At 43.4% G+C, this 72,089-nt stretch overlaps 2 protein-coding genes across 2 annotated transcripts; one reads left to right on the forward strand and one right to left on the reverse strand.

Moving 5' to 3' along the window:
• The first annotated feature begins 5,621 nt into the window (after nt 1–5,621).
• SPADH (spermadhesin family member) lies at nt 5,622–12,960 on the forward strand. The gene is made up of 4 exons (XM_005566651.5): nt 5,622–5,699; nt 9,106–9,135; nt 10,242–10,377; nt 12,309–12,960. Exons 1-4 carry the CDS (start codon nt 5,654–5,656, stop codon nt 12,508–12,510), a joined length of 414 nt encoding a protein of 137 aa, XP_005566708.1. The 5' UTR covers nt 5,622–5,653; the 3' UTR covers nt 12,511–12,960.
• A 16,635-nt stretch (nt 12,961–29,595) lies between these two features.
• Nucleotides 29,596–31,343, reverse strand: C9H10orf120 (chromosome 9 C10orf120 homolog). The gene is made up of 3 exons (XM_005566653.4): nt 31,168–31,343; nt 30,881–30,956; nt 29,596–30,375 (listed from the first exon to the last, which is right to left on the reverse strand). The coding sequence occupies exons 1-3, from the start codon at nt 31,341–31,343 to the stop codon at nt 29,620–29,622; spliced, it is 1,008 nt and encodes a 335-aa protein (XP_005566710.3). The 3' UTR covers nt 29,596–29,619.
• Between the last annotated feature and the right edge of the window lie 40,746 nt (nt 31,344–72,089).

The following is a 72,089-nucleotide window of genomic DNA, read 5'->3' on the forward strand; positions in this document are numbered from 1 at the left end:
CTCCAAAGACACGGCTTTGGTGAAACAGGGTAGAAAATGTGCATCTCAAAGGCACAGACTTAGACCTAAACAAAGTCAAGGTCTGTTATGTAAACTTTAAGCCATTGTCTTCCCCCAGTTAAGGTTCCTAGCAGTACAGATGCAGAGACGGAGATTCCTTACAAAACAGAGATTTCCTTTAATGATGTAAATTTTCTTTACAAAATGTTTTTATTAAAGTGACTTAATTTGATAGGTGTTTTTTTGTTTGTTTGTTTTTGGGTTTTTTTGGGGTTTTTTTGAGACGGAGTCTCACTGTGTCGCCCAGGCTGGAGTGCCGTCGCGCGATCTCAGCTCATCACAACCTCTGCCTCCCAGGTTCACGCCATTCTCCTGCCTCAGCCTCCTGAATAGCTGGGACTACAGGGGCCCGACACCACACCCGGCTAATGATAGGTGGTCTTTTAACTTAGCTTGATTAGATGACTGGCTTTAGGGCAGAGCTCTTTGGGGAATGGGGCCAAGAAAGCATGCATTTTTTAAGGACTAAACCACAATGTTCTTATCCAAATGTGTGAAGAAAGGAGTATCTCCCTGTAGTAATTACCATTTCCTGTCAACTATCCTCAGCCACCCCTAAAATTGTAGCTGTCGTCTGCCATTACATACACAAAAGTCTGATTCTCTCACAGTACAAGGTAATCTCTGGTACCCCCCAAAGCCAAAGAAACCAGGTAATGCAATACAAGACAGAAGAGCTTTAGACATGAGAAGAATCTGCCCATGACTGTTGAAACTCCACAAAGAAAGAAGAACAGCCCTAAAAGGAGTGAGTGGTGCCTTTATCCTGAGCTCTTTAAGGGATCCCAATTATTAGAAGCCTTTTCTAGATCTTTCTTTCACTTGGTACTGAAGATGGCAACAGGACGGAAGAAAAGCAAGTGAAACGACAATTTTTAAGAAAGGAAGTGAACAGAGAAACCAAGAGCCTGTTTTTTTGTTTTTCTTTTTGCAGCTGTGGGGGATTTTAGCCAATTCAGAGGCCTCATTTTCCGTAATTTGGAATTATTATCCAGATTTGACCAAGCCCAGTACAGTTGGTCAAATCCAATGGGAGAAAGACCAAAAAAAAAAAAAAAAAAACCCCAAAAAACAAACAATATGATTATTCTTCTTATTCATATAGCTGTATTTTTTGGATGACTGAGGATGGCTATTTGGAGATTTTGGTGAAGCAGTAAACTGAAGGAGCCAATATGTACGTGTTCCTCAGGGCCTCTGAGAAGTTGACATAGTCTGCATTTAGTCAAAGGGACCTTGAAGGTTTCTGTGTCACCACCTGCCCCACTGAACGCTCTAATGGTAAGGAGAAATTAAGACCAGCAGGTTATCAGTCTTAACTTTTAGTCAGTAAGGAGAATTTTCAACACAGTATCCCAACTCAGCTACTTACCTAGGAATGGGTCCCAGGCTGAAGATTGCTCTCTACCATCTTAGAAGCAGGAAAAAAACGTCAAACTCAACTTCCTTGTTGCAAGTAAGTGGAAATTCCAGGAAGGACTTACTTTCCTGTTTCCAATGTCATCGAAAGCAGGAAAACAAACTTACCTTCCTTGTTGGAAGCGAGTAAAACTCCAGAAAAGGAGTTGTACAGCAAAATAAACCTTAGATCTCACCCAGTTTTGGGGGAGATCAGGGATTCTCTGGAGTGGGGAAGCTCCCAAGACTCAGCAAATTGTCCCATTGGTTTGAGAAATAAAGATAGCCCAAGCCAGACCAAGCACCCACAGGAGATTCATCAAAGGTCAGGGGCACCTCCACTCAGAGTCTCTTTAGTTGGTCACCAATTTGTAAACCAAAAGGTGTCTGAGACAGGTCTCAACTGATTTAAAAGTTTATTTTGCCGAGGTTAAGAACATGACCAGAAATTGAAAAAACAAACACATACACGCGCGCACACACACACACACAATCACAGAAAAAGCTTGTGGTCCCAAGATGATTTTGTGGGCTTCAGTACTTAAAGGGGAAAAGATGGCTGGAAGGGAAAGAGGGAGGGTATGGTCATCCACATGTCTATGCTGTGCCGCTCGGGCTGGAAGGCGTAGGATTAAGCAGCTTCTCTTGCATCTCTGTTACTACATTTCATTGTGTTGATTTTGTTTCCTTCTCAATCAATAATCTTAACTCAATTACTTTCAAAACATTTTTAAAGTCTTAAGAAAAGGAGCAGGAAGGAGATAGTCAATCATGAGTTTTTCTCACACTCAGTAAATAAGCATTTTATGTAAGATAAGATGAACATAGAGTAACTACCTGTGTAGATAGTTAACCTTTTATCTGTAGCTCTCTGCTTAAGAACAAAAGGAAGGGCAGCTTCTTGCATGCCTCAGCTTTCAGCTTAGTTTCATTTTTCCTTTTGACATAGTAAATTGGAGTTTGGAGTTTTTATTTTTCTTTCACAGAAGATAGACAGATAACAAATAAGCATAGGAAAAGATCCTGCCAAATGAAGATGGAATTTTTGCTGTAGTTACCGGCATAAGGGCTTGGAGGTTAGCCATAGCCTGGCTTTCCATGATTGATTTTCAGAAGCCCAGTCAATAGATTACGGTTACTTTACTCAGTAACTATCATTTTATGTAACTCTTCAGGATGAGTGTTTCCCAAGCATAATGTTTTGCATATTTCCCTCTGCTTATTCTTGTAATTTAGATGGCTGTATTTTCTGATGGCTGTGGCTGGTGTCTGGAGTTTGGTGAGGCAGTAAACAGAAGCACACACATGCACATGAGCCTCAGGGCCTCTGAGAAGTTGACATAGTCAGCATTTTGTCATAGGAACCTTGGAGGTTTCTGTGGCACCACCTGCCCAAGCCGTTTGGAATCTCCAAAATGAGGTGCCGTGGCAGGTCTGCTCAGTCTGGGGGAATTTAGCAGGTGATGGATGGTTCTCATTCTTCTAAGACTCTCTAAAGAGCAAGCACTTTAATTTCTGGTGTTCAGGGGGCCTTGTAGAGCTTGGGATGTTTTCAGCTACATGCACAGAAACCCCACCTCAAATTGGCTTAAACAACAAGGACAGGGATTGACGCCTGTGTCTGGACAATGCAGAGGCTTTGGGACTGACGTCACCAGCAGCTCTGGCATGGCCTTCCCACCATTGCCTTGCTCTGCAGCTCTGCCAGTTGGCTTCATCCTCATCCTGGCAGCAAGTGGGGAGCAGCCATGTCTGCCTCCCTCTGAGTCACACCTTCCTTTGACGCCATTGGACCAATTTGGGTCACATATTCGAGTCTGCATCCATCACTGATACAGAGGGTGAGTCTTCTTGTCACCATCCATGCCACCTTCCTACTCTACTCAGGCCAGCTTTTGGAGCTGGGCTTGGGGTCGGTTGCTCCCAAGACACATTGGGTATGCTGGGTGAAAATTGATAACCTGGAAAAAAGTTGGGTTTTTTTTTGTTTCCAACTGGAAAATCATGCTAGGGAGACAACACACAAAATGCCCATCAGACCCTAAAACTCTTCCTGGTAAAGTAAAAGTAAGGGTGATGGGGAGGCAGATAACGGCAGACCTGGAACAGAGGAGACCAGTTGGACAGTTCTGACACTGTGGATGGCAGTCAGTCACAGGGGTCTTTGAACAAGGTGCAGAGAATTACTAACCTCTCCTGGAGAAGCAGAGGACAGGTCTGAGTGCAGCAGGCTATGAGAGAAGAACATAAAAAGGGAAATAAACAAATCCACTTAAGGCTACATAGGAGCAAGGGACGACCTGGGAGGATAAAGATCTGAGGGACGCAAATCCTCAGAAGCTGGTGCTAACCCAAATCTTTCCTCCAAGTGGACATCGTGACTTGCGGTACCCCAGACTTTGGTTTCCAGGGTCCTCCAGAAAAGATACTAGGTCTTTGTTCCTTCAGGCAGCCACAGTCGTGCGGGGACTCTGCAGACACATAGCTATCCTGACACATTGGAGCCCATGGCAGGATCCTTGGGCTGGGGTAGAAGAGGAAGGATGCATCCTCTCCATGGGCTCCAGCGTTTGCTCCATCTGGGCATTCACATCCAATGGTGGGGAGCTTTGACTTCTTCCCAGCCCAGGGCCAGGAGTAGGGTGAATGAGGGGTAATGGGACAGGGTATCTGGAGTAAGAGGAGGAAGGCGAATTGTGAGGAAGTTTTGCAGCTCACTTTAGTAATACATGGGGGCTTAACACTAAAACAACCATTTTCACTGACTTCTGAGTAGGGAGAAACAAGTGGGCTCCCAGCCCAGCAGTGTCAGTCTGTTCTGCTTGAGTTGGAAAAGCTCCTTCACACTGTGAACTCATCAGGGCCTGTGCAAATAAAGTTGTGGGAAGGAAAGGCCAAGGGCGGCTTCTATGATCCATAAGAAGACGAGTGATGCAATACAAGATTGTCCTGAAGATATGAACAGGCATTTCCGAAAGAGCTGCCGTGGGAGTGGAGGCATTGAAAGGATGCCAGCCCCATTGGACTTTGGGGAAATGCATTTTATAACATTAGGTATTATTTCCATCATATTTGATTATAAGATATATTAAAAGATATCACAAAATCAGGAGTTGGTTAGAGTTTAGGAAAATGGGTCCAATTTGTTGTATAAATTGGTCAGTCTTTGGTTGGCAAATTGGCTCACATTCCTTCATATGGATTAATAAATTCCCATTATTGCTATACCAAGTTTTCTTCATCTGTTCATCCATTGATATTAGATGGTTTCCCCTCTTAACTAATATAAGCAATGCTACTATGAACATTCATGTACAAATTTATACCTAGACATATGCTGTTAATTCTCTTTATACAGCTAGTGGAATTTCTAGACCATAAGGGAGCGCTCTGTGTAAGCTTCTCAGAAATTTCCAGCCTGTTCTCCACAGAAGCCTCTTTTAACCGTGACCCTGCCCTGGGACTGAGCCATGTGGATCCTGGCATGACACATGTGCAATACAGGCAGACACAGGTACTCATGCCATCCACCTGGACATTCCCATATGGGTGGGCCTGCCCCTGCAGTGGCCCCACTGTGACCCACTCACACCTTGATCTGCTCAAGGGCCTGATTTCATGCCTTTGCTCTCCAGTGACACAGAGAGGGCTCTGGGAGAGATGGGCAGTCAGGAGTCCAGGGCCTCACCCCGGTTCTGCCCCTAATGCCCTGTGACTTTGGGAAAGTCTCCTGGTTCTCTCTGGGTCTCTAATCTTCAGTTTTCCAAGGACTCCCGGCCTGCCTCACCTCTGGGGTGTTGTGAGGCTTCTGCAACGTAATACAGCTGCAAATGCTACAAGTTAACCTGAAGAAAAAGGGCTGCCCCAGTAGGAGATCACGGATTGAGGCCAGCCTGTGATACTTCCCCTGAGTCTGCCTAGCGGGGAAAGGAGAAAGAGCACCTGGCCATTATATCCCTGTCTAGGTGACCTGGAACCCAGCTGAGAAAGATCAGTGTTGATTAGCATCTAGCCACACCTCACCCCTCCCTCTCTAGACCACCCAGGTGATCCTGCAGCACCCTCAGATCCTACAGCTTGGCCAATCTTGGCTCCAGATGGGAGGGAGAAGATCAGATTTCATGGGTGTTTCTCCATAACCCCAAGCCAGTAGAGCTGAGCTCACTCCTGAGGTTGGTGCCAGGCCCCACTGAGGATGAGGCTGTCCAGAGCCTTCGCCTGGTCGCTGCTGTGCAGTATAGGTAACTCATGGCCCCAGGCCCTTTCTCCTGGACCTCGCACTGTTTTTAACTGCAGAGATTTTTAAATTTGCTTATTGCCAAGGAAGAAGCTCATGGCTGATTAGCTGAAAGATACTCTCTTCCATACAAAATGTTTCACTTAGTGCTGGTGGAGGAAGAGACAAATAGGAAAATATCTGTGTCATTGTGCTGATGCCATCGTGATTTTTAAACATTTCTGGGTTCCTGAGCTCCCTGTTTTGATGTGTTCTGTGACCCTCCTTCCTGCCTTAATCAATGTATGCTGGTTCTGCAGGCCTCACCCAGAAGCATCTGAGAGAATCAGACATGGTCTTGCTTTGGAGGCTTTCCAGGTGGTCTGACAGCAGACAATGTCTTGGTGAGGGTGCCCTGCATGGAATGTGTCTGGGGACTTCCGAGGGGGTAACTGTGGCCCTCGGGGGAGCTCACAGCAGGAGGGAGCTCTGCATCTGCCCAGTGAGTTGTCACATGGCTGCTGCAGCAACTTCAGGAGGAGCAATAACCAGCAGCTCCCACCGCTGGCTGGGAATGCCTGGAAGAAGGGGAGTCACTTGCCCTCTAGAGGACTGAGCCCTGGGAATTGTGTCAAATGCATGAGGACTGGCCAACTGATTTTGAATGCAGGCAGGAAAGGAAGAGGGCATAGGTTTCCTCAGGGAGAGCTCTTTGTCTCTACGTGTCTCTTCCCCTGGCTCTCTGCTTCTCTCATTCTCCCCACCTTCTTTTTTTTGTTGTTTTTGAGAGGGAGTCTCTCTCTGTCACCCAGGCTGGAGTGCAGTGGCTGGATCTCAGCTCACTGCAAGCTCCGCCTCCCGGGTTTACGCCATTCTCCTGCCTCAGCCTCCCGAGTAGCTGGGACCACAGGCGCCCGCCACCTCGCCCGGCTAGTTTTTTTGTATTTTTTAGTAGAGACGGGGTTTCACCGTGTTAGCCGGGATGGTCTCTCGATCTCCTGACCTCGTGATCCGCCCGTCTCGGCCTCCCAGTTTCTTTGTGCCTCCTCTTCCTCTCCCCCTTCCTTCCTGACCTCCTTGTTTCCTACTCTCCTCGCTTCCTCCTCCTCTCTTGCCCTCGCCCAGTGTCTCCTCGCTTCCTCCTCCTCTCTTGCCCTCGCCCAGTGTCTCCTCGCTTCCTCCTCCTCTCTTGCCCTCGCCCAGTCTCTCCTCGCTTCCTCCTCCTCTCTTGCCCTCGCCCAGTCTCTCCTCGCTTCCTCCTCCTCTCTTGCCCTCACCCAGTGTCTCCTCGCTTCCTCCTCCTCTCTTGCCCTCGCCCAGTCTCTCCTCGCTTCCTCCTCCTCTCTTGCCCTCGCCCAGTGTCTCCTCGCTTCCTCCTCCTCTCTTGCCCTCGCCCAGTCTCTCCTCGCTTCCTCCTCCTCTCTTGCCCTCGCCCAGTGTCTCCTCGCTTCCTCCTCCTCTCTTGCCCTCGCCCAGTCTCTCCTCGCTTCCTCCTCCTCTCTTGCCCTCGCCCAGTCTCTCCTCGCTTCCTTCTCCTCTCTTGCCCTCGCCCAGTCTCTCCTCGCTTCCTTCTCTCTTGCCCTCGCCCAGTCCTTTCCAATCTTCCCATTTCTCCTGCGCTGCTCTGCTTAGCTGACTGCACACTCTTGTCGGGGCGGCCCCGTCACCAGGTGCTCTCCTCCCCTGCCAGGATTTCAGCCTTGCTGTAGGCCCCAGCTCTGCGTGGCCACCTCTGGCTAAAGCTTCGGTTGCCCATCTACATTTCCAACTCAGATACCAGCTTACGGCTTCTGTTTAAATTGGGGCTACAGTGAGGCCTTAGGGTCACTGGTCATAGGAACCCTGAGAGCTTGGTGGAAAAACTTAATATGCTTGACATTTGGTTTCCTTGTCCTTGGTGAAGTCAGGAGACACAAAGACAACTTGATGAAAAAGAGGCAGAGGCGCTGAGCTTAAACGCAGAAACTAATGAGTGCTGCGTGGGCTTGGCCAAGTCACCCAACCTCTCCTAACTTCAGCTGTAGAATTGGGGTGCCTCAACAGAGCTGTTGTTAGGAGTTAGTGAAGCAGAAGATTCCATTCAAGCAAATTTAGAAAAGTTCATTACTAAAGCTCCCTGGAGTGATCATTAGCCTCACAGCCTGAGAGATTGTGTAGTTAGTTATTGTTAAGGGGTGGCTTCTTCCCCATGCCTCAAGGCCTTTGCCTAAGAATCTAGATGAAAAGAATTTAAGGTAGATGTGGTGACAGTACAGAAATGTCACTCACAGGCATGTTCAGGATTTGCACTTGAGGTCTGCTTTCTGGGGAATCATGATTTATTTCTTCCAGAACCAACTTGGCAGAAGCCCCAACTGTAGGCAGACTCTTCTTTGCACCCACAAAGGACCAATATAGTCTCAGGCCCAGGAAGGACAGCTAAGATGTCCTGGTTGACTTTCTTGTCAGAATAGGTTCTGTAGCATTATGAGGATGGCTAATTTACTCAGTAAATAAACACCATGTAATTTGGAAAATGAAGCAACTGTCTTGAAAGCGTTAGAGTGACAGATCAGGTGTGTCCCAGACTACCCTGTGCTGGGCATTGGGCCATGGGGTCATACACCCAGCTTCATCCTGTAAGGTAGTTAAAATCAAGATGCCCATTGTATAGATGAATGACTGAGGCTTAGAGAGAGTAAAAATTTTGTCCAAAGCCATTCAGCTGTAGGCTGCTAGGGACAGTTAACCAGGGCCTTCTCATTCTGAACCCGTGCGCCTGCCTGCTAGATCATAGCCTGACAACGAGCCCAGTGTCATGCACACTGTGGGGTGTATGAGATTGCATGCAGGGCTGGCTTGGATCCAGGTATTTAACTCCGGTCCCTGAATAGTGAAATTTCCATAAATAAACATGGCTCACTTCTACTCACTTAAAAATTTTAGTCAACAGATTTATTTCAAAATCAAATTAATCACTGGTTTTGTTATAGAATTTAAAAGAAGAAGTGTTTATATCACAGTTAAGGTAGCTGACTTTTATTTTTTCCCAGGAAAGTGGGATGTGAGATCTTTAGCTAAAAGATCAGGAATGTCTCAGGTAATTTAAGACAAGCTGACCACTCTATCGGAGCAGTCATTTCTGACCACGGCTCCGGAGTGAGACAATTGAACTTTAATTGAGTGGAATGGGAAAAACAAGAATGCTCTGAGTGAGCTGGTTTGTGAATTTGTGAGTGCTGAGAGCCATTCCTTCCTTCCATCCTCCTCTCTGGGTGACCCAGGGCTGTTCCCAGAAATGGGGACAGTGATGCCATCTCTTCTTCCTGCTCAGCGCTGTCCCTTTGCACTCAAGCTCCTTTTCGCAGTGTAGTCGTTTTCCTTTCTTCTGCTGTCACCCATTGGTAAGTTCAGATTTTCATTTTGTTTTTTTCTTTTGTTTTGTCTTTCAGCCACAATTGTTACAGCTCCATTTGCCACAGGTAAATGCAGACAAGACTGTTAACCTGTTTCCCTTGCCTCACACAGGGACACTGTTTTGGGGTTGAAATCCAAATGGATCAATGAGAAGGGCATGTACCAGGGACAATTCTTGTCCTAAAGGACTTGGTGTTTCTGTACCTGATAATTGGATTCAACCTTCAAAATCCCTAATTCCCCCTCCCACCCTCTCAGTGCTCTCCTTCATGAGCCTCCTCCCAACTTCCCCAACACCTCCAAGCCCCCCAAAGTCTCTTCTGCCCTCCTGTCTGACCAGCCTACTGGGCAGGGAGAGGAGCTGCCACTCCACAGAGCCTGTGTTCCCGGAGTATGGGAGCCTCCTCTAAACACCTGGAGTCTGGAGCTCTGAGGAACTGCTCCATCCTCGGTGTCAGAAACTGCTCCTCCCTCTAACCTGCTTTCTCTAGGCTGCAGTACTTCCCTCTTCCTTCGAGCTTCTCTATGAGGATGCAGGCTAGAGGGAGCAGCAGTTTCTTGTGATGCAGGGTGGCTTGTTGATTGATTGGTGGATTCACCTAGTGCTTAACCAGTTGCTGGGCACAAGCTAAGTGCTTTAGAAACCAGAACACATTTGACCACTCAAGGAAAGTGCTCTTTTCATCCTCAGTCACACTTTCGGAGCCTGAGGCATCATTGAACCTCAAGGAGATGGATTCTCATTTGTTCAGGGATTGGACTACTCATGGGGCAGGAGCATTGCCTATTTGTTATTTGTCCAGCCTGCCCTAAGAAAAGATCTGTAGGGAAATGGAAAGATAGTGTTTGTGCTGATTTTCTGTTCACCAATCGGTCAATACAATTGGTGAGAAAGTTTTAGTAAGCGGAGTTAAGTTCCTCTATTTCCCACTCGTCATAAAAAATTGTACTTTAAAATGAGTGTGGGTCCCCTAATAAACTCCAAATAGACTAAAACCACAAAACTCACCTTGTTTGTGGAGCCATCAGACTGGGCCATTAAGGTTGAATTTTCTTTCCAAGGATGGGAAGTTGGGAGAATCAGTAACGACACGGGCCCCCAGAATGACACAAGCCAATCCCAGGCCTAGAGCATCCCGGCAGTGCCTGGGCCCTGTTTCTCCTCTTGTAGCACCCAGTGACTGTGGGGGCCACTATACGGATGAATACGGCAGGATCTTCAACTATGTTGGGCCGAAAACTGAATGTGTCTGGATCATCGAGTTGAACCCCGGGGACATAGTCGTGGTGGCCATTCCAGAACTCAAGTGAGTACTGGGGTTGTGAGTTTTCTTTGATGATATTGTTATTTCTAGGAAGGATCCCATCTTGACTTCTTATGGTTCACCCTCCACCCATCCACGACAACCATTTGACACACAATTTGACTGCATTTTCATTTCGTGTTGAAAGCTTTACACTGACTCGTTATTTTCCGAACAAAGTTTATCTTCTCGTCGTGCCTTTCTCATTCTTCACAATTGGCTTCTCTTCTCTGCTCACTTCTCATCACTTCTCTCTGGACCCTGCTATGGGCTGAGCCATTACACTGAGTTTCTTGGACACACCAAAGTCCAGCAGCTCCTTGCATTTGGTCATACCTACCCTCTGCCTGGAATGCATCCTTCAATCCCTGCCAGACTCATCTGCCCTCTGCAAAGGGTTTTCATGTTGTATTTCATGAGTTAGCTTAAGGCCAACAACCTCCAAAACAATAAAACCACTTTCCTGACTCTCTGCAGAGGAGGAGAGATCTTTTTCTCACAGGAGTTTACATAATACCCCTGGAATGCTCTACACTAATATAATATTACTCTTGCCTATGACTTCATTTGTGTCTGCTAGGAGTCTATCTTTGGATTGCAGGTATTTTTCTTAAATGAATGAATGACTGAATGAAGTGATAAAGCCACAGAAGGCATTTCCAATGCAGCGTAAGTTACTGCATTGCTATCCCAGGGCACTGTTCACTGATTCCAGCATGGAAACCACATTTCCATCAATTCCAGACCAAGCCAAACACAGCCCACAATTGTGGATGAGACAAATGGTGGAACTGTGTGACCCAGAGGTCCTGTCCCCTCCAGACAGCCTATGGGCTCAGAATCCCACTATGTTATGCAGTTCTATGGGATCAAGGACACTTCAAGACAGCTGCCTCAAATACAGGGTTTAAACTATCTGCCCAACTTGAGGCCCAGGGATTCAAAAAAGGACGTGTTGCCAAACAGACTCAGATGGGGAAACAAGGAGAGAAGGAGGTTGAGGGGGGACCTGGAATGAAAGAGTTGTGTACTTCCTGTGTCATAATTTCCCCAGGGCCAGAGGAATGGGCAGCTATGGACATTTTCTCACATTGTCCCTTTGTCCTTTTCAAAGTTGATTTTGAATTTGATTGTCCTTGGCACCAAGGAGGAACTCAGGCTGGGCCAACAGCAAGCCCTGTGTGTATCCTGGTGGGGTGTCTCTTTGTTGCCTTGTTATACCCCAGAAAGGCTCCAGCCCCTCTCTTGTGAACTGAGACCTGCTGGGGGCTGAGGATGAGGGGAGGAGATCAGGACTGGAAAAGCACAGGGAGGAGAGGGAAGTAGGGAGTTCTACCAGTACTGAGAGATCCCATGTGCAGCTTGTCTCTCACAGGATGGAGATGGAGACCCCTCTCTCCTCTGCCGTGGGTAAGCAAGGCCAAACTTATGCTAGTGGGGGGTCATGCTTCACCTCTTCCTGTCCCATCTGCCAGCGGAGAGGAAGGCAGGAACCAGGGAGTGGCATCCACACACTCATTTCTGATGATTTTTGTCCTGACACAGAGGTTGTGGTTTAAGGAAACATACCACTCTGCTGGCTGCATTCTCTGTTTGGGGAACTTGAAACACAGCTGATGTTTTGACTAAAATTCCTGGGTTGGAATCCTAGGGCCATGGGCTGGGCTTCCTAGAAGACATGGAAACCATGAGACTGGGAAGCTACCTGCTGCCCTGGTGGAGGGGAAGGTTTCTGGGAAGATGGAGTGGGTGCTCGGGCCCCTGCTTGCGTTATCGAAGAACTGACAAACTTTCCTTCTTTCGTTCTCATCTGCCCTTGCACTTCTCTTGAGCAAAGCTGTTGGGATCTAGTGAGGATTCATTGGTGGAGGGAGGTGGTAGCCTGGCTGGAGGACAAGTTCAAATGCTGATAGTTGCCTTTTCTTCTGACCCAGAGGATTTGTATGTGGCAAAGAGTACGTGGAAGTGCTGGATGGACCTCCAGGGTCTGAGTCCTTGGGCAGGATTTGTGAAGCCTTCAGTACATTCTATCACTCTTCTTCCAACATCATCACCATCAAGTACTCCAGAGAACCCAGTCATCCACCCACTTTCTTTGAAATATATTACTTTGTTGACGCTTGGTCAACACATTAATAGGTAGGTGGGGGGAAGAGGCACCTGCTGATGCTTCCCTGCTCTGCCCGAGCCTGGCTCTGCATATGTTGGGCAGAGGTTACACCTGGGACTGCAGAAATAAGATTGAGTCACAGTTCTCCTGGACCAGCGTTGGGTGAGGGAGAGGGAGTGTGACCCTGTGACCCTTCCAGAAAAAAGATATGGGTTCTGTCCCAGCGTTTCTGTACAACCACATCTTTGGGGTTAGAAGATCATATGTGATAACTTTCTTTATCGTTCCTATCTTCTTGATATAGAAGCGTGTATCTCTGAGAAGCCATCTTTCTCTCTATTGATCTTATTATAAGCCCTGTGGCATTTTCTAGTGTATTTATGCAAAGTGAGTAGTATATGAACTATATACTATAAGGAATGTATAATATACATATTCCATATGAATATATAATCCTAGAAAATATATATAAACAATATATATATAATATATACATAAAATATATATAAATAAGAAACTTGTGCCTTCTGGACTGAGATTATACTTGGTGCCCTATAAGTCATTCTCTGGACACACTGAAACACACAGCACACATTCCCCATCCCTAAAAGGCTTGTATTCAATTGAGGACTGAAACCAGCTCACACAGAGTCAAACAGCAGCACAAGAAGCAATGGCCCCGACACCCCCACCAGGCAGTGGGTGGCAGCTGTAGACACTGTGAGGTCTGGGGCTCACCCAGCTATGCTGATCACATCAGGCTACCCAGCAAGGTGGAGCTCAGGCCTGGCCTCCAGCATGGGGAGGTCTGGAAAGGCTGGAGTAGGACGTGCTGAGCAGGTGCCGTGAGCAGAGGTGGAGTCACCCGAATGGGGTGAATTTAGGAACAAAGAGAACACAGAGAGAGGTGCTCCCTCCATCTTTTTGAGTGTTTCAGAAAGGGCAGAGCTCACACTGGGGCCTGTGCTGGGCGTATTTGAGTGCATTTTAGGCACATTGCTGAAGCGGCTACTTCTTCCTTCACCATGGGTGAGGTCTATCTGGGGACGGAAGAGGGCTTGGCTCCTTGTCTTCATTCTGGATGGGTCCAGTGTTTTTTGTTGTTTTGGTATTTTCCCCAGGATACTTGGTCGGCCCCCAGGAGGCCCACAGTCCTCCCTGAATGTGACCAGGGGAAAGGAGGACACAGGGTCAGGGACCTTCCAGATCTGACCTTGCGGAGTTTCCCTCCACCCATGAAACTGGAAGGAGCATCTGGATCCTGTAAACCTCACATGAAACCAGCATCTCTGTCGTGTCATCTAAGTCGTTCCAGAATGTTTGTCTTGGAGCTTGAAGGATCACCTGAAACTCACATGTTTGGAGAAAAAAAAAAACAAATCCTAGTTTTGGTTGGCTTTTCTGGTTTTTCTAAGTGTACAAATCAGAGGCACTGCAGGTAGGCCTTGTCCTCTAGCTCTGGTGCACAGCACACGGTAGCCTGGGACTTTGTGTGAGCAGATCAGGTCTTTAATGTTCCAAGAGCATCTTGAAGTAGACTAATACAATGTGACCAGCTGAACATGACTTCTGCTTAGCACACTGATGTCTTTGACTAGAAAAGGTCCAGGGAAACCCTAGACAAAAAGCAGAGTCAAAGAAAAATAACAGGTTGCCTGTGTCCATTCTCCTGCTGAGTGACATGTGGCTCCAGGTCAGACCTTTTACCTCTGTCTACCATGGTTTTCTCATGTGTGAACTGGAGATAGAAACAGATGACAAAGGAATAATAATAGTGAAAACCATTAAATGTTTATTCAATACAACATTCTCTAGGTACTACCTTAATAATGTCATACAGGTTGTCTAATTTCATCATGACGTGACGTCTTTTGGGGTAGTATTACTATCCCTAATTTACTTAGGACTTGAGAAAGTTTTGTTTTGTTTTCTGTATGTATGTATGTTTATTTGTTTCTGAGATGGAGTCTCACTCTGTTGCCCAGGCTGGAGTGCAGTGTCATGATCTTGGCTCACCAAAAACTCTGCCTCCCAGGTTCAAGCAATTCTCCCGCCTCAGCCTTCCTAGTAGCTGGGATTACAGGCATGCTCCACCTTGCCCAGCTAATTTTTGTATTTTTAATACAACGGGGTTTCACCATGTTGACCAGGCTGGTTTCGAACTCCTGACCTCAGGTGATCCACCCGCCTCAACCCCTCAAAATACTGGGATTACAGGTGTGAGCCATTGTGTCTGGCCTAGGATTTGAGAAAGTTAGTTGAAAATAACTTCTCCAGAGGCACACAGTGTCATGCCAGCTAGGACTGTGATGAGGGCCATCTGATACAGAGGCTGGGCTCCTGCCAACACATCCGTCATGAGTGTGAGCCACAGAGCCACATCCCAGAGGGAGGCCCTGTGACTGCACTCAGGGCTCCTGCATTCAAGTCCATGACAGGTCCCTGAAATGGTGAAAATTTCATAAATTAAGATGGCTTATTTCTCCTAACTCCAAAACAATGTATTCAATAGGTTTACTCCAACATTAAGTTGATTATTGGCCTCACTACAGAATGTAAAACAAGAAATATTCATGCAAGCATTAGTGGGACTGACTTTTCTGGTTTGCCCAGAATAAGAGGTTTCAGGGACAGGAGAACTTCAGCGGTAAACAACAAACCTTATCAAAAACTAGGACGTGAAGATTGCCTTGGTCAGAGCTGACTTTTCTGTCTGTGGCTCCAGAGTGGGGATATTGCACTTTGAGTGGAATCAAGGAAACAAGAAGAAACCAGTGAGTGAGCTGATTTGTAAATACTGAGAGCCAGTCCTTCTTTCCTCCCTTCTCCCTGAGGGACCCAGGGCTGCTCCCAGGGTTGGGGACAGCGATGCCACCTCCTCTCCCTGCTCAGCTCCATTTCTTTGCACTCAAGTCCCTCTTCACAGTGTGGTCATTACAGATTCTCCTGCCTTGACCTACAGCTAACTCCCAGCTTTGCATTTTGTTTTCTGTTTTAGTGTCCTTTTATGGAAAATCAATTAGACAAGAAGGATACAAGGTAAATGTGGGCAATCTAATTTCATGCTTTCTCTCTTCTCACACAGAGACTATGCATTTTCAGGTTGGAATCCAAACAGCTCACCTCTAAAAATCATGTTCTGAGGCATGTTCTTGGCTAAAGGAAAGTGGAATAAGTAACTGACTATCTGCTTAAGCACTTCATAATCCCTAGATCGCCCTCTCTACCAGGTGCTCACCACTCTTTCCTCCCTGTTCCTCCTCCCCTCTCCCCCTGCAACTCCAAGTCCTAGGGACCCTCTGCCCTCCCTTCTGGGCAGCTTCCTGGGCAGAGAAAGTGGACACCTCCTCCAGAGCCTGTTCCCAGGAGAGGAGCCTCCTCTAAACCCCTGAAGTCTGAAGAGCTGAGGAACAGCTCCATCCTCAGTGTCAGAGATGAGAGCACTGAAGGAAGAGTGAAGAACTGCAGCATGGAGGGTGCTGGTTGGAGGGAGAAGAGGTTTTCTCAGGATGCAGGGAACTTTTAAAGTGTTTATCCACCTAGTGCTTAAAAGGCAGAAATTATGGGCTCAATTATGGGCTAAGCACTTTACAAGTAAGAACACAATTGATCCTAGATCATCCACTGTGGTAGGTACAATTATCGTGACAATTTAAACTTATCTGAGACTAATCTTCCTTATCTGTGATATGCGAAAACAGCAAGCTTAAGGAAAGTTCTTCACCATTTTTGTTCTGGAGAATGGCTTACTAGAAAGATCACCCTCACCCATGTGACTTAGATAAGACTCATATGATCCCACATTTTCCTTGGGCAACCCAGACACCCCAAATTCTCACTCTTTCTCTTCAATGATTAGCTGAACTGTTTTCCTCCCTTATCAATTGAAATGAAATGCTTGCCAAATTGACATAACCAAACTTTAGTTAAGCTGGTCTCCCCCCACAGCTTCCCCACCTTTGATTCCTCCCTCAAGGTAAACAAGAACTGCAAAGCAGAATAATCCTCCCAAAGACCCTTCTGGAAATGAGCTGACCATGAGATACACATTCCTGGTCACCTGTCACACTACCTGCTCATCCCGTCTCCTACCCTCAGTCCTTCCAGCTTCTGTCGTCCTCCCTAGAAACCAAGCTCCTTTCTCTCTGACCTCTGAGATCCTTGCCAGTCCTCTGGTTGGAGCATTCCCAGTACTGCTGTAAGCCTTTTGAATAAAGTCATTGTATTAGTCCGTTTCCACACTGTTCATAAAGACATACCTGAGACCGGGCAATTTACAAAAGAAAGAAGTTTAATGGACTCACAGTTCCACATGGCTGGGGAGCAGCCACAATCATAGCAGAAGGCAAGGAGAGGCAAGTCACATTGTATGTGCATGGTGGCGGGCAAAAAGAGAGCTTGTGCAGGGAACTCCCATTTCTAAACCATCAGATCTCATCAGACTCATTCACTATCATGAGAACAGCATGGGAAAGACCCACTCTCATGATTCAGTTACCTCCCACTGTGTCCTTCTTATAACACATGGGAGTTACGGGAGCTACAATTCAAGGCGAGATTTGGGTGGAGACACAGCCAAACCATATCAATCTTTTTAAAGCTACATTGGGATTTGGTTTCTTATTTGACAATCTTCCTATCACAGTTTGGGGGCCTGGGCATCACTGAGCATGATCATGCAGCCTCTTCTGACCTGTCTTTAAAATCAGATGGATTCTTGTTTGTCTGAGGTCTCTTTTGAGGCAGGAGAACAGCCTGGCTGGCTATTTCTCTCCCCTGAGCTGGGAAAAGACCTGCAGGGACACACAATTGAGAAGGTGTTGGCTTTCTGATCACCATTCTGCCAATGTGGTGATGCAGTATGCTATGGTGACGGTGTTAAAGTTCTACTATCTCCCACTGGTCGAAAACTCATTAGACTACATATGGGACTGGGTCCCTTACAAACCTCTGCATGGAGTAAAACAAAAAGCCCACCTTGTTTGTGTGATCGCCACCCTCCAGTTACCTATGTTGTTTTCAGCTGTCACATAACATTTTGAACAGACGTTGGTATCTCTATGAATATACCCAGCTAAGGTTTTTCTGTGAAATGTAGAGATTAAGGAATAAAACCTCTCCAATCATAGCTCAAATGTGCATGACCATATGTATAGCCAACTCTCCATAAAACCAGTAGTTCTGCCTCGCTCATGACAGTAGTTGGCCTACAAATGATGCTTAAGTTCCTGCTATGTATAAAATGAAACTTTCCATAATATTTGTGGATGAGAATCAGTTAAATGCTCTTTGCTTTGAGTGGAAAGTTGACTTCAAATGCTATCTTGGATGTTTGAGGTGGGATCTAACCTTTTCACTCCTCACTTGTAGGCTGGTGCCCTTCTCCAATTGCTCTTTGGTTAACTTGACATCTTTGAAGGCTCCTGGAACCATTTTCTATTGAAAAATATCCATGGCCTTCTGGGAAGACATCCTCTCCCAACGAGACGAAAGTTCAGTGTTTTAGTGAACTGACTTAATGGCTATTACTATACTATAATATAGCTGGGTTAGTGTGTTGGGCCGTTCTTGCATTCTTATAAAGAAATACTTGAGACCGGGTAATTTATAAGAAAAGAGGTTGAATTGGCTCATGGTTCTGCAGGCTATGCAGGAAGCATAACAGCATCTGCTTCTGAGGAGGCCTCAGGAGGCTTCCAATCAAAGCGGAAGGCAACAGGGGAACAGGCACTTTACATGGCAAAGCATGAGCAAGAGACAGAGAGAGCTGGGGAGGAGGTGCCACACACTTTTAAACAACCACATCTTGCGAGAACTCACTCACTATTGTAAAGACAGCACCAAGGAGATGGTGCTAAAGCATTCATGAGAAATCCACCCCCATGATCCAATCACCTCCTATCAGGCTGCACCTTAAACACTGGGGATTACATTTCAATGTAGGATTTAGAGAGAATACACATCCAAACTATAGCAGTTAGGGACCCAATTGATTGGCTGGCCAATCTGATTCAGTACTTCTTTTTTTTTTTTTTTTTTTTTTTCTGAGATGGAGTCTCACTCTGTCCCCCAGGCTAGAGTGCAGTGGCATGATCTCGGCTCACTGCAACCTTTGTCTCCTGGATTCAAGTGATTCTCCTGCCTCAGCCTCCCAAGTTGCTGGGATTACAGGCACCTGCCACCACACCTGGATAATTTTTGTATTTTTAGTAGAGACAGGGTTTCATCATGTTGGCCAGGCTGGTCTCGAACTTCTGACCTCAGGTGACCTGCCCACCTTGGCCTCCCAAAGTGCTGGGATTACAGGCATGAGCCACCATGCCCAGCCTGATTCAGTACTTCTTATCACACTCTTCCAAAAAAGGATAATGACACCAGCAAGAAGCACAACCAACATTTGTTCCTATATCTGTATTTCCATGTAAGTCAATCTATTAATATATCTATTTATCTACTTCCATTTACCTGCTTCTTCCAGGTTGGCTGAATGCTGAGAAGAATCACTTGCTATTACTTTAGTGAATGTCCTTTTTGTTGCAAGTAATGGAAATACACTTTAGGTAGATTGAGCAAAAAATGAGGAAATTTATTGAAGGATTCAGGAGTAAGTCTCAGAACTGAAGGGGCAGTGGAGACAGGGAAGCAATTTGGGAAGCTGCCCTCACCTGTCTGTTTTTGATGCCACCTCGCCTGACCCTTGTGTTTTGCTTTCTCCTCCCCTCCAGCCTGGCAACGTCCTCTTCTCTGTGCTTGTTGTAGAGGACGGCTGCCTCACAGCTCAGCTCCCAAGTGTATCTGTTTGTGTTAGTCCATTCTCAGATTGCTATGAAGAAATACCTGAGACTGGGTAACTTATAAAGAAAAGAGGTTTAGTTGGCTCACAGTTCCACAGGCTGTACAGGAAACATGGCACTGGGATCTGCTGAGCTTCCAGAGAGGCCTCAGGAAGCTTCCAATCATGGCAGAAGGCAAAGGGGGAGCAGATACTTCACAGGGCCAAAGCAGGAGCAAGAGAGAGGCAGGGGGTAGGGAGTGCCACACACTTTTAAATGACCAGATCTCAAGAGAACTCACTCACTGTCATGAGAACAGCACCAAGGGGATGGCGCTAAACCATTCATGAGAAATCCTCCCCTATCATCCAAACACCCCGACCAGGCCCCACCTTCAACATTGGGGAAATGGGGAGTAAAATTCGACATGAGTTTTTGCAAGGGGACACAGATTCAAGCCATATCATTGTTCATAGTTCAAAGTGACAGCAAAGATTCACCTGCGCCTCTGATTTCTGTCTGGAAATTTCCAGGGAGAGACTGATTTGTGTGAATTGGGTTGAGTATCCACCTGTGGTTGGATGGCTGATCACCAGCAGGGCAGACTCATAGAGCACAATTGTGAGGCTGCCCACGCAGGCAGCACTGGGCTCAGGTTTCAGAGGGAGGTTGGTGGGGCCCCAAGGAGCAGTCATTCCAGAAACTATCTACAGTGTCACTTGTCATGTCTGCCTGGCCAGCTTTTTTTTTTTTTTTTTTTTTTTTTTCCCCATATTGCTCTTGAACTTGAGGTTTTAATCTTATCTTTACTGAATACTTCAGGTATCCAGTAGGAAATGAGTGGTTAAAGAGAAGAAATAAAAATGAGAAAGTGATGATAAACTGAACATGACCAGTGGAAAAGTGAATCCAGCAGAGGAATGAGGAAACTGTCTTTGCCCATCAAATATTCTGCCTTTTGGGGACATATTGTTGACCTTGGCAATCATCTGTGGGTGAGGGAAGCTCAGCAAAGACCATTTGCTCTGTCGTGCTGATGAAGCCCAGATATATTAAGCAGTCAGTGACCTTTGTCTCTGGAAGGGTGACATTTCAGCCAAAATGTGGAGCCAGCTCTCTGCAGAAAGAGCATTCCTGCAAGAGCAGAGGATCTTTAGCAAGAGCAAGCTGGGCTTGTTCTGGGTTCTCAGAGAGGTTCAGTGGGGCTGAAGTGAGTGAAGGTCGGGGGAGAGAAAGAGGTGAGAGCAGAGAAAGGACCAGGGGCCAGACCCGGGGAGGTTTCATGGGCCACAGTTAGAATCTTGGATCCTGTTTAAGTGCAAGAGGAAGCATGGAAGGGTTTTACATTTGTTTCCTGCTGTAACAGAGCACCACCAGCTGGATGGTTTAGAATAACAGCAACTTCTCTCACAGTTCCAGAGGCTAGAAGTCTAACAGCAAGCTGTCAACAGGGCCACACTTCCTCTGATGGTGCTAGAAAAGAATGTGTTTCAGGCTGTTGTCCCACCTTCTGGTAGCCTCTGGTGTTCCTTGACTTGTAGATGGCCATCTCATCCCCATGTTTCTTCATATCCTCTTCCCCCACAAATGTCTGTGTCCAAACTCCCCCTTGTTACAAGCACACCTGTTATATTGGATTAGGTCCCATCCTCCCAAATTTGTTTTAATTTAACTACCTTTGTAGAAACCCTATTTCCAAAAAAGGTCACATTCTGAAGTACTGGGATTAGAACTCCAACATATCTTTTGCGGGAAGGGGGACCCAATTCAACACATAAAGTTTTAAACAAGGAAGTAACATGATGTGTTTTAAAAATATCACTCTGGCTGCTGGGTGGATTGTGAGTTGTAAGAGGGTCCTTTGAAGAACCTCCTGCATTAGTCCAGGTGAAAGATGGTGGTAGTTTGGATGGAGAGAAATGGCTGCCTAGCTATAGCCTTGGCCTGAGCCTGCGGGACAGGCAGGAAGTGAGGCAGCTTGGAGCCAATGATAATAACAGAGATTCAGATATTATAAACTCTTAGCTAATATGAAGTAACTACGAAGTACTTACTAAGCCTCATGCTCAATTAGCTGTTCTTAATCTTTCTCATAAATTTTCTCATTTAATCCTCCAACTCCCTATGAGGTAGACACTATTATTGCCTCTACTCACAGATGGGGAACATGAAGCTGAGCACTGCCTGGAAACTTGGCTGAGATCCCACAGCTCACCCGATAATGAAGCAGCTATTCCCACCCATGTCTGCTGCTGCTACATCCAGGCTCTTGGTGACGTCTCAGCACTCTATTTCAGAACACGCTGAAGGCTTGTTTGCTGAGACTGGAGATTTATGGCAAGAGGGAGATAAGGTTGGATAGGTGGGGCACCCATTTTCATCATTTATGAGTATTTCTCTCATTCTTCAACTATTTATAAGCTTGTTGAGTGTAGAGTCCAGGCTCTCTCTATATATGTATATATCCATATAGAGGTGGACATGGGTGTGTATATGCCCCTATGTAAGTACATATGGGTTGTATATACCCATATATAAGTATATATACAGTCTGGACTCTACCCTTAACAAGGGTATATATATATTCACACACCCATATATAGCTATATAGATATACAGGTATCTATCTATATCAATGCTAATATTGAGCTGTTATCATGTTCTGGGCCTCATTCTGAATCAGGGTTTCTTAACCTCAGCACTATTGGCATTTTGGTCAGGTCATTCTTTGTCATGGGGCTGTCCTGTGCATTGCAGGATGTTTAGCAGCATCTCTACCCTCCACTAGATGCCAGTTGTGACAACCAAAAATATCTCCAGACGTTGACAAATACCTCCTGAGGGACAAAATTACCCCTCGTTGAGAATTACTAATACCTCACATTTAACATGTCCAGGAACCCCATTAGGCAGGTACCATTCTGAATCCATTTGTGGGAGAGGAACTCGAAGCTCAGAGATGTTGAGATCGATGTCCTAGATGATTCAGCCAGGGTTTATGTAACCCCTCCAACATCTGAGCTCATGGTAGGTGTTGACAGGATGCTTACTGGATGGATTGCCAGTAGCTTTGACATTGAGGCATAGATATTTATGCATGGCTAAGCTTGATAGGAAACCATGAAAGGTTTTGACCCGAGTAGTGATCTGAGAAAAGCAGAAGTTTACAGAAAACACACACTCCCTCCCATCTTCAAAGATAACTTCATATTTGGGATCCTTGGGCCTGGGGTCAGAAGGGGTTAGAGGGTAATCTCATTCAGGAAGGAAAGGGTTCCAAAGACCACCGATGCTTTTCTGCTTCCTCCTTTCCTCTTCTCATATGAAATTTTCTTTCTACCAAATTACATAAGATCCTCTAGGCATCCTGCATCTTGTCACTCCCTAGACATTTTGGTAATAAGAGCGTAAGGATTAATTACAATCCCCTGTGAATGTTTAATGCAATTACTGTTCACTAGCTCCCAGTAATTTCCAAGACATAAATGGGCAGTGAATAGACAAAATCTCCATTTGCCAACAAAGCTACAACTTAGCTTTTAAATTAAATAAAAACCACCTACCATTTTTTAACTTTTATTTGAAGTTCAGGGGTAGCATCACTGCATGATTCAATAGGAATCCAATGCATCCATTCAATTATTACTGGTTGAAAAAATTGTATGAGACCTGATGAATGCCAATTGATTCCACTATAGTCAAATTAAAACTGATATAGCATTAAAAAAAGAAACACTTATTAAAAATCCAGGAAAGAGATAAAAGAGGAAAAATAGGCACTCAACTTCCTCATGATCTCCTTTCCCATAAAATATCTTGCGTGTAGTATGTAGAGTGTTGCTCATAAATTCATCACAAGAAATCATTCTTTTTCGTTTTTCATGCAGCTCTGGATTTGGGGAACTTAAGAGATTCTCCTTTGCTTAATCTATTGCTCTTTACAGTCCAAGGCATCTAGTCCCAAACTACATTGTCTACGGGCAGCCCTGAGTCCTCCCTTTTATCTCTTACATTGTCAAGGTTTTGGTGACAGCATTACAAATAGACACGACTGCTGTGTCCCACCCTGACTCACTCATACACTTTTAATTTAGATGTTCCCATCCCCCAGAGCAGAAGCCACCTCATTCATATTAATTTTATTTTCTAACTACTTTGATTACTATTCTATCAACTCCAAAGTGGTCAAGTTTAAGTTTAAAGCCTTCCAGTTTCTTAACACAGTGCAGTGCATTCTCAGTGTAAAGTGCTCCATGTGCAGGGCAAACAGTAGCTCATTCCAATGCCACCAGGGCTGCTCTTCCAAGAGCCAGGTGAGAAACCCATCCTGACCAGCCCAAGGTGGACTTGGGACCAATTCTTCTACAGAGGGAACCATCTCTGAAAACAGTATAATATGGTAACAGATGGTGATCTTGTTCTGTGTTCATGGTCAACTGACTAGAGCAAATAGCTGGGTGACTGAGATAAAGTATGGCGAACCCAATATTCAAGCTGCCTATATTTCTAAGCACCTATATTTTTCATTCACTTACTCATTCATTCAGTCTGTAACCCCAAATCTAGCTTAGGCTCACTGTCTTCTTAGGCTCTAGATGAGGCAGGCTCCACTTCGCAATTTCCCTCTGGTTGAAGTTCAAAGCCTTCTTTGGGATTTCTGCAAACTGCCAGGAGGCTGTAGGACACCATTTGCACACATGCTGCCTCTCTTCTGAACTCTCTGCCTGACACAAAACTCAACCCTGTCCTCAATTCACAAACACAGTCCCCGAAGCTCATTCATACAACATAGTCATGAATTTAATGGGCTTTTCTGATGATGAGGGTCTCAGGGAGGAATCTGTAGAGCTCTGCATAGCAAACAACTTACAACAACATGTTAGGTACTTCTTGTCTCCAAAGCCCACAGCCTCCTTGATACATGGGGTTTTACAAGGCCCTTCATCCCCATGCAGTGGGGTACATCTCACTAGTGGATCTCTCCTCTTCCTCCCTTCTTCTTTTTCTTTTCAAGGGAAAAACAAAATTCCTCTCATTTCCTCAAGCAAAGAGGCTAACCATTCTTTCATTGTTAGGAGGCTTCTCAAGTATCCCCTTCCAGCCCCAAATAAACTGTAAGGTATTTTTCCCCAAGAAAAACAATTTACCTTAATATAAATTTGGGTGCCAGCTCTTAAGGAATATAAATGTTGCCTTGTTATGATTTTACAATCATTTATTGAAGTACATACAGTATGTTAGGTACTAGGGATACTAGAATGATTAAATTGGGCTTATGCACTGGCTACAGAAATGGCTTGTCATCCAGTGGGTTATACCTGAGACAGATGGCATGTGGAAGGAGGAAGCCAGTCAGTGAGAGGGAAGGAGCAGAGTCAAGTTGCTATGGGATTCCTGAAGAGGGCAATGGATTCGGTTTAGGGATGAATTATAGAACAAATGCAGTGTCTCTTCAGGAAATGGAGGTAAATGTCTGGTCATATCCAAATTGTTAGCCAGATGTTTTACCCCAGGATCCTCCAGCTTGTTTTTGTTTGCTTTTGTTTTTGTTTTGAGATGGAGCCCTGCTCTGTCACCCTGGCTGGAGTGCAGTGGCGTAATCTCAGTTCACTGCAACCTCTGCCTCCTTGGTTCAAGCTATTCTCCTACCTCAGCCTCCTGAGTAACTGGGATTACAGGTGTGCACCACCATGACTGGCTAATTTTTTTTTTTAATAGAGTTGGAGTTTCACCATGTTGGCCGGGCTAGTCTCGAACTCCTGACCTTAAGTGATCCACCTGCCTCATCACCCCAAAGTTCTGGGATTATAGGCATGAACCACCACACTCAGCCTTCTTTAGCTTGTTTGACCCCAATTTAGTCACCCACTTCTGACACCATCATCATAGAGGAGCCCTGCCTGATTTCACAGGGCCCTTGTGAGTCAGGGGTGAGACCACATTAAAAGCTATATAGCCTCTAGGAATGGAAAAAATGATAGCGTCTGTTTACAAAAGCAATTCTAAATAAAACCAATGTCAATTTATAAGTGAAAGGAAGTTCAAAGAAGTTCTGACTTGTTCAATAATGACTACTTTCAGCTTATGTGAAAATCTACTATCAGATTCTTTTCCTCCAAAATATCTATCTTTTTGTTTTTTGAGACAGGGTCTCGCTCTGTTGCCCAGGCTGGAGGGCAGTGGCACAATTTTGGCTCACTGCAACCTTCACCTCCCAAATTCAAGTGATTCTCTTGCCTCAGCCTCCCAAGTAGCTGGGATTACAGGCATGTCACCACACCGGATAATTTTTGTATTTTTAGTAGCGATGGGTTTTCACCATGTTGACCAGGCTGGTCTCGAACTTCAGGCCTCAAGTGATCCACCCGCCTCAGCCTCCCAAAGTGCTGAGATTACAGGTGTGAGGCACCATGCCCAGCCTATTTATATTTTGCTTTCGTCTGTTGGATAACCCAATAATAAACTTTTGGTAAAAATTTAATTGATCACTTGTTCTCCAAGGCTTCTTTGTTAATCAGCATTCTCAGGGAACAGGGATTGTTAGAAATTTCAGATTAAGCAACTCATTACCAAAGCTCTCTTTTGTGTCCAGTGCTTATGTCAAAGACTTTCTAAATTCATCATCACCGTTAGCATAATCTACTGAGCATAAGACTCTCATAGGGTCTTGTGGTCACTTATCTCTTCATCAAATATTATCATCTGGATGTATTTATGAAACTCAGGTAAGTGGTGGTTAAGATAAATAAGTACTTAATCCAGGGCATTTTCTAAAACCTTCAAAAATTCAAATCCGAATCTACATGTAGACTTCCTGAAAGATGGCATACACATACATGGTAAACTGTGGGCATATTCTGAATGGCTCCAGGTAATTAATGTTTACTGCAATTAATATCACACTTATCAACAAGTTTGCTATTGACAACAGCCAGTAAGGCAATAGCTTGGCATTCTGTTGACCTCTTCTCTTTCCAAAGGGTTGAATTTGTTCTCAGAGGTGATTTCCGCATCTCAGAGAATTTGGGTCAGTGAAAATATCTCTATGCCAGCACCATCTGGCCTTCTTGTAACACAATACTTAGGTTGTAACCGTCCACACTAAGCAGATGGTGAGGAGTCGGCAACTATTGAGTCAACTCCCAACTCCATTGAATGCAGCTAATTAAGTGAATGATAGAACTGAGCCTTGCTGACCATTTAGTTCAATGCACTCGTTTAACTGATGGGGAAGTTGAGTCACAGAGTGCCTGGTGGCTTACCCCTGTCACACAACTGGTTGGGAACAGAGCTGTATGGAGAGCACTGATCTCCTTATTTCTTATTTAGCAAACTTTATACCACATCATATAGCTGATCCTAAGCAATTTTTAGGGTCCAGATAAATCATTTTCAGTTTTTTCAAACTGGCTTGAGTTTTCAGAGGATGCTTTGGTATTCACTATTTTATACATATTTAAGAGGTTATCTCAACATTGGAAATAATATTTTTCTTATCTCCACCTCCAATTTCTAACTCTGCCTCGGCTGAAAAGTTAACCCATTTCTTTGATTCATGCTAATTCTTTAATCAGAATCCACTGATATTTGGGGACAATGCTACACTGCCCAGAATCAGTGTCTTGGCCACAGCAGCTGCTGATACAATACTTCAAAATGCTCTTAACTTGGAGCTGTGGCCAATGGAGTTGTCCTGAAAAATGAGAAAGGGTGAAGTCTCCTGCTAATGACATTCCCTCTTCTTGGAGGGGAGCTGTGGCTTTGAAAAGGCCGATTGTGGAAAATCCACTGGCAAGAGGGAGCTAGAAAGGAACCTGACCTTGCCTCAGGCAGTTGTAAGTCCCTATGGACAAGTTCAGTGTCTTGCCAACTCTGTGAGGAGTTGCTGAGGACACAGTGTGATTAACCGAGGAATTCTTGTATGCTTCAGAGGCAGACGGTGAGTAAGTGCATCATGTGTCTCAAACGGTGAAGGTGCTGGCTTGAACTCAGGGTGAGCTTGTTAGGGAAACAGGGTGACACCATTTTAAAATCAACTCCATCTTAAAACTAGCAAGGCACATTCCTTTCGAGTCATGACCCATGGTCATGAAATGTTTATGGCTGAGGAAACAGATTAATAATGCTTGTAAGGAGAAACCCTACTACTATGAAATGTCCAAATGTCCCGATATCACATAATAATATATGCTTTTAAGATGATTCTAGACATGCTTTGATGTACCTACACACTAAAATACCAAAAATAACTTTTTTTAATCAACAAAGTAATACATCTTGTCACGCTGTTGGCCCACCCTCACATTGTCATAGCTTCGCTTTTACATAGATAAGACCCTTGTATAAGAAAAGCTGAAAGATGATGCATTCCTCTGCTTGCTTTCTGAGGACACCCTACTCTGGAACTGAGTAGCTTTCAATAAACAATTTCTTCTCAGTGCTTTCTGCGACTCACCTTGAATTTCTTCCTACACGAGATCCAAGACCCTCTCTTGGTGTCTGGATCAGGACCCCCTTTTTCGGCAACAAGATTTCTGTCATTTGGGGAAAAAAAATCCTCATTTCTTCTAGATGTCTAAAAATGCTTCACCTCATATTTACACCTAGAACTCGAGTCTGACTAAGAGGCTGAGGGTTCATATCTCTGTGCAGCCCAGGGTCTGGTTGTCCCCCAACTCCCATGGCCCACTGATTAATGTGCACTTCAATTTTTCACTGAATAGCTCAGCATCAAGAAAATGGCCTGTGAGCAAGCCTGCAATTTGAAACAGTTCCCCGAGGTCATGGACAATGGCCAGCTGTCTTCTCTCTTGATTACTGGGAAAGGAGGGAAGGAGATTGGACTGACACGTCCAGGTTCTATACAGGCTATGTGTGCTTGGAATTTGATGATGTCTGTGCTAGCCATGAAAGTCTGACAGAATGACTATGAGTTGGTGGCTGGTTGTGAGTGTGGCTCAGAGCAGGTGTGAGGGTCATTGGTGAAAACTGGAGACTTGTCATGAGAACTACACAATAAGCAAGATCCCATGGCAGTGTCTATGTGTGTGTATATGTTTAGAGGAGGCAGTGTACAGGGAAGAGGCTAGAAAACTCCTGGCTTCCAATTCTTTTCTCCCATGAGAACCCGTTTTCATATTTTGTAGCAAACTTGGAAGGGTCAGCCCTTCTCTGAGCCATCCTCCTTGTTGATGGCCAAGCATTGTAAGAAATAAAAGCTCCATCTTGGTAAAGTCTGACTGCCCGAGTTGTTGTCTACTATATCTGCCACATTGGGGCACAGGCAAAGCCTTGATAGGAGTAGCAATAGTGACCTCAGAGACATTTGGTGCCTGCTCCTGACATGCCCAAAGGAATTGTGCATGCTATAGCCATGCCTGCCTTGCGACTGCGCTTGACTTGATGAGGAAGGTATGGACTGCCTGGCTGCATTGAAGACAAGGGTAGCAAAGAAATAAGTCTGGAAAGGGCTGGCTCTACCTTCCAAGGCAGAAGCTGTATGCCTGGGCAGGAAGTGGACAGCATGAAATAGACCTCCAACTTTTAGATGTGGGCATAGTGTTCGTTTCTTCAGTTGTACTACAGGCTGTTCACAGCTCCAGGGACTCTGCTATTGACTGTATAATGGTTCCAAATATTCCCACTTCTTTGTCTTCATGCCTTTTGCAATGTGGTCTCTCATCAAGAGATAAAGTTCATTTACCCACTCTTGCATCTAGGCTGGTCTCAGGTCTTGCTTCGGACAACAGAAATGTGGCAAAAGTGACAGTGTGCCAGTTATGAGCCTTGATCTTAAGAGGCCTTGCGAACTTCCACTCACCCTCTTGGACCCCACAATGACCCTGTGAACAAGCCTGGGCTAGCCTACTGGAGGAAGGAAAAATGTGGCCCAGTCATCCCCATGGACCCAGTTAACAGTTGTCAGTTCCCAGAAGGAGAGTCAACTAATTTACCTGCAGTTAACTACAGACACATGAGGAACCCAGATGAGCTCAAGAGAGGCACCCAGCTGAGCCCAGCTTAAATTGCTAACCCACAAAATTGCAAGTAAAATTAACGATTGTTGTTTTAAGCTACTAAATTTGGGGGTGATTTGTTTCATGGAAATAGATAACAGACACACACCCCAATGGGAGTAGGTTAGGAGAAGGCCTGGGCTGTTGCTGAGGGTGGGAGCGACAGCCAAGAGTTGCCTGAGGTCAGGAAGCCTCAGCAGGTAGGTCTTACCTTGAGGCCCTCCTGGAGACTGGGCAGGGGAAGCCAAAGTCCCAAAATAAGATGGGGTGGCAAGGAGCCTGGGGCACAGCTGGCAGGAATAATAAGGACCAGGACACGTGGTTACCCTGGGCAATAAATAAAACTTTAATAATGATAAGGAGTTGCTTTACGCATGCGCTCTTTCCAGGTGCTCTCTTCTTCCAGGTTGTAGGTCTTGACCACATCACTGAAGTGGTCTCTCCGTGATATAAAATCCTGATTCATTAGCATTAAGTCACCAGGGAATTCTGATACACAGAAAAGATTTCGGTTCGTTAGGCCTGTGATGGAGCGTTCCGGTTTCTTTGTGGGGAGGAGAGATTTGCGATCATTTCCATGGTATGTCAAACATTTTTTTGGTTCTTTTGACTTGAAAACTACATTCATTTTTATTTCTCGTCTTTTTGTGTTTTTTCCCTCTGCCACCTCTTTCTCATCTTGGTTGGCATCATCACAATTATGGGTGTCATAGTTGTCCTCCTTTTGTCTGGCCTTATTTTTTGCCATTGGACCCAGGTCCACCCCAGACAGAAATGAGGAGCGTGTAAACCTTTCAATGTAGGGTAAACGCTGATGATTTCCCAGAGCCCGAGCAAGCCTCATTCTCTCTATGTGCTTACTGACGTTCACCTGCTCTCGTTGTGGCATTTTAAATGCCTCTAGGGGCACAATCACCTTTGCTGTCCATATTTTTTCTAGGGGTGCACAAATAGCACAAGGTAAGGAATGTTCCTTTTTATACTCCGTTGCCCGTTTGTAGTCCGGAGATGACAACTGTAGTTCCTTGAGCATTTGGCATTCTTCCTCGTGCTTGTAAGCCAAAAGCCTTCTTGCTGCTATGGTGTGAATGCCACCTAGATGCTGACAATGCAGAAAGGATTATTAAGAGAGCGCAGGGGCAGGTGGCACCCACAGAAACAATTCGCTAGTGACTGGTTCTCCCTTCGTTGTGGAAAGTGTTTGAGCCCCTCTGTAGTGGAAAACAGGTGAACCTTTTGGGTCAGATAACCTTGGGTTCAAATCCTGACTCTCCTCTGACCTACAATGAATTCAGAATAATTTTATTGACTTTACAGGGTCTTGGTGAAGCCTCGACAAGACAACATATATGAAAGTGACCAGTGCAAGGTAAGAGCTGAAGAAATAACTGTTTTCATCATTTGTTATTACTTATATTTGTAAATGGGACTTGTCGGTAAGGGTATTTTGCTGTGCAAGTGTGGAAGCCACTAGCAGATTCAGCCAATACAAGTCTACTGTTGGAGAGGCGGCTCTGTTACTGGTGGTTTCTGAACCTTTGGCTACCCCTAGCTAAACTGGCTGGCTTCAGTGGGGCCCCTCTATGTGAAAATTGCGGGACACTTACTAGGATCTCTTTTTCCAAGGGGGAGTATTTCCCGAGGGCAATCCGTGGGTCTGATCTGTAGGATTTGCTCCATGTCCTGCAAGAAGAGAAGCAGGAGTATCAGAATTATCAGAATTCTGGAAAGGCTCTTCCTACTTTTCCCTCCTGGAGCAGGAAGGCTCATAAAGGGTTATTCTGCATCAGGCAGGCTGAGGCCGCCATAAGCAGGAGTTTCTGTAACCACTGGGTAGGCTTCTCCACTTGGCCTCTTTCTGACATGGACAGACTAAAGTGCAAGTCAGACTCACCCCAATGGTGAAGCAGAACTCATATCCTCTTGACAACACACTGGGGCTTGATCCTGAAAGGAATAGCTGGTATTAAATATTCTGACTGGCTTTTCATTCTTCCTTTCTGGGGCCATTGTGTCACTAGCCCTCTGTTTTTCAATCCTCTGACAGTCATTCTTCCGTTCTCTGATCATACTCTGCCAATAAGCTAGGATGGGAGGTGTTCATGCCTGGAGTTTGTTTCTAAGACAATGTGATGAGGGCCCGAGGGTAAGTCACAAACATCTCTTGCATCATAACTGGCTCACCTGGGGGCTATTGTGAGGTCTGAGTTTGAGACACTGAATGATCCCCTGGGGTGAAATGGACACACACTGCCAGGCTCCTGGTGTGTTGGAGTCCAGAGGAAGAGAATGGATAGAGAATGTGGCTGGGAGGCAATCTGCCCATGTCACTGCCACTGACAAACCCACAAGACTGCTCAGTTTTCACAAGAGGAAGACTCAGTCAACTAAGGTCTCGCTCACTGGCTTTTGCTTGTCTCTTCAGCCTTAGCTCCTCATGCTTGATCAATGCCACACTATCCATCATTCTCAAAACAAGCGTCTAAGCTATTGTTCACAGTCCCCTCATGTGTTGAATACCTCTCTTATCCTTGGCAATTTGCTTGTCTCTCAAGACCTAGCTTAATTGTTGCTTTCTCTGAATGTCTCCTTGCAGAATAAATCACCCTTTGTCCACGTTCTCATAGCATTTTCTGCATGATGCTATGGTGCTTTCTCACATACCGACTTGCTTGGTAAGTCAGATTTCTTGGTAAATCTGTCTCTCCCTCTATTGAAAGAAGGTACCAACAGCATCTTATTCTTCTTTGGGGAATGGTTTTCAGCAGAGGGTATGGTGTAGGGCAGATGTTCAGTTTGCTAACTCAATAAACAATTGTCCTGAGTCCCTGTTCAAAGGTGTGGTTAAGAATGGCACTGGTGGGAATGGATATTGCCAAAACTCTATGGAAGGTAATTTGGCAATATGTATCAAAATTTTAAATGTATTTGCCAGTTATGTGGTACAAAATAAATTACGCACAAGGTTAGTCAGTGCGACCTTGTTTGAGGTGACAAACCTCATGGCAAACTCAAATACCCATTAACCAGTAATTGGTCAGAGAATTCTAGTTAGCCATACAATGGAGTAGCATAAGAGTATAGGACTATAGGAGTCAAAATGATCAAGGAAGGAAGACCTTTATTTATATGGAAATAACTCCAAGAAACATAATTAAATGGAAAAAGCAAGATGATAACATATATATATTCTAGAATAGTTTTTGTGTTGGAGAGGGAAAAAATAAGCATGTATGCATTTGTATTTGCATAAAGAAACTTCAGAATAATACACAAAAAACTAATGAAACAGTAGGTATTCAGCAGATGAAGTGGTGGGAATGAGCCATTTCATGGTATACATGATTATATCGTCTTGAATGTAGAACCACATGAATGTATTAGGTATTTGAAAACATAAATTTAAAAAGTAAAGAAGCAGATCATGGAAAAAGATTGCCATGTTATGTCTGACAAACACAGGTCCTAAAATTCCTTTGCCTTACCTGAAATCCACAATGGATATTTGTGAGTTGGGCCAGTGCTCAGACCCATGTAGGTGCTAAAATACAGAGGTACTTTTCCAGTCGACACAGGCAAATTCAGTTACCTGGACCATTTGCGAGCCTGGGTATCAGCAGAGGGCCTCTGAGCAGTGAAGAAAATGCCTTTTGCAGTGCATTCATTGGCTTTCCCATGTGTCCCACACTCAACTGCTAATTAAGAGTGACCTTGAACAAGCCATACAACACCTGGCACATCATATGCACTCAACAAATATTTCTGGAACAATTGATGGGATTGTTGGACTCCAATTGATGGAATGTCATGTACCCATTAAAAATTGAATCTTTAAAAAATTTTCAATAATATGACATAATGGGATGCAAAAATAAGCAGAATATAAAACTTATGTAGGATATAATTTGGATGCTGTAAAAATACAAATATACAAGAGGAATAAAAGACCAAAAGGAAATACACAGTGACACTAAGGTCACTTCAGGCTATGGGCTTGTGGAGATATTCCAGGGCTGCTGGTGCATCAGCAGCCTGGTCAACTCCAGATATTTAGATGGAAAAATTATGGCCCTGCCACAGCAGGTACAGGCAGGTAAAGGTGCCGTTGTCAGGGTCCAGCTCCTCCAGATTTCAGAGAAAAGGAGGGTGAGAAAGGATACTATCAGGGGAAACCCCACTCCCAATATTTAACGTGGGTTCTTTTCTATTTCCCTAAGCATCTCGGCTGGTTTGAGAAATAAAGGGAAAGAGTACAAAAGAGAGAAATTTTTAAATCTGGGTGTCCGGGGGAGACATCACATGTTGGCAGGTTCCGTGATGCTCCCTGAGCCGTAAAACCAGCAAGTTTTTATTAGCAATTTTCAAAAGGGGAGGGAGTGTATGAATAGGGTGTGGGTCACAGAGATCACAGGCTTCACAAGGTAATAGCATATCACAAAGCAAGTGGAGGCAGGGCAAGATCACAGGACCACCGGATGGGGCGAAATTAAAATTGCTAATGAAGTTTCAGGCACGCATTGTCATTGATAACATCTTATCAGGAGACAGTTTGAGAGCAGACAACCTGTCTGACCAAAATTTATAAGGTGGGAATTTCCTTGCCTAATAAGCCTGGGAGCACTACAGGAGACTGGGACTTATTTCATCCCCTCAGCTTCAACCATAAAAGATGGCCACCTCCAAGGGGGCCGTTTATAGACCTACCCTCAGGACATATTATCTTTCTCAGGGATGTTCCTTGCTGAGAAAAGGAATTCAGCATTATTTCTCCTATTTGCTTTTGAAAGAAGAGAAATATGGTTCTGTTCCGTCCGGCTTACCGGCAGTCAGAGTTTAAAGTCTTATCTCCCTTGTTCCCTGAACTTTGTTGTTACCCTGTTCTTTTTGCAAGGTGCCCAGATTTCATATTGTTCAAACACACATGCTCTGCAAACAATTTGTGTAGTTAACGCAATCCTCATAGGGTCCTGAGGCAACATACATCCTCTTCAGCTTATGAAGATGATGGGATTAAGAGATTAAAGTAAAAACAGGCATAGAAAATCTCAAGAGTATTGATTGGGGAAGTGATAAATGTCCATGAAATCTTCACAATTTGTGTTCTTCTGCCATGGCTTCAGCGGGTCCCTCCATTTGGGGTCCCTTACTTCCTGCAACAGGATACACCTGGGCGGGCTGTCACCACAGCAACAAGGCTCTACACTACAGGCAAGTCCGGTTTTCTGACACCTGGTTCCACAAACTACTGCTTTTAGCTCACTTCCTTCTCTCCTTCTCTTTCTCTCATTGTCATTCCCAGGCTTTTTGCTGCTTTTTTCTTTTATAGATATTTCCCCTCAATTGTTTTTACATTAGGTTTTATTCTTGAATTTTACCTGGTTTTGTCCTGACTTGTATTCATAGGCATCAATCTCATCTCCTGGTTCATTTTCAAATTCTCTTGACCTGCCTTTCACATCTGTCTTTTATCTTTTACTTCATGTTTACTTTATTTCTTTGTCTTGTACCCTTTACCTTTTATACATATTTCATTTATTCTTAATATTTGTAAACACTTTTACCTATCGTATCAGCGTTCTCCAGAGAAAAGGCAATACAATTTGTGTGTATATGTACACACACACATACACACACATATACAAATATATGTATACACATATACATATATATAAAAATCCAATTCTCTCATATGAGAGAGACTTATTATTTATTTTAGGGAATTGGTTCACATGATTATAGAGGCTAGCAAGTGCAAAATCTGCAAGGTAGGCTGGCAGGCTAGAGGCCCAGGAAGAAGTCAGTGTTGCAGTTCAAGTCCAAAGGCCATCGGATGGCAGAATTGCTTCTTGCTTAGGAAAAGGCAGTATTTTATTCAATTCAGGCCTTCGTGAGGCTCATCCACATAATACAAGGCAATTGGCTTTGCTCAAATGCCACGGATTTAAATGTTAATCTCATCCAAAAACACTGTCCCAGAAACATTCAGAATAATAGATCATATCAAATACCGGGCACCATGGCCTAATCGAGTTGACATAAAATTAACCATTACACCTACTTATATTTCATAGGTTTTTAATAATTTGCTTAAATGTTTTAAAATATCAGGCTTTTAGTTTTTATACATCGTTTTATCCATTATTGAACTTTATATTAACAGATTCATGTAGTATGTATTCCTTTGTGTCTGCTTTGTGCCCCTTATTATGAAAAAAAGTTACAGTTCTCTCATTGATATCCTTGTACATTCCTTTTCATTGTTGTTTAGCATGATGATGCTACGATTTATTTATCAGTCATCTGTTGCTTACATTTCAGTGGTTTCTGATTTGGGGAACATTCTTGTACATGTCTCCTTGGGATTATGTGCATGCTTTTCTCTACCAATTCACATTCCCACCAGTAGTGTATGAGAATCCCTGTTGATACTCATCTTGCCAATACAGGTAGATAAGTTGTGGTATCTTGGATGGTTTTCATTTACATTTTTCTGGTTACAAATAAAATTGAACACTTTTTCTATTGGCCATTGAGATTGCTCTTTTGCAATGTCTATTCAAGTCTTTTGCTCACTATATTCTAGTTTTTGTTGTCTTATTGATATGCAAGATTTCTTTATATGTTCTTGATATAGGCCCTTTGTCAGTTAAATGTGTTGCAAATATCCACTCCTACTCTGCAATTCACCTTTTTACTTTCTTTAAGGTGTCCTTTGATGAACGGAAGTCCTTATTTTTATACTAGCTGCACTCTAATTTATCAGCCTTTCCCTTTATGGTTAGTGCTTTCACGTCTTGTTTAAAAAATCATCTCCTACCTCAAGTAGGAGTGATACTCTCACATATTATACACACACATACACACACATACACACATACACATACATACACATACACACACAGGTACACATACACACATACACATACAAATACACACACATAAACATACATACACACATATACATACACACACACATAGATACACACACATACAAACACATACACACACAGACACGTACACATACACACAGAGACACATGCATACACATACACACACATAGATACACATATACATGCACATACACACAGACACATACACATACACACACATACACAAAAATATACACATACATACACATACACACACACACAGAGACACATAAACACACACACATACACACACACAAAGACACATACACACATTCATACAGTGATATTCTCCTATGTCATTCTCTAAAACCTTTGATATTTTTTCATTTGAAGTTTGTTAACTTCTTATCCTCATATTATTAACTTTATTTTTCCACCTTATTTTCCTTGAAGTGTATTTTGCAACTTATTTTTATAATGGCTACCAAAAAGTGTGAGGGTGTGTGAATAAGTCATACACAAATCCCTGGGGATTCCCTACCCTTCTGCAGCTGCCCCTGCAGCCATCCCTGGGCTCTGGCTGCCTCTGGTGGATCTTGCAGAGTCTGGCTCTCCAAAGACCCATCTGCCATCTCCCTCTCTCCAGGGCTAAGTCTATTCAGGTAGCCGCTTTGAAGCATGGAAATGGTGCTCCTCCTTAACATTGCAGGAGATCCACACCTTATATAAGGAGCTGTGCTCTTCAAAATCATAGTCTCCTCTACAAAACCACCAGCTCAGGGCACACCACATTCTGGGAAGTGTCCTCTAGGTCAGTGCTTCTCAAACATTAAACGTTAACCTCCTGGAGGTCTTGTGGAAATGCAGAGTCTGATTCTGCAGGTCTGGGCTAGGACCTGCACCTCTAACAGGTTCCCAAGAGAAGCGAAGTTGCAACTCTCTGTGTGGGTCACTCAATAAGAGGTGCTCCTCAAAGCTTGTCCTTGGACCAGCGGTGGCAGCAGCAGCATCACCCAAGACATGCAGACTCTCAGGCCCCATCCAGAACTACTGAGTCACAATCTGCATCTCAGCAAGTTCCCGGGTGAATGGCAGGCATGGTAAAGTGCGAAAGGAAGCTGGCCCGGGCAATGTCCTCAGCTGCCGCCTGTGAGGGATCAGATGATGCACAGCCTACATCAGAGGGATCAGACGATGCACAGCCTTTGCAGAACACCTGTGGACGGAATTCTACACATTCCACAGCGATGTGCCTCAGACATCCTGGTTTCCAGGCTGAGCCTCCACCTCTCTTGGCATGAAAGAGTCTTTGATGCTCAGCTTCCTCAGTCTCCTTCCTTTTGGCACAAGGGTTGAGGAGACCTGGCTTAGGCAGGCTTGTTCCAAACCATTATCAAGGAATGGGGTCAGCTGTGCCTCTTTGAGGAGCCTCTTTTGAGAGGTTCACCCAGAAGAGTGACACCCAGAAGCAGGAGAGGCCAATTCTCATTTAGGCCTCTGAGAGAGGTTTCAGCCACACTGAGGTGTCACAAGCTTGATCTTTGCTTCTTCTGTCTCTCTTAAGGGAGCAGATTATTAACTGGGGAAATCAAAATCCTGAAAGGGTGATTTTCATCAAACTTCAGATTCTCATCAACAATGCTGATATTCCTGCCCACATGTGTCTTGTATTTTCCCCCAGAATTTCTGCTGGGTTCTTTGCAGGCCTTACCAACAAGCACCTTCCCTCTGAGATGGAGTCTGTCCCGCTGGGGGCCAAGCAGATGATAAACAGACATCAGGGCTCATGAGGAGAGATCTTCTCTAGTCTCTCCTGGCCAATTAAATGGAGACCATTGTTCAACACCACATTCCTTTTCTGAAAGGAGACCTTGGTAATCCCCTTGTGGTTACTTCTGTTGTTATTAAAATCCACCAAAGGGCATGAGGAATTCTTTTCTGAAGTACAGGAGGGCTTGGGTTCTTGGATTTGGAGAGGTAATATGGTAGGCCTTCATCTTCACGGTAAGGCCAATAGATGCACATTTTAAGAACCAACAGGCTTGGCTAGGCATGGTGGCTCCTGCCTGTAATTCCAGCACTTTGGGAGCCTGAGGCAGGCAGATCACGAGATCGGGAGATCAAGACCATCCTGGCCAACACGGTGAAACCCCGTCTCTACTAAAATACAAAAAATTAGTCAGGCATGGTGGCACGCACCTGTAGTCCCAGCTACTTGGGAGGCTGAGGTAGAGGAATCGCTTGAACCAGGGAAGTGGAGGTTGCAGTGTGCCGAGATCATGCCACTGCACGCCAGCCTGGTGACAGAGCAAGACTGTCTCAAAGATAAAAAAAAAAAAAAAGGCTCCAAAAATATGTCTCTAGATGCCTGAATTTTCTCTTTAGAAATGTGGTCAGTTGAGGTCACAGAATAAAACCCTGAGGGGTTAGTTGACTTTTCTAATGGATTTTGATGCCATGATCCTAATAAAGAGGTCCTAGAGTATGATGGTCAACAGCATGGGTATGGAGTCACTGGTGTGCTAGTAAATGTTAACAACCGGCTCTCTGAATGAAGTTGACAAATGTAGCAAATAAAAATACAGGGCATCTGTTAAATTTGAATTTCAGATATGTCTCATTTACTTATATAAAGAATTATTCATTTTTATTGAAACTTCAAATTTAATTGGGTATCCTGTGTATTATCAGGCAACCCTATTTCTGGGTGGGGTGTGAGGAGAAAAAAAATGACATTAATGCCTGTGTCATTTTTTTCCTTCCAACATTTATTTCAGATTCAGGGGGTACATGTGGGTTTGTTATATGGGTAAATTATGCGTCACAGGGGTTTGTTGTACAGATTATTTTATTGCCCCAGTAATAAGCATAGTATCCAATCGGTAGTTTTTTAATCCTCACTCTCCTCGCAGTAGGCCCTGGTGTCTATTGTTCCTTTCTTTGTGTCCATGTGTACCCAATGCTTAGCTCCCACTTACAGGTGAAAACATGCGATATTTGGTTTTCTGTTCCTGCATTAATTCACATAGGAGAATGGGTTTATTCTTTTAGGTTGATTCCATGTCTTTGCTATTGTGAATGATGCTGTGATGAACATATGTATACATGTGTTTTTGTCATAGAATCACATAGGTATATACTGAATCATGGGATTGCCAGGTCAAATGGTAGTTTTGTTTTCAGTTCTCTGAGGGATCTCCAGACTGCTTTCCACAAAGGCTGAACTAGCTTACATTCCCACCAGCAGTATATACAGCTTACTATCTCTAGGGAGTCATGTAAACTGGGAAGCCTCTGTTTCATATGTACAACTAGAATAGTAATATGACTTGTCTTAGAGGGTAGTTGGGAAGATAGAATGAGAAGTTACATTCATGGAAATGCTCAATAAAGAGCTATTGAGTGTCCTAGATTGTGGCGAATACTAGTCTCTGCATATTCACTGTATCACTCCAGTCATCACAAACAAACATTTTGGTCCAAGAAAGGGTGGAGTCCACCATTGTCTCTAACCCCAAGGGGGCATTCATCCTCCCTGGGGACCTGGTGGGCTGGACTTGTAATAGGTTTCTGGAGTCAGTGATGAGTCTAATAGGTTATTTCTATTTTAGGGGCAGATTATTTATATCTAAGAATAAATATTTCCAACATTTTAAATTTCTTTTTATAGTTTTATTGAGGTATAATTGATACAAAATAAATTACACATATTCAGATATAAAATCTGATGGGCTTTATGTATATAAACAACCATCCTTACAATAAGATAATGACTATATCCACCATCCTCCAAAGCTTTCTCATGCCCTTTGTAATCTCTCTCTCCCCTCACCTCTGTCCCACAACCACTGATCTTCTTTCTGTCACTATAGATTACTTTCCATTTTCTATAATTTTTAATAAGTTGAATCACACCATGTGTACTCCTTTTAAAAAATAAACTTTTTGATTTGGAATAGTTTTAGATTAATGGACAAAGTACCCCCACGCTATCTGTGTGGAGGCTGTGCATCGTCTGATCCCTCTGATGTAGGCTGTGCATTGTCTGATCCTTCACAGGCAGCAGCTGAGGGCGTTGCCCAGGCCAGCTTCCTTTCACTCTTTGCCACACCTGCTATTCACCTGGGAACTTGTTGAGATGCAGATTGTGACTCAGTAGTTCTGGGTGGTGCCTGAGCGCCTGCATGTCTTGGGTGATGCTGCTGCTGCCACCGCTCATCCAGGGACATGCTTTCAGGAGCACCTCTTATTGAGTGACCCACACAGAGAGTCACAACTTTGTTTCTTTTGGGCCAGCAGCGTTGGGCTCATCTGGGAACTTGTTTGAGGTGCAGGTCCTAGCCTAGACCTGCAGAATCCGATTCTGCATTTCCACAAGATCTCCAGGAGATTTATATGCACTTTAACGTTTGAGAAGCATTGACCTAGAAGACACTTTCTGGAATGTGGTGTGCCCTGAGCTGATGGTGTCATCGAGGAGACTATGATTTTAAACAGCACTGCTCCTCATGCCTTCACAACTTCCATGAACAATCAGGCCAGAGATCCTCTTAAGTCTCCATAGGCCAATGCACAAATGATTTAGCCATTCCAAGACGCCACTAGATTATGGAGGAAGGGTGTTAACTGTGGTTTCTCTTATCTTGAAATAACAACTTCCCGTATTAACCTGGCATGAAGATGGCGCCAGGCAAACCAGACTGTGATTCTGCGGGTCCTACCAAAGAAGACAGGGCAGGGGACAAGGGGGATGGGAGCCTCTCCATATTTGGAATGTTCCTTTCTGCCTGTAAGCAGCTTGGTAACTCATTTAAATATACATATATTTAAAACAATGGTAATAAAGGTTCTTGGAATATGGATTGAAAAACAACTCCACCTGTAAATATAGATTATGGCTTTAGGATAGCCTAAGCATAGGCAACTAGTATGATGATTGAGCATGAAAAAAATAAATAAATAAAAGAAACCTTCTTCCGATGCAAAAGCCATCAAAAAGTTACCAAGACATTCTTCTTTTTAAGGAAGCTTGTAGTTATCATTTATTTTTTACAAGTTTATTGAAGAATATATACTTATCCACACTATAACGTGAGTGGCAATTATTAGGGGAAAATATTCCTCAACTATTTTTTTAAAAAATAACGAAACAGAAAAAGGATGTTTGCTCGTTTTATGCTAAGAAATACACATAGGAGGTGTTCTATAAACTTGCATAATTTTTACAGACGTTTTTGGTTTGTAAAATTTAGCAAATTTCTTCTCAGATATTGAAAAGGTCACTTACAGTTTTAAGAATCCTAGTTTTAGGCCAGTTAAAGAAATACATGGTTTTTTTTTTTTCTTTTAAGTGCATGGGAAAAATAAACAGTGACTTTACCTGATTCTGTCAGATTTTAGCTAGACTTAAAGTATTTATGGTACAAGTTTTTGTTTAGGTTCTCATGTGCAGTTACTGCACCTGAAATTACAGACATTTCGCCATTGACAAAGATTGAGAAGGCTGTTCATTCTACAATCTCAGCTGCTCTGATTCTACAATACTTTAGAAGGAGTTTCTACAACTCCAAGTAGACTTTTAAATGCTTGATTTTTGAATAAAACTTAAAACATAATATTGGAAAGTGATATGGAACTTGTTTACCAAATCCAAATGGAGCAAGGGAAGCTAGAAGCCAGTGAGAAGGTGAGCCCAGATGAGTTGTGAGCCCACAGAAGCACTTGGGATAGAGATCTTGCTCCCTTTTCTGCCGAGAGTTGATACACTGTACTTCAGAATAAAGCTTTCTTCTAATTCTTAAGAACTGTACCTATTTCTGTCTAATGTTTAATTTAGATATAGTATTCCAGAAAGTGAAAATGAAAGATGATGTGTTTTGCAGACCAAACCCACAGGCACAAGCTAGCTTTAAGAAAAGTGAGGAGAAGGGGTGGTGATTAACTTTAAGCACAAATAAGAAAAACAAATCATTTTCGTTCTCTAACTAGGTGATGTGCACTCCAGCAGTAGTAACCCCATGTTGCTAATATGATCATGTGACCTAGACCCTCAACAAGTCAGCTCAGAGGCCTGGGTTGTACTGAGAGCAATTCCCACAAATGAGACACGGTAGTGGAAGAAGGAAGAGAATGAGCCTAGGCTTTTTCATTTTGAGAAGAAAATGATAGCCTCCCAGTAAAGGGAGTTGCATGGGTTCAAGTTCCAGCTCTGTTGTTCCCCGTCTATGGGAATTTATACAAGACAAAGAGAGAGGTGGCTAAGACACAGCCGGGAAGATCTGACTGGGGAAACTGTATTAGAATCAAAGTACAAGGACAGAGACTGCTCAAGAGAAAAAAAAGTCCCTTCTCTCCCCATCCTGCAAGGAAGGATTATGAATAAAAAGGGTGATTTTGCATTTATAGCGTTTGTGCCTCCAGGAGGTCCTATTTGTGAATCTGTAAAAGAAGATGTCAGATGTTGGAGAAAATTGGAGAGGAGAATCCATAGAAGCTGCCACTGCCTGGGTAACCTGTGTGAAGGACAGGTCACTTCCTGATCACAGCTGAGCCTGCGTTGGAGCCAGGGCTGTCCCTCCCCATAGAATAGCCCTGCCAAGGCAGCGGTTCCTACGCACCCCTCCTACTCATTCTCTCTGGGGAGTTCTGGTTTGCAGAGTTTTGCAGACAAAGAAGCCAATGTACTGAAGGAAAGTTTCAGTGATTTTCCCAAGGTCATACTACTTAAAATTAGAAAAAGCAAAACAAAACAAAAAAAACACCAATCCCAATATAATCTGAGGTCAGATTCCCCAGGAAATGATGTGGTGACTGAATGGTACCAATCAGTCTGATAAGAAGATTGAAGTGGAATGTGAGGCTGGTGAAATTCACAGAGAAAAACACTGAGCATCAAGGGTGTAGCAGTTCCCATTGTCACCACCTTTAAATGATACGTTTCGTCTAAAACAAGGAATGCCATCAAAATTAATAATAACACCAACTAATATTCATTGAACATTTACCGTAAGCAGGCACCAGTCTATCAGCTGTACCTGCCATAACCCACTTAAATATACACATATTTAAAACAATAGTAATAAAGGTTCTTGGAAGGCAACTGCTTCCAAAACAAACCTGATTAACAGCTTCAGTAATCTTCTTTGATAGGCAGGGTGAGATTAGAAATACTGGAGCCTGGCACAGGGCACAGCGTGGGCCACTGACTGGATTTAATGCTGTGTTCACGTTTGATGTTAGGTTCTGGATCAGGGAAGGAGCTGGGGCTCCAAGTGGTTATAGGGGATGCTCAGGGACTCATTACCCAACAGTTAGAAAGATTTACAATCTTTTTATAGTGGTACAACCATAGCAATCTGTGCTGGTCAAATAGCAACCCTACTGGCAGGTGTCAATCCTGACTTACCCTTCCTTTTTCAGGAAACTTTGCCAAGTATCACCATAATCTTGGGGCAAAGCCTCCCATATGTTTCACAAAATGCAAGGTGTTCCCCCCTGATTATCTCTCCCTGCCTGGAAATGTGTGATGTGTCCTCTGTCTGGAAGCAACCCTGCTTGCTCTCCCAGAATTTGCAAATTCCTGTGTGAGACCCTGGCCTTTTCTGCCAATTGAGGTGGAGCTTAAGAGTTGTTATTAAGGACATGAAGTTTTCTCTGTATCATGAGAGGATGATGCAAATAACCAGTTTGAACTTTCCCTGTACACTCCTCACTCCTCTCTGGGCTCACTCTGGGGAGGATTTGTGTTTTTTCAAGAAAGCTGAACCTAACTGAGCATGCATAAAAAGATCGTATGAATTACCATGTGCAAACATGAAACCATCTTAACACCTTGTTGGCAAAGCATCTCCTACAGGTACTGGAACCTTGGTGGGTAAGAGGAGGGAGTTACCATATATCTTCTTTGTGATCTAACATCAAGAAGAGTACGTTGTCATGATCTTCCAACTGTGTGCCTCGAAACAGAGTCCCAGGAAGAGCCCTAATGTTCAGTGCTGAGAATCTCCAAATGGCTGGCTGGGCTCTTGCTTACTTCAGGTAGTGCTTTTCTTCTCTGTTGTTTAGAAGTCCATCGATTCTTTAAGTGGGCAATCTACTGTTAACATTTTTAATAGTAGTGTTCAAAACAAAAAATGATCTCTGGACCCTGACAGCAGCTACTGAGTTGATCATCTGCCCTGCGCTTGCGCTTCTCACCCTTTCAGTCGCAGGCAAGGCTGGTGGTTCTTGTAGCTGCAGCCACCTTAGCCACTATAACCCACCGTGGTCCCCCTGAGGCAGCCTCCACCAGCACTCTCACCTTAGCCCTGCCACCTCTGTCAGTTGTGTCACCTCAGCAGCAAACACTCTCATCTTTGCTGTCCTTGCTGTCACTACATCCCAACTGCAGTCACTGTGTTTGGGCAATTGAGGAGTTAGGCGTTCTTGCAACAAGGAAGGGGAAACATTTGACCAAGGAATCCAACTAGCTGTGGCACAAAGGATAAGGAGAATGGAGGGGAAAGTGTTGAAAATGGAGACATCAAAGGACTGTGTGTCGATATTGAAGTAGCTTAGTGCTCTGATGATCATGCAGAGGCCAAACACACCTCAGGAGAGGGACATGGGGAGACTATGGTGGGATTAGGGATGAAGAAACAGGACATGGCAATGAAGGAGCAGAGTGTGACTTGGAGCTCTCCATTTTGATGGCTTTCACATTGTAACGGAGGACTTTTGAAGTTACACATGCTGACTTTGTCAATAAAGATAAAGATTTCATCCTGCCTGTGGTGACTGAGCATTCAGTTAATGCTATATGTTATGAATTGAATTGTCTCCCCCAAAATTCATATGTTGAAGTCATAACCCTCAGGATGTGACCTTATTTAGAAACAGTATGTTTATAGAGGTAATCAAGTTAAAAGGTCTTTGGGGTGGGTCTTAGTTCAATATGACTAATGTGCTCATAAAAATGGAGAGATTTGGAGGCAGGCATGCACAGAGGGAGAGTGCCAAGTAAGGATGAAGGCAGAGGTTGGGGTGATGCTTCTACATGTCAAGGGACACCAGAAAACCACCAGAATCTAGGGGACAGGCACAGAATGGATTCTTTCTCACTGTCCTCAGAAGAAATCAACCTCGCCAACAATTTTTCAGACTTCTAGCCTGCAGAACTGTGAAACAATAAATTTCTGTTGTTTAAGCCTCACACTTTATAGTACTTTGTTACAGCAGCCCTAGCAAACTAACACATCATCACAATCTTTCCAGCAGAATCTGCCCAAAGAAAATTTACATTCTATAAGGAAATTATTAATCTTGAAAAAAACGTATGCTGGTTTCTATCAACCTCTGTTTGGTAAGAGATAGAAAGTCTTCATTGTAGCAGAAGACCCCAAAGAAGATGAAGTGAAAAGAAAGCAGGTATTGCAGAGGGACCTGCCTGAAGGAATGAAAAGAAGGCAAAACTTGGAGAGGGGAAAAGTGTGGAGAAAAAGATGATCCAGAAGCAATGGCTCTCAACCTTGACTGAGATTCAACCTTGGTTGACGTTGGATTCACCTGGGGAGGTGGTTATAGGGAAGGCTTTTTATAACTCCTGATACTCATGCAATATCCTACACTAATTACATCAGAAGCCCTGGGTGTAGGACCCAGATATCAGTATTTTGCAACAGTCCCCAGGGGATTCTATTATGCAGTCAAGGTTGAGAACCACTGCCTAGTGAGTTCCTCATTTTTGGTGAACTGTGTTGAAAAATGTTAACTGGCTCCTAAATACAGTTCTCAAGCATGTTCTGGAGCTCCTGAAATATTCCAGAGTGAAGTTTCAGAATTTGGTGAGTCTACGAGTTTTACAATGGACTTTCTTTTTGAACTGAATGATATTTCACAAATGAGATGTTGATATACTCAATAAGATCATCGTCAGACAATTCTGATCTCCTCTTATTGGGTAGAGCAGACGTGTTAGACTGAGTGGTACGTGAGCCTACCCAGGAGAAAAAAAAAGAATGCCACTATGAAAGGAAGCTGTAAAAACGCATGAGGCAGGGAAATATTTGAAGAGCGAACAAACCAGCTTCTGTTGATTCTTTCTTAAGTTATTCTTGCGAGTGGAGACTTGAATGCTGTCAAAGCTGTCTTTGCTACAGATTATACATGGGGCACTTTCTCGATGACTATGTAGTGCCATAATCAATAGCTACTTCATAGGAGAAGATTACAAAGATAACTGTGATATAGAAGCTCAAGATGCTGATGATGGCAAAGCAGAAAGTGCAGCTCAGAAAAACAGGAGGATTAAGAAAAAGAACCACGAACATCTATTCATACCCAGCAGACAGCAAGTCACAATGAATCAGTTTGTGTGACTCTTTGGGGAAAATCTTGAATATTAGAGACTAAAATATAACTTTCCATGGCTTAAAATCTTGTACATTTCAATTTCTCTTGTTTAAAAAATATTTTCTTCAAAAAATAAGTTTTAAAAAAGCAAACCAATTTATTCTACTTAGGTACTTTGAATTCAGTCTATAGGATGCTGCCAATTCTGTGTATTTATTGGCACTATAATTTGCATCTTGTGAATGGCTTTGTCATGTAGGAATAGCACTAGAGTTGTGAGTTTTATCAGAATTGTCATCTGAGATCACTATTTACTCAGAAAAAGTTGTTCAGAAGAACCAGTCAAAGTAGTTTCTAGGCTAGCTTGCCTTTACTGTGCCTTTGTCATAGAAATACAACCTCTATTCTAGCAAGGAGATAAATCTATTTGATTTTGATGGCTTATCAAGTAATAAAAGTTTAAAATTTCTAGCAGGACCACATTTTATAATATTAGCTGTTGGCTGGTTTCTGTGACAGAAGTATACTTATATCAAGATTATCTTTTTATCACTTGAGGATTAAAATGTTTATCATGCTATTTGAAAAAAAAAGATAACCTTTTATAGAGTGCCACCCCTTTATACAGTTGGCATAGGAAAGAGAGCTGGCATCTGCTTCACAGGCCCAGGTGGGCCACATTCTGTACAAGGGGAAAAGGTAGGTAGCTGGGTTGGTGGAGCTGTTTAACAATGACCATCATAGATACAACCATAATCTCTTACCTAGTGTTACACACCTGGTTAAAACTAACACCAGAAATTATAAAAGTTACAATCCACCTTAGAGAGAAAGAGTACTCACCTGCTTTTTATCAAGAGGTTCTGTGTCTCCTGTGGCTTTCTGAAAAAACACAAACTAAAAAAAAAAAAAAAAAAGAAGAAGAAAAAAAAAAGATATAGAGATGGAGAACATGAGAACCAGGCAACCTGAGTTCTTATTCCACAGCTTCACTCTCTCACCAGCTGTCCTTGGGCTTAGTCAGCTTCCCCCTGTCTCAGTTTTCATATCTATAAAATGAAGGTAAGACTATATGTTCTGCTTACCTACAGAACTATTTAGAAAATTAAAATGAAATAATGAATGTGAAACACTCAGAGCAGTAAATAAATACTAGGCAAATGTAAGGAGTCATAGAATGCTTATTTTATTTTATTCCTGTAGCAAATGCCCCCTTTCAAGTATAGTTTATTCTTTTAATCAATTTTCCTGTTTCTCACTTCTATACTTGGCTTCCATTTATTTCTCCTGCTTTTATTTACTTGGCTTCCATTTATTTCTCCTGCTTTTATTTTTGTTTCTCCCGTTTCCTCACTTAGTGGCTTTAAAACTATATATCTTTTTAGATTGTTTGCACTTTTATCATAGCTCTTGATTCTTTTTCTGGAAGGTGACATAAATATAAATAATGGTATAATAAACTCAGTCCCAGTTATCTCAGGTAAAATATGTATTCTCCATGCACAAACATCTTACCCCTGACCACCATCTTGCAGGGTGGGTATTTTTTCCAACCGTAGGCTGCAGCTAGTGCTGATGCAGCCAAACGATTTGTTTGCCTTCTACCAGCAGGAGTCAGGATCCCTGAATTAAAATCTGGCCTGCACCTCTAGTAAGCTGTGTGAACTTCTACACATTCATTTTTAAAAATAAAACTCAATTGAGTCTCACTGATCTAGACATCAAGGAGGCAATGACAAACTAGCACCCTACCAAGTCAGCTTTACAATCCCCACATCTGCAACACATGGGCAACACACCACATCCTCCTCCTATAGGTTGGGGAGGGCTGAGTGACGCGTGTGTAAAACACCAAGCACAATCAGGAGCCGCAGGGAGCACTCAGTAACTGTCAGCAGTTCCGGGTCAGCCCCTCAGCAGACAGTCATCAGACAGCCTGAGACCAAGCAACCAAGAGGCCAACCAATCCCTGTAGGATTGCATCCATGACCTCTGCCTTCTACCTGGATCTAACTTCCTGAATGACCAGTGAAGTTCTGCAAGTTGGGCACAAACCTAGTAGAATAAATGGGGCTTTGGGCTGAAATGAGAACAGATGAAAGGAATGTTTTCTTTTGAACACTCATAAAGAACAAGGAGTCTCAATTTCTTTAAATGCCAACATAATGCAACCTGTCTGCATTTTATTCCAGTGAAGGAATCTATTGCTTCTATGGACAGTAAATGATGGAAAGTAGGAGTTTCCTGTTAATTCTTATCACTTTTCAGAAGCAGCTTCTCCTCCACTGACGTGTCCCCTGCACCCCATCAGTACTAAAAGCAACCTGCTCCTTAGAGACACAGGCTCCAGCAAAGACGGGAGAAGCATCGAGAGGCTCCAGGGAGAAACCAAAGCGAAATGGATGTGGAGTCAGCTGTGCAGGGACCACCGCAAGCCTAGGAATGCAGCAGAGGCTACTTGGAAACAATTTGCTGATCTTCAACAATCTGTTGCTTTAAAATGCATCTAATTCATTCAAATGCTGGAAATAATGCCAGTAGCCAACAATAGAAGAAGAGTGGAATGAATTATGCAGCATTCTATCAATGAAATATTATGTAGCTGTTCAGAATCATAGTTATGTTTTAAAAAACATTTAAACTGGAAATGTCTCATTGCATAATGAAATGTTTGAAAAACACGGTGCACAGAACCATACCACCATAAGGCGCAAGTCCAAAATTAGTGATGAACTAACAACAGCAACAACAAAAGGGATATACACATTTTGTTTGAGAGCTTTAAAGGAAATATACTAACAGTGTGTAACATAGAGGTATTGGTTTTATTTCCTTCTGCAGTTTTTCATGTACTTTATAATTTTCTTTAGTGAATATTATTTTCATCATGTTAACGAATAAAAGTTACAAAATGTATGATCAGCTGCTGAACAAAGCAGCGAGGACCCTGCAACCTGAGACCAGACAGAGCCACTGACACCTCAGCAAGTACCAGGGTGGGGGGATGACCGTGTCTGAGGATGCAACATAACTCACATCTATCTCAGATGATGGCAGCATGAATGGAAGTCAACACCCAGGAACCAGGATTCTCTGCCAAGGGCTACAATGTGTTTTATGCTTTTAGGCATGAGGAGGAAAGGGAACATGTGGATTTACCAAGAATAAGCCTGAAATGGTTGGGACTCATTTTGACTTATCATTCTATAGTCTTCCAAGGAAAAGTTATGGGAGAATAAATATTCACTTTTGGTCTGTGAGATGTATCAGCTACAATTATTTTTGCCTGTGTAATACCCTCTCTCCTTCTATGCCTTTTTTTCCCCCTACCTTCACTAAATTTGGCTGAATTTATTTTACAACTTAATATTGGTACTGTCAGAAAAGCTCAAAATCTCTGTTGTAAAGATATCTATTGAGAAATCCTCTTGGTTGTATAATGTATAAATCTCTTATATACGCCTAATTTTGTCTTCCCAGCAACCCACTAAGCAGAGCAGAGCAGATAGTATTATCTCACTTTTTAGATGAGGAAACTAAGGCTCAGTGAAGCTAAGTGGATTGCCCCAAATCACAAGGGAGGAAACAAGATGCAGGCCCTTCAAACCTAAGCCCCAACTCTCACCCCTCTTCTACTTCACCCATGACCCTATTTTTGCCATCATGACCAAGTGTGGACCTATCTAATCTTTGATATTCCACACACAAGAGAAGCCCAGAAACCATTCCTGCTGGATGTAGTGACCAACACATTGGATGTACCCAAATTGCCAAGTGGTCCTGATAAATAAGATTAGAATATTCAGATTGGAAAAATATTTTTTTGCAACTCTGTCTCACAACCCAGAACCCACTGGGTCTAAAAAACCTTGTCTTTTTGTTTCATTCACAGGGATATGCAGTTAGACATATGCTAGAGAAGGTGGGTTCCTCTATTAGATGACTAAGAATTATTTGAGATTATGGGTTAGTTTATTATATAAAGCAATAATCTAAGTCAAGAGAAAAATATGTGTTTGGGAAGTAATAATTTGTAGAACATCAGATATCCCTGTGTAGTGCAAAGTTCAGTTCAACAAAGATTTAAGTAGAAGGCATCACGCTAAGCCTGCCATAAGTAAGCAACATTATAAGTAAGGATATAAACAATATAAAGAGAAGTTCTGCCCTCGAAGTTTACAAGATAATGGAGGGAATCAGACTAAAACACTAGTAATGACAGTCAAGGCAGGATTTATTAAGAGTGATGAAGAATGTATTAAGGTATTAATTACAATCAAGGCAGAATATAAAAGCTGTGCCAAGTGGACGTCATAGAATTAGAGAAGGGTGCAAACACATGTAGTTGGGAAATAAGAGGAAAACTTCAAGAGAGGAGGAGAGGCAGTGTGTGGGCATTTAAAGACAAGTAGAATTTCAGCAGCGGTCTACTGGGAACAGCCACATGCCAAAAGAAGTGATGCCCTCCATGAGATCCAGGGTTCCTGGTGACCTCTTTCCCCAGGAGAGAAGGGTCAGGAGGGCCCATCTGCTTAGCCAGGTACCAGCACATGGTTTGACTCTTCTTCTCTATGATTTTAACTTCCAACTGTTCTGTGGAATGCCTCTCACAAGTAGAATCACCCTTTCTCCCATAGCAAATACACACAATATGCCAAAACAAATGAGTGTGCTGGTCTGAGTGCCTGCCAATCCAAGCCTGAGAAGAGCATCAGGTTGCACTGACCCACCTCCAACAGGTGAACTTGGAGAGTATATAAAGCTGAAACTCCAGGTTTTGCTGTAACTGGAAGTCCCCCCAACATGGGCTGCCAAGCCCTCCTCCTTTGGCTGCTGTTCTTCCATGCCATTATTCTACCTGAAGCAGGTACTACAGCTGATGCACAGGTTCATTTTACTCATGCCTTGTTACAAGCTTGAAAGGGAAAGTATGGTTATTTGCATGTAGGCCACCAGCACAACAGCTTAAAATTAAATGTAGATAGAGCTTTTACTCTGCTTAATGTAATTCAACCACTGATGAGATATTGCTGTGATGATCGCTGAATGCATAATCATAACTGATTTTAGGGAAGTTTGATTGAATATTTTCTGTAAGATTTGTTGTTTGTGAGGAAAGCATTAGCCAATTTATTGCTTTTTAAAATCATAGCTCTATGGTGAGATTCTGGATAGAAATAGACAAAGAAAGAATACTTGACTATAGTATAATCCAATAAGGTTCTTAAAATGTTCTTTGGCTTATGAATTGATATTTAGCACTAGGAGTATTGAATTACAGTCACGATTTTTTTATTGTTGCTGAATGGAGGTATAAAATATACCACTAAAAAAATCTTAGCTTGAAATACTTGACATGACATAAAATTATCTGAACTTGAGTCATGACACCTTCTAATCTGAAAAGCTGTACCTTTCCATAAAAATAGATTGATCAATTTGATATTCTTGGTTTTAATGCATATTCCATATCTAGTCCTCTTAAGGAAATTTTAAATTTAACTTGGAACTAAACTAATTTAAAATATCTACATAACTTCAATTATTTTTATCATTATTTTGTGGCTTTGGGAGAAAACATTAATGTCCCACTTGTACTAACAAATGAAAATTTGGAACTACTCTTGACCAACAAGTAGTTTGAATATAATTCTTATTAACTATAAAGGAAAAACATAACTCACCCAACACACAATAGCAATTGACTTTACAGTTTGTAATATGTTCAAACTCTTTTTTTGTTCTGCACATAATTGTATGAGTATGTTTATATCCAATATTCAAACACTTATTAAAACATACTAGGTTATTAGGAAGGATTTCAATAATTTTTTTAATCCTTTGAGTTTCTAAGCCTCGTTTCTTATCCATTTGTCCAATGAGGTTTCAGCTTGGGAATATGGGGTTTAGGGCAGAAAGATCTGGATCATTCAAGTGCTAACTGGGCACTTTTTGGCCCAGTGAACTTGAACAAGTTTTTAAATCTCTCTGTGCTGCTATTTCTCTCGTGTAAAAAGAATATATTTCACAGGATTGTTTGGGGGATTTAATGAAATGTTTGTAAAATCCTTGGAAGAGTGCTTTAGGCGTAGAAAATGTTCAATGTTAACTGTTATTATAGACACTGTAAATTATAAACTATAGATATTTTAAACCTAGAAGAGATGAAAATACAGATTATCAGATTCAGAATACGACATTTTACCATGATACATCCATTCCCCGGGAAACCAAGATATTTTCCCCTTTTGACATTTTAGTAACAAGTTTTGAGTAATGGATTCAATATTTTAAAAACATATGGCAGGAAAGGAGTTCTTGTCTTCTAGTAGATCAACACTATGCAGTTTAGTACTTGGGGATTTATAAGCTATGCCAAATGTGTATGGAAATTGATCGAGTTTTCTGAAGCATAGCAAAAATTTGGAAATTTCTGAGAGAATTCAAAATTCACATTAATCACATTTGTGCCACTCATGGCAAAGATGATTCTAGTTTGATGGCGCTCAAAGTGACAAAGTGTCAGCTTTGGGGACGTAATTGTAGGTCATGGGAGAAAGTGACCCTGGACCAATTCAGAATGAATCTCGGTCATCTCTGCCCCGCTTTCCCAGGCTCCTTCCCTTACTTGAAATGTACTGCTACTCTTGGGAAGTGGAATCAGTCTATGATTTAATCTCTTTGGAATCAAGTATACAAAGGATCTTAGACAGATGGAACACCCAAAATAGACAATTATCAATCTGCAAGGAGTTTAATGATTTCTGGGATCCAGAAAGAAAACCACCCCAAAATCCAGTGTTTCTCTAAAGACTACACCCTGATAACTACTAATCTATTGGGAACAGCAGAGAAAGGGTCCCTTAAAGCAAAAATCAGCCTCATTCTGGTCCCAACTGTCCCAAATCCCTTCTCCTCTCTCACATCACAGTGAAAAACCAATTCCCAATGGAAAAAGCCCCCAAATGAGGACTACTATTACACTGGGCACTTCGATAATCCAGCTACAACAATATTCAGCTTTCCTCTTCCCTGCCTTATTCTGCTTTCTTTGAAATTTGCAAGCTTACCACCAAACACCAGAGCATTTCCCAGGCTGAGGGCACACGCTGCTCTACTCTGGGCCCATTTCGTAGCACAGTGGCTGGCACAGCAGAGAACGCTCCATCACTAGATTGAAAAAAATGAACAAAACACAATGAACAAGAACATCACACCCTTGGCTGATCTCCACTTATGAGATCTTTCTCAGAATAAAAACAACAGGATTATGAGGCTTCTTCCCCTGAGTGGCTGAAAATCTAGGGATATTTGAGAGGCTCAGCTAATCTTACAGACACCATTGGCAAGTCTCAGTTATCAATGGGGCCATTTTCTTGCCAGCTTCCTGGTGCCTCCTTCATCTTTGCCCCTTTTCCAACCCTTTCGTGCCCACCTGTACTGTCACTGCACCTCTCCCCCAAGATGTGGACATCGCCCCAGAGTTTATGGAGCGGGTGCTCTTGAGCTTCCAGGAACTCATGCATTAGTGATACGATATGGCCCAATAGGCTTTTCTAGGCTCCTGGTGCTGATTGCACAAGAGTCTTACAGACAATGGGGCCAGTGAGACCGTCTGGAAACAACCACCCAGGGACACCACTGCAGTTCCATGCAGGTCACTTTGATGCTAGAAGAGATTTGGGGAACTGGCAGACCATTGGAGCGCAGTTGATATTAGGGTGATTTACATGAGAAGTGAAGACAAAGGGGAACTTGTTGACCATCAGAGAGTGAAAGGTTATTTCTGATAATGCAATTGTTCCCTGGCACAGAATTTATCTAATCAACACAATCCAAGTGAAATCATTAAAAAGTCTCTATAAACCCCATTATGGTCAATTTACAATCCGTTCAGCTGTGTGCACTGCTCTGCCTGGGCCCCACACTGACCACAATGCCTCCTTCTGTCACCCCCACAGACCTCACCCATGCTCTCAGCCCTGCCGCTGCCTCCTCAGACAGGGACTCCCAGCCCTGGCACCATGGTCAGCTGGAGATTCCAGGTGTCAGATCACAGCTGGATCTGCACAGCTGCCCTGTGGTCCCAAGTACCTCTGGCCAAACGCTTGGTAGAAAGCACACCGCCTAGCCCTGTTGCAAGGCTTCAGCCTTGAGAGCCACTCTGTACACACACACACTCACACCCACCACTCATATTCGTTCACATACACACACTCACACAAACACACCACTCACTCACACCCACCACTCACATTCACATACACACAGACCACTCGCTCACACTCACACCCACCACTCACATTCACTCACACACACACCACTCACACTCACTCACACACACTCACACCCACCACTCACATTCACTTACATACACACACACCACTCACTCACACTCATGCCCACCACTCACATTCATTCACATACACACACTACTTACATTCACTCACACCCCCCACTCACATTCACTCACATACATACACACCACTCAATCACACTCACACCCACACTCACCACTCACATTCATTCACATACACACACACCACTCACACACACACCCACCACTCACATTCACTCACATACACATACACCACTCACACTCACCACTCATATTCACTCACATACACACACACCACTCACACGCCCATCACTCACCACTCACATTCACTCACATACACACACACCACTCACACACACACGCATCACTCACATTCACTCACATACATACACACCATTCACACACACATGCACTCACACCCCCACTCACATTCACTCACATACATACACACCACTCACTCACACACCCACACTCACCACTCACATTCACTCACATACACACACCACTGACACACTCACCACTCACATTCATTCACATACACACACACCACTCACATTCACTCACATACATACACACCACTCACTCACACACCCACACTCACCACTCACATTCACATACACACACCACTGACACACTCACCACTCACATTCATTCACATACACACACGCCACTCACATTCACTCACATACATACACACCACTCACACTCACACCCACACTCACCACTCACATTTACTCACACACACACACCACTCACACACCCATCACTGACACTCACATACACACACACCACTCACTGACACTCACACCCACCACTCACATTCATTCACATACACACACACCACTGACACACACTCACACTCACCACTCACATTCACTCACACACACACCACACACCAATCATACACACCACTCACATTTATTTGCACACATACACGGTCTCTCTTACTCCCCACTCACATTCATTCACATACACACACTTACACTCACCACTCGCACACTCTCACACCACCCAAATTCTCTCACACACACACTCACACTCACCACTCACGTTCATTCACACACTCTCACATGTTTATTCACAATGTCTCTCACACACACTCACCACATACGACCAACCTGTTTCGTTCACTCTGCCTCCTTGATCCCATCCCAAAGCCTGGCCCACCTCAGCCCCTGCCCACAGTGCTGCCCTCTCCTGACTGAGCTACTAGTTATCTCCTTGCCTAGTCTTAAATCTTCCCTCATTCCTGGCTCCTTATCTCTTATTGTAAATACTCCCCTGAACACTATAAAACAGACCAAACACTTCCTCAGACCGCCTGCCCAGCAGCTGGCACCACTTGCCTACCTGAGGCTACCCCGGACGTTCTGCAGGGTGCACTGCGCAGCCTGGGAGGGACAGTGACTTCAGCCCTGGGGGATACATGGGCAGTGTGTCTGCATCTCACCTCACTCCAGATTGAGAAGAGGTTGATCGTCTACATCAAAGACCAGGAGTTGGGTTTCAGTCACCCTGCCAAGCCCCTCATGGAAATTCCTCTTGTTTCACATCAACTCTCGCTGAGTTGATCCTGACTTCTTATTCTCACCCCTTGCTTCCTAACCCAGTCACCCTGGGTTCACCTCAACTCCTTTCTGAAGCTGCTCTTTTTAAGTCACAAAGGTACTGGCCTTTAATTGCCAATCCAGTGGCATCAGTGGCCTCTGTCTGGTCAGCTCCCCCACAGCGGGCCACACTGACAGCTGTCCCTGTACCCAGACCCTCCCTCTCCCTTGGCCCTGTGGCAGTGACAGTGGTCAGATGAAAGCTCTTGTATCTAACCAGAAAGAGTTGGAAACCAATTTTTAAAAGAACTGCTGTGCTTGTGTGCACTAGCCAAAAACCTCCTCTCTTACCAAAGTTACCCTAAAGCACAAATCCAAAAATGTAGAATTAATTAATTTTACTTAAATAACCCCCCAAAAGAAAAAAAAATACATAATAAAAATAAAAACAGAAAAAAAAAAAAAACACAAAAAGGGAAAAATGCCGAAAAAGGACAAACCCATGAGGTATTAGAACACATCAAATGAACTAAAAAGCATGGTTGAATTTTTGTGTAAATTGTAGTTTACTTAAAGCAAATGCCATGATTAAGTACAGATAGCTAAAGATGTGTAATAAAGTATACAAGCTGACACAAAATTGGAATAACTGGTACAAACATATACTTGAATAAGAGGAAGAGTCATAAAACCAATTACGCACCAAGGCAAGAGATTAGGAAGAAGTGATTGTAGAACTTTGGTTCCCAAGCTCGGCTGCACAACAGAATCACGTGAACTATTGACCATTCAGGTTCCCAGGCCCCCTCTGCTGCAGCTGTGAGCCAGTGGGTTTGGGGTGGGGCCCGTGAGGCCACTGTCTTAGGCCATGCTCAGGATCCCTGCTGGGTTCTAACGTGTCTGATGCATCTCAGTTTGCTCCAGGAAAAATGTGGGAGGATCCAGAGGAAGACTGTGGAACCCACACTCTGAAAGAAGCACTGTCCAAGGTGCCCCTGCAACTCAGCAAGAAGGTGAGTCACAGCCAGACATTCCCCTTGGCCTTGAGGAGGAGGGGCCAAGGGCAGGTGGGACCTGCAGGGCGGAGGATGTGACTGTCCCCAGGAATGGACAGTCCCCACCCAGCCAGGCAAGTCACACGTCTCCACAAAGAATGACACCCCAGTTTTATTTCTGCTTAACAAGACAAGGATGCTCTCAGATCTTTGTTTAACTTCACGGTTCTTATACATTAAAGACTGACTTTGGCTGGGACTCATGGCTCACATCTGTAATCCCAGCACTTTGGTAGGCCGAGGTAGGCGAATCACTTGAGGTCAGGAGTTCAAGACCAGCCTGGCCAACATGGCGAAACCCTGTCTCTACTAAAAATACAAAAAAAAAAAAAAAAAAGTTAGCCTGATATGGTGGTGCATGCCTGTAATCCCAGCTACTTGACAGTCTGAGGCAGGAAAATCACTTGAACCCGGGAAGGAGAGGTTGCAATGAGCTGAGATTGTGCCACTAGACTCCAGTCTGGTTGACAGAGCAAGACTCTGTCTCAAAAACAAACAAACAAACAAACAAAGAAAAACACCTGACTAAAGGGTCTCTATTTCAGGAGTTCTTAAACGATGGATGTACGATAACCATCCCAAGAGTTTATTGAACATGTAAAATCCTGGCCCCCATTCCCAGACACGGGGTGCACTCCAGGAATCTGCATATTTAGCAAACCCTCTTGGAGATTCAAATGACTTGGCAGCTTGTGTGAGGGTCACACTTTGAGAAGCACTACCCTGTGGCCATTGGGAAGGGAAAGACAGCAGGATACCCACCAGTCCCCTGCTGTCCCTCAGCAGCAAGCCTTGGGCATTTACATCTGTCTCTCTTATTACTGGCTCTTAACATGAAGGTAATAAAAATTGCCAGCTCCTAAGTGTTCCCTCTGTGCCAGGCATTTTATCTGTATTTGTTTCACGAATCCCCTTTGAGGCACGTACAATTATTCCTGACAGATGAGGAAAGCAAGGGCTCAAGTGGCCCATGCAAATTGCATAGCTAGCTTGTGGCAGAGCTGAGATGCAAACCCAGAGGCCAGCCGTGGCCCTCGCACTCCGAAGCCCAAGCATCCTAGGTGCCTCGCTATCCCCGGAGACTCCTGTGGGTAGCCAGTTGGATCATGCCCATCAAAGTACTAGGAGAGGGGAACTGCAGGTGCCAGGTGACAGGAGAGGGCAGCAGCATCTTTGGAAAAAAAAAAAGAACAGTGCTAGTATCTGCTGTGCACTTGCATTTCATCCACACTCAACACTCAACACTGACAATGACATGGTGAAAATTATCCAAGAATCCAAGAGAGACTTTCTAAGCTAAAATATCAAGAAGCCCAGAGCCTGAGGGCTTCTATCTTCTTAGATGCAGATATTCTTGCCAGGGTGGGCACTTCTACAAAAAGAAAAGCAAAGCCTGACATCTCATCACAGGGTAAAACTAACATGGTCCCATGGATGACCCCACCCAGAACAGGAGAGCCCTAGGAGATCCAACAGTGTTCTCCTTCTGCCCCCTCACTAACAACATGACCTTCAGGAAGCTGCTGCCATTGTCAGTATCCTATCTCCTCCCTGGTAACATGGGGACAATAACACCCTACAAGGGAGTCGTGAGCCTTAAAAAGATGTCAGTTCTACAGGGCTGAGCCTAGTGCCAGGAGGACAGATGGTGCTCAGTAAATAGCAGTTGTTACTGTGACCATGAGGAGGTGGTGGGAAAGATGACTCCCTTCACCAACACTTAAGTGGGGGTTGGGGCGCTGCCTTTCTTCCAAAGACTGGCTTGCTGTGCAACTCGTGGAAGGTTCTGGAAGGTGTTCAGGATGAGTCGAGGTGTATTTTGAAGGCGTGTGGGGCACGGTGTGTGATGACCTGTGGGACGAGAAGGAAGCACAGGTGGTGTGCCAGCAGCTGGGCTGTGGGGCAGCCATCTCTGCCCCTGGAGAGGCCCACTTTGGCCAGGGCTCCGGCCCCATTCTTCTGGACGATATACAGTGTTCTGGGACTGAGGCCTACCTGAGGGAGTGCTCCCATGCCAGCTGGTCTACCCACAACTGTGGGCACAGGGAAGACACTGGTGTCATCTGCTCAGGTAAATTTCTATCTTTTCTGAAAGTTGATTTTTCATTTTTTTCTGATCAATCCCTGAGGCTCCTTGTTTCTCCCCAACATGAGAGAATGCCTTTGTAATGTACCATTTCATTAGTATGAAACCTCTGTCCACCCAGGTCCTCAACCACTCTTCCCAAGAAAGACACTCACTCTAAAGCCGACTCCTCTGTGATATTTCTAAAGCAGCTGAACACTCTAACTCTAACCCCAGTCCTCTGTGTCTATTTCAGAAGCCAAAGATAATCATATTGGGAAGAATGCTAGATTTGAAATGAAAAGCCTTAGTCCAGCTGCAGGAAAGTTACATGATTTGTGGATCCTGATATAAAACAAAGATGTGGGCCCCCTTATCAAAAAGTGTTAAGAATTTCAAGACAGAGACAGCAGAGCGTCAATGGAAGGGCAGGGCCCATGGGACCCGGTTGAGGCCCACCCAGATGAAAATTCCTCTATAATTCCCCCTTCCCCAAACCCCCTGCCCCCTTGAGCTTAACTTGGCATTTTGCACATCATTTTCCCCCTTACCAAACAAGTTGAGAAAGGTCATCATGACAATCATGATAATGCCTATTGCTGTACTGCTGTGAGGACAAGGTGTCTGTCAGTTCTGATTCACTGTCTTGTCATTCCGCAGCCTGAAAAGCAGGCTGCCCACAAGGCTGTGTTGATACTTCTTTTTGAGGAAATCAACCCTCTAGAAAGTGAGCAGCTGTGTCTCTGATAAACCAACTTTGGGTGATGGGGCAAGGTGTAGAAGCAGGAGGAGGAGGAGGAACAGAAAGGCTCCTCTTTGCTGCTCAGCTGCAGACAACCGTGGAGTCAGAGGGGGTGTCTTTCTCTCTCCCACTCCCCTGCCAATTCCTCCCAAACCCAGCATGCTAGGAAGTAGGATTAGGTACATCACCAAGTGGCCAGGAGTTAAGCATTCAACAATATTTACTGCCAAAGGCTGTAGAGATGCAGCAGTGAACACAACGTCCCCATTCCATGGGATGGACTTACATGTGACTGCCAGCTAGCAGGCGCCTCACCTCTCTTACTGACTGCAAAGACAAGGGCCTGTTGTGGCTGGGACCTTTCCCACTGCAGGCAGCTTTGTCTGGACAGCAGTTAAGGGGTTGGAGGAGAACTCCGGTCCATTAAACCATCATTCCCAAAGCCTCTCACCAGCCTGCAGGGCAAAGGTGGCCCCAGGCCCTCCCACCTCCTGGATCCCGAGGTCCTGCCTTGTTATTGAACCAAGCGGGACACTGTCCAAAGCCCTTCCTGTGAGTCCTCAGCAGGCCTGTGTGGAATTTACCTTTGCCTCATGGGGGTGCTCCAGGCAGCCTGGGTGGGCAGAAAGAGGACTCTGCCACTCTCTTAGGCAGCAAGTCCTGCACCAGGCCCCTTGGGAGGGAAGGTGGGAGACAGGGGCTGAGAACAATCTAGGTAGCAAAGTATTTTACATATAAATCTTGCCTCAGTCAATTTAAAAACACTGTCCACGATTTTGCCCTCCAGGGGACATTTGGCAATGTCTGGAGACATTCTTGATTGTTACAGCTTGGGTGCTACTAGCCTGTATGGGCAAAAGCCAGAGATGCTGTGAAATATCCTGCAATGCACAGGACAGCTCCCACCACAGAACTTTCCAGCCCAAATGTCAATAGTGTGAGGTGAAGAAATCTTGATTCTGCTTCAGAATCAAGCATGTGCAGTTGAATTTACTGGTTGTAGTAACTATTTGTTCATTAGCTGATCGTTGATTAATAGCTGCATCAATAATGAAAGCAAAGTTAACTATAGTTTCTTCCCCAAGTATTAGCCTTAGTCTAATTTCTTTTCCAGTCATTTCCTCTGACTGTCTCCTCTACTGATTAGAGTTAATTAAATGTATCCTGTCATTTTTGAGGTGGATAATCTCATACCAAGTGAATCTTGGGCAGATTCACTCAGTCATTATTGTAGCCTTCACAGGTCATGTGCTTCAAGCATGACAGGTCTCCGAGTGGTCTTGTCTAAGAGGCTGTCTCAAAGCACAACCCTGATGTCAGTCACTGAGCTCCTTCTTGTTTCCCGAGCACCTCCTGTTCATTATCTCGTTCCACCCTTACGGCAGTTCGGCAGAGGCTTGTTTTATGAGCCTTGTGTTGCAAATAGGGAAACTGGGATTCAGAGACAAGGTTAAGCAAAGTCAAAGTTAAATGCCTTGACCAAACTCGCACGGCAAATATTTAGGTCTCTGGAATCCACATCCAGTGCTCTGTCTCCCGCACCAAAATGTCTACACTCTGGAAAAATTGCCCTGCACCTAGGCAAAAATTTTCAAAATTTCGGAGTTCTGTCTTTGATGCTCTGCCAGTAGCCTCACCCTCTTCACCTACGTCAGGCCTCCCCAACACACTCACGTCCCCCAAATCCTGCCGAGCTCCCCAGGTGCAGGGAACCCCTGTGCTGAACTGCCCTAATTTACTTAAACAGGAGCTGGGACCCACCTTCTCCCATCCTTGGGGATCACACTTTCCCCAGTTCCATTTGCTTAAGTGCTCTTCCCCTCTGCCTCCAGTGATGTTGAGAGAAAGTCAATGAATGTTAATTGGAGAAATAAGTAATTGACCACATGAGTGAGAGGACTGGATGTGAATGGATTAGTCAGTTCTGCTGTTTTTCAAATACCCACAAACAGCATGGCCCAGGTTTCCATGCCCTAAGCAGACTCTCTTTGAAATCCTTTACTTACTTTAAAAAGTCACCCAGTTTTACTTACAAGTTACAATTAAGCCACATTTATTTTAATACAAAAACAAAGTTGTAAATACTCAAAAACATTAGGTACCCTCGGTCCCTTAGGAAGACGCCTATTTATCCTGTGGGGTCTTCTATCCCATCTCGTGGTGAGAAACTTAGAAACCCAACCCTAGTTGCACATAGTGGGCTCTTCCTGAGTGGAGTTTGCACTAAAATGTTTGCATTTCCATGAATATTGAAGAGTCAAAAGGTCTTTCCTTCCCAGATATGCCCTAAGCCTTTTTGAAGTAATCATACATAAGGCAAATTCTAGGCTGAAGTTTTTCACTGGAGTCTTAGTAATGGGGCAACAGCAGATCCTTCTAGCAAGTACAGGCACTCCAGAATTTTTATCATCTCCAATAGACTCAGTTTACATTTAACTGTCTTTTTTTTTCTCATAGAGTATGAAAATGAACACTTGCAAACTTTTGGTAAGAATCACACTTTACTACATCTTTAACAGAACATCTGCTAATGCCCCTAATCCTTTGATTGTATTTACCAACATAATGCATTGCAAGAGGTTGGGGAGTGGCAGAAAAAAAAAAAAAACTGAATTTAATCAAAAGGACTCAACAAGGAAAGAGAAAAAACAGGTAACTTCCTTGTCTTTAACCATGAGGAAATCTTTGCTCCCCAAACTATTGTCTAAATGTATTTTAGAAAATCATGAAGTGATGACATGAATATGGTTTAGTAAATTATCATGCAAAAATGTTATTAAACTCAGACTAAAGAAAATCCTAACTTTGGACACCCAAATAATGCCTCTAAGGCTGGAAAGGCAGTGACTATGGCCTCAGAACAGAGTCCCTTTGCATCTCTGTTTAGAAAATTCAGAGATTAATGAGAAAAGCACAGTCTTTATTGTTAACCTGAGTCCTTCAGCATTCTCCTTTATGAGTGTCTTAGGAATACAGTTCCATAAGCATTTTGTCTTTCTGGCAGAAGATGCATTTGCACAAATAATCCAATTTAAAAGATCGATCTGTACATGACTTAGATGCATGATAAATTTCTCACTTGCCACTGATCAGAACCTACTGGATATATTTCTCAAAGTATGCCATTAGCTCAACATCTGCTCCAGGAGGCCATCACATACATGCTGATGCTTGCCCAGTAAACTTGGGTAAACTATTTTGCATGACAATGATACCTCATTTATTTCTCTCTGCTCTTAGATGCTGAGATCCTAATGCCATTTCCTGGTGGTAAGTTAAGATTTTCTAACTTCCTGGCTGATATAGCTTGGAGGGTCATTTGCTGCTAAAGGGATGGTTATATCTCCAACCCTACAAACACTACCAAACAGAATGGTTTTATCTGAGGATCCCAAAACTTTCACTTCACTCATAAATCTCTACGGGTTTTTTGTTTTTTGTTAATTCACAGAGGAAGGCTCTGTCCTTCTCCCCATCCTTCTTTGTCTATGTAACTTCTTCCTACTCCTCTTTCAAGCCTGAGATCCATTGTCATCTCTTAGGAAAGACATCCCCAAATCCCACCCCACTCCATTATATACTCTCAAAACATCATGAGATTATACTGCCTCCTAGCGCTTAGCATAGTTGCGAATCTCCATGTAATTTTAGATTAATATGACTGCCTCCTCCAGACTTGCAAACTAGACTCCAAACTCTGTGACAGCCAGAGTTGGATTTGTTAGTTTAACCACAGTAGCCACAGTACTATCTATTCTGCCCTGGTGTGTGCTCCATAAATGCTTATTGCAGGGTGAAACAAATAGGTTAATACAGAATATGTGCCTTCTGCTAACATGCAGTAATCTTGTATTTTTCCCAAAAGACTGGCCACAATTGCAACTGGTGAATGGATCAGGCAGGTGCTCTGGGCGTGTGGAAGTTTTCTACCATGGCCAGTGGGGCAGGGTTTGCGATGACCAGTGGGACATGAATGAAGCTGACGTGGTGTGCCGGCAGCTGCACTGCGGGCGTGCCCTCGCAGCCCCTGCTGAGGCTCAATTTGGTGAAGGCAGAGGTGAATTTCTGCTGGATGATGTGGACTGTACTGGAAAAGAGAATTTTTTGGGACAATGTCCTCATGCTGGCTGGGGCCTGCATAACTGTGGCCCCAGAGAAGACGCCAGCATCATCTGTGCAGGTAATGGCCACCTCTCCCTCCATAGGTGCCCCTCACTGCATCTCCACTCACCCCACTGGCAGTGCTTACACCTATGTAATTGACCATCTCTGCCACTTGGGTGAGCCAAAAGTAAAGACACAGTGGTAATTTGAGAACTTCAACTTGAGCTCAGGAATTTATTAGCCACAAGATGTTGAACTGGATTTTTCACAGAGAAAAATAGTAGAAGACATTGGTGGTTCCATGACAAAGCCTAGATTTCAAAATGAATGGTGAAAGAAAACAGGAGTCAACAGTGATATGACTCACTTTCTGGGTGTTCTTTCTTTCTTCAGGTCACTGTGGTGAACTAAGAGACAAAGGTTTTTTCCCACTAAAAATTTGCAGTCAACTGAAGGTGACAAAACAAGGAGTTTGTAAATTAGAATAGCAGTAGTTTGTCTTGACTGGGAGCTCAGGCCATGACTGCTAATTACAAGTCTTTAACCAAAGAGTCATCGTCATGATCAGTCTAGGACAGGGTTTAGGTCACTCTCTGTTGTAGGTGGACTGTCCTACGCATTGCAGGCTGTTTTGCAGCCTCCCTCACCTCTACCCACTAATAACAGTAGCACTCCTACTCCTGACACTATTGCTGAGTGTCCTTTGGGGGAATAAATTGCCCCTGAGAACCATTGGTTTAGATATACAAACAAATTTCCACCAAACGTGTGGCTAATTTAGCATACTACCAGTGCTAACGGCATAAATTTGTGTGCCAGTGGGGAAAAAGCAAATAATTTAGCAGGTCTGACCAAGCAGTAAACTCGGTCACTTGCCAAAATTTCTAATTGTATTAAACCAGAAAGACTTTATCTAAATGATATTAATATCATTAACTAGCTTTTTAAGTCCATTCAAACAGCTCATTTTCATTTTTTGTTTTTTGGTTTTTTTCCAACCCTTTTATTTTCAAAAATTATTTGGAGTTTTGGCATAGAATTCCATCAAAGCAATCTAGTCTATAAAGCTACTGCATTCAACCTAACGGTTTTGTGTGTATAATTAGTGTTTTCTCCTCTTTGGAGGCATTATAGGGTTTGCACAGTGGACACAGTAGAGCCACAATTGAATTGAACATGTGTTATTGGACACACTATGCTAAAAAATTAATATATTTCATGGTTAATTAAAGTCACCTGAACTAAGGCAGGGAGGGTCAATGCTTTATTTCTTCTTCATTTTAAAATTAATTTTGATTTAAAGCATCTCTAGAGGCAGCTACCCTTTTCTAAGGTAGATCTTTTCTTTTCCTGTATGTTAACAGAGGCTGAGTACTTAAAGCCTGCATCAGGTAAGTTCATGCTTTTGTTTTACTGACTTGACATTTTTTATTCTAGAAGCTACCTGGGCAGGTAATGGGCAGATAATAAAGAGACAAATGGAATAAATAGTGGGAGAGACCAGTTTGCCATATTTCGACAGTCATTGTTTTTCATTTCTGCATTCCTGGGCCATTAAGATAATCCTTCCATTAAGCTGAAAATGCCGTTGGACTGCTTTCTTTGTTCTGCAAGAATTAGCTTTATTTTCACTTCAATCGTGAGGGTTTTGGTTATTCTCTAATATTGCTGTTTTCATTTTTCCAGTGGAATAGCTGTTAAAAACATGATTCTTATCACCAAGATTTTTAAGGAAAAAGCTTGGTAAATTGTGTTTCTTTCATTACCGTTTAGCATATGTTCTTTCCTGTCATGTGGGGTTCAGTGTGGCTGGGGAAGGGAAGTACCTGCCTGTACTTCACTCTTATGCTCTAATATATTCACACCATTCAAGATAGCCTTTTGTTTTCCCCCCTTAAATGGAGTCTCACTCTGTTACCCAGACTGGAGTGCAGTGGCACCATCTCTGCTCACTGCAACTTCCACCTGTCAGGTTCAAGCAATTCTCCTGCCTCAGCCTCTCGAATAGCTGGAATTACAGGCGTGCACCACCATACCTGGCTAATTTTTTGTAGTTTTAGTAGAAATGGGGTTTCACCATGTTGGCCAGGCTGGTGTTTGAACTCCTGACCTCAAGTGATCCGCCCACCTCAGCCTCCCAAAGTACTGGGATTATAGGCGTGAACCACCGCGGCCAGCCCAAGATAGTCTTTGTACTCTTTTTCCATTGTCCTGCTCATCTGCGTCCTCCTGTACCATCCCCACAGTGTGGGTTTTGTGAGAGAAGGAACTTTGGCAATCTTGTTTATCTCATAGCCAAGGAGAGTTCCTGGTACATAATAGGTTCTAAATAAATATTTGAGTGAAAAAAATATATATATAGATATATAACATTCTGCCACTTTTGTAAATTGTTGTTGGAAACATTATATTAGGTGTTAAAATACTCAATAAACAAAGGCAATGACTTTTTTTAGGAGGATACCACTTATCAGGCAGTGAGAATTCCATTACACATGATGATTTCCATCTGCCTTCAAACTCCAGGAAGTTCAGAGCTTAATTGAATGATCAATACCAGCAATAGCCAAGGATTTTTTTTTAGTTGGTTGGTAATTTTTCCATTGATTTTCCTTTCATTCATATGCTTGTTAATCTTATATTTCTATTTTTCTGGTCTTGCTATGCAGATATATGTATTTTATTGTCATTTGAAATTTGTAGCAGAACATATACATATATAATTATTATATATTAAATTATATTGTATAAATTATAATACAATAGTTAATAAAATAAAATAATCTAATCTAATATATAATTATAATATGTTATAGTATAAAATGATATTAAAATATAGTATTATATATTGCATATTATAATATGTAATATGTAATAATAGTATATATAATAACATATATAAGATTAATAGAAATGTCTGCAAAGGGTCCAGGAGGAACCAGATGATGGTCCCTGAGCCCTGAAGGAGGCACAAGCTGAGAAGACAGCTCATGTGTGGACATGCCATGGCCATCTTTACTTTGCTTCCAGTTGGTAACCACTGCCCAGGACAGGCGGGTGGCCCAAAGCACCACTGGTAACTGGCTTGCTGTCAGTGTGTGGGCATTCTGAAGAGCCAGTATTATATGTTAAGGCTTTTCTTTCTAGGCTGTGTTAAAAGCAATCAAATCAGCAAATACAGGACTTCTGAGAGCCTGTTAAGTCCCAGGGGCTGATTTCACCAGGAATTCATGATATTTTACATTTTGTATTTTAGACCTGTCACATTAAAGATACGTTGAAAACCAATAAAGTCAAGTCAAGTAAAAGTTATTCAATTTAATAGAATAAGAACGATTTCAATTTATTCTTACCAATAGGTGATGGAAATTCAGCAATCATATTATCAGGTAAGATAACTTGTTTGTGCTATTTTCCCCTGGGACTTTTCTGTTTTCCCACCCAATACAGGAGGGAAGTACGTGGAAGAGTGGCTATTGAGTTATTTTACTCAGTGGCTTATTATAATCTGCCCCTTATAACTGAGCTTGGATGGAGATGATTTTCAGGACATCACTCCAAAAGATTCACTAACCTCTTTAAAAAAGAGAGCTAACAATACTATTTTTAAAATACTGGAAACCATTTGGAACATAGGGTTTTGTAATTACTTAATTTTTCAGTTTGGCCAGCTTCTCTGGGAGTATCCAAACTCTCTTAATTTTTATAAAGGAAATGTTTCTTTTCTTTTTTTTTTTTTGGAGGAATAATAATCTGATTGCATGTAATGTTTACTTATTGTATAATTTCCCCATCGCTGCTCTAACAAAGTGCCATAACTTAGTGGCTTAAACAACACAAATTTATGATCTTGAAGTTCCAGGGGTCAGAAATCCAAAATGGGTCTCAGCTAAGAGCAGTGTCAGGCAGGATGTGTTCCTTCTAGAAGCTCTGGAAAAACAGGATCCATTTCCTGCCTCTTTCAGTTTTCAGAGGTGACCTGCATTCCTTGGCTGCTGGCCAGGCCTCCATTTTTAAAGCCAGTGGAGAGATTAGCATTTTCCCATCTCTCTTTGACTCTCTTCTGCCTTCTGCTTCCACTTTTAAGTACCCTTGTGATGCCATTGGGCCCACCTGATAATGCAGGATAATCTCCTAATGTTAAGGCAACTGATTAACAACTGTAGTTTCACCAGCAATCTTAATTCACCCTTTTGCTGCGGGGATAGAATGTGGATATCCTTGGGGAGGCCAATACTCAGCCTTCTGCACTCGTTTATGAAATAGATTTTATAGTTACTGCTGCTCAGTGGTGCAGAAATGGTCACGTTATTCAGAACATACATTGAAATACGGTTACCAAACAGCAAGTAGAGACAAGAAGGGTATGACAGAAGAGGGGGAGCATCTACCCAAGTCAATCCAAAAAGAGAAGCAACTGTTCTCCATCTCCTGCATTTGCTTCTGTCAATGTTCCTTAAGGACATTATAACTAATTCCCACGGCCAGATGTGGCATGAAGTTAGGTCTGTAGAGCAGGAGAGAATGTGGGACTGTGGAGCCATAGAGAAGTTTTTTGCTAACACAACAGCAACAGAAATGTTAGGAACAAAACAGGCTTAGGAATAAAACATGCAGAACATGCGAATAAAAGTACCAGACAGTCTTCATGATCTAGACCATCAGGCCAACTCTTAGGAAGAATATTAAGACCCAAAACACAAAACCCTCATCACAAAACACCAATACCCACACCTGAACATTGAATCTAGGAGAGAGACAGGCCGGGGATGATTGAGCCTAATGGGATTGAAGATAGGGCGGATAAGAGGTGATTTAGCATTACTGTCACTTACTCAGAGGTCACTTCAGAGTTGAGGCAAAACCACATCTTGGGAAATCATAGGGAGCCCCTGGCCAAACACCCCTCCCTCAAGTTACTTACTGTTCACAGGTGCTTCTTTATTACAGTTCTACCTGCTGCCATCTCAACTCAGCTCTCTCCTACAACTGCTACACATTCAGCATCATCAGGTAGGACACTATCACCTCCGCCACTATGGTAAATTTATTGTAGATTCTAAGTCGCATGAATGATAGTCAGTGGTTCTGCACTGTCACTAGGTACTGCTAAAAGATCACTTGAGATTCAATGATTTGAGAGGAAAGGAACAAGAGGACCCTGAGATGGTCTGAATTTCACTTTGTGTTTGATCACCTGTAATTTTACTATAAAAGAACATGATCACGCAAGTCTTCTCATTTCACATACTTTCACAAATGCAGAGTAAGAAGAAAAGAGATGGGGGAAGCGTGTGTTAGAGAAAAAGATTATTAAAGATTCTCCTCATATCTTTCGATTTTAAGAAATAAACTAGAGCACCTGGCCTTATGTCTGGGAAGTATCCAACTTAGAGACGTCTAAATTACATCTCAGTGACCACCATTACAATCCATTTTCATTTGACCATGCTAGTTGATTCTGTCTCCACTTCTCCATCACCTGTAACTGCTGATATTTCAATTACACCATCATATAATTCATATTCGGACAATGCTAATAGTCACCTTTAGTAAGTCCTGAAGCCTGCACTATCCATGTAGTTACTGAGATGTGCTGTGTCTGTTAAATACACACTAGATCATTTAAAGACTCAGGAAAATGGATAGTTGTCGTTCTATGGGTGTAAGCTTTCAGTTGTGCAACATGAATAAGTTCTAGAGATCTGCTGTGTAACATCCTGCCAAAGCTAACGCACAGTACTGTGCACTTCAAAATTTGTTGTGGGTAGATTTCATGTCAAGCGTTCTTACCACACACCTGAAAGAGACATAAGGAAACTTTTGGAAGTGAAGGATATGTTTATTACCTTGGTTGTAGTGATAGTATCACGGGTGTGTGCTTGTATCAAAACACATCAAGCTATACACATTAAACTTGCAGTTTTTTGGTCTATCAATTATACCTCAAAAATTGTTTTAAGAAAGACAATACTATTAAAAGAATGCAGCCTGGGCACGGTGGCTCACTCCTGTAATCCAGCACTTTGAGAGGCCGAGGTGGGTGGATCATGAGGTCAGGAGATCGAGACCGGTCTGGCCAATTTGGTGAAACCTCATCTCTACTAAAAAATTCAAAAATTAGCTGGGCGCCGTTCCGCATGCCTGTAATTCCAGCTCCTTGGGAGGCTGAGTCAGGGGAATCGCTTGAACCCAGCAGGCGGAGGTTGCAGCTGAGTCAGGAATCGATGCTGCATGTTTGACTGTGACCTTCAGGCCGTGTCTGTTTTCAAACTTTTGGCGTTCTAAAGTTGGATTTAGGGCATGTCCTAACTATTAGCGCTGCCTCTGTTTGTTCCTGTGACAGGTGCTGGGTTATCTGCAACCACAGCCACAGCAGAGCCTGTGGCCCTCCCATCCACACCCGTGCCCCTGGCAGGTAAGTGCTTGGGAAAATGGGGGAAGGAGCTCACATTTATGGAACAACCATAATGTGATAAGCAGAGAATCAGATGCTGTCACTAGTCTATGCTCACAACCACCTACAAGTGCTATCCTTTCCCCCCACCTCACCTCACTGTTTCATAAAATGAAGCACAGAAAATTTTCCTAGCGTCACCCAACTAGAATGTGGTAGAGCCAACATTTGGGCACAAGTTTGTCTGACTCCAAGCCCATGTGACTCTGCTTAGCCAGTTGCCTTTGGTGGTGGGACAGTATTCTCCAAAGCTACCTTTGGGCTAATGGGGGAAGAGAATATGCTTGCAAGCCTAATTGCTATGTCCCAGGTACATCAAGACTATAACTGGGAAATCAGGGAGTCAGCTGCGAGTTGTCACCTATTCTATAGCTTTTAATGTGAAATTCCTAATTTATATTTTCCATTGTAACAATTAGGCAAGATATATCCTTTTATTTTACCTGATATTGTATATCAGGTGTGAACCCAAATCCCAGTTCTTTCTTTCTCACCTGGGTAGAACGGCTTATACATCTGCTTTACAAAGAAAGAAAGCTCGTTATAGCGTTCTGACCCGTTAAGACTGGTTTTGCAGTAACTCACATCAGTAGTAACTCAGTTTGACTGGGCCAAGCCTAATGGTGTGTGTGCACGTCTGTATTTTGAATAAATACTATGGTGGAAGTTTAAGGCTGTGTAGATGCGCTAAGCTAGCCTTACAGTCATTCTGCTACCTCCTCAAAAAACACTACACAGCAGGCAGAGGTCTCTCATCCATTTCAGGCCTCCACTTGGGCCACTTTTTGACATTCCGGGCCCCTAGGAACTTTTGCCTTCAGGGACCCCTACCTCCATAAAAAAAAGTATATTTATATACACACAGATATGTTTGCATATGTTCTATTTTATGGTTGTGTTGGTATAAAGACTATATTGTAGTCATTTTTCTGATTTTAAAACAAATGAAGGCATGTTTGGGGGGGGGCCCTTAAAAGTCACGTGGACCCCACTGTGCCTGCCACGTCCAACAGAGGCGTCTGTCCTGCTCTTCTCCATTCTTCCAAGTAATGAACACGTTCAGACCCACTGGACTCCAGCACCACAAGGGCATTTCGGGAGGAAGAACACGATGCATTTGCCCACCATGAGACTGCTTCAAATCAGGGCATGGGGTGGATTCTGACTTATTTCATAGCCTCCTTGGGGGCAGAACCGATGGACTGTGGTGAGAGCTGTCCTAACTGTATGCCCTCCTTGGAGCTGAGCCATAGGTGGTCTGCCCAGTTGTCTGTAGTGCTGCACAGTGAGCTGGCCCCATTTTCGGACAC

This window comes from Macaca fascicularis, chromosome 9, assembly GCF_037993035.2.
Source record: "Macaca fascicularis isolate 582-1 chromosome 9, T2T-MFA8v1.1".
NCBI classification, from domain to species: Eukaryota; Metazoa; Chordata; class Mammalia; order Primates; family Cercopithecidae; genus Macaca; species Macaca fascicularis.

Bases quoted from the DNA above. Each gene is read 5' to 3' on its own strand.
- SPADH (XM_005566651.5), top strand. From the start codon at position 5,654: ATGAGGCTGTCCAGAGCCTTCGCCTGGTCGCTGCTGTGCAGTATAG. The intron at 5,700-9,105 runs GTAACTCATGGC...TTTGTCTTTCAG, and splicing joins GTCGCTGCTGTGCAGTATAG to CCACAATTGTTACAGCTCCA. The intron at 10,378-12,308 runs GTGAGTACTGGG...CTTCTGACCCAG, and splicing joins GTGGCCATTCCAGAACTCAA to AGGATTTGTATGTGGCAAAG.
- C9H10orf120 (XM_005566653.4), bottom strand. From the start codon at position 31,343: ATGATCAGAGAACGGAAGAATGACTGTCAGAGGATTGAAAAACAGAGG. The intron at 30,957-31,167 runs GTGAGTCTGACT...CTCTTCTTGCAG, and splicing joins AGTTCTGCTTCACCATTGGG to GACATGGAGCAAATCCTACA. The intron at 30,376-30,880 runs GTAAGTGTCCCG...CTGCATTGTCAG, and splicing joins CCTTGGAAAAAGAGATCCTA to CATCTAGGTGGCATTCACAC.